Below are 72,089 nucleotides of genomic sequence, written 5' to 3' on the forward strand. Positions count from 1 at the left end.
GGCCAATAAAAGAAAAAGATTAAGATGGGCAAAAGAACACAGACATTGGACAGAGGAAGACTGGAAAAAAGTGTTGTGGACGGATGAATCCAAGTTTGAGGTGTTTGGATCACAAAGAAGAGCGTTTGTGAGACGCAGAACAAATGAAAAGATGCTGGAAGAATGCCTGACGCCATCTGTTAAGCATGGTGGAGGTAATGTGATGGTCTGGGGTTGCTTTGGTGCTGGTAAGGTGGGAGATTTGTACAGGGTAAAAGGGATTCTGAATAAGGAAGGCTATCACTCCATTTTGCAACGCCATGCCATACCCAGTGGACAGCGCTTGATTGGAACCAATTTCATCCTACAACAGGACAATGACCCTAAACACACCTCCAAATTGTGCAAGAACTATTTACAGCAGAAGCAGGCAGCTGGTATTCTATCGGTAATGGAGTGGCCAGCGCAGTCACCAGATCTGAACCCCATTGAGCTGTTGTGGGAGCAGCTTGACCGTATGGTACGCCAGAAGTGCCCATCCAACCAATCCAACTTGTGGGAGATGCTTCTAGAAGCGTGGGGTGCAATTTCACAAGCTTACCTCAACAAATTAACAGCTAGAATGTCAAAGGTGTGCAATGCTGGAATTGCTGCAAAAGGAGGATTCTTTGACGAAAGCAAAGTTTGATGTAAAAACAATGTTATTTCCCATACAAATCATTATTTCTAACCTTGTCAATGTCTTGGCTCTATTGTCTATTCATTTCACAACGCATGGTGGTGAATAAGTGTGACTTTTCATGGAAAACACAAAATTGTTTGGGTGACCCCAAACTTTTGAACGGTAGTGTATAACCAAGGTCACATGACTTACAAAAGCTACATTTCCAGACATGACTCAGACAGTAACCTCAGTGCTGCAGCCAGGCAATACACTTCATATTCATGCAACATAAAACATACTGACAATACACATAAACATGAGACTACATAGATCATCCAGTACCTTCCAGAAATTTCCATACATGAACTTCTGTACACTGCAGCTTCACATTGTCCGGAGGTGGAAGCAAGCAGACTCTACAAGCTTCCCAAGTGAAGCGCAGTGAGGAGGAGAAAGTTTGGGACCTATCTCCCTAAGAGTAAGTTACATGAGCCCCTGTTGAAAGTAAAGCCAGGGAAAGTGAAAGAGGCCCATCTTTAATCTAACTTCATCAACTGCACAATCGTCTTCTAGTAGTTAACCCTCAGATAACTAAGACTGTGGGGATTTTACTGAGTGACCTTTCAATGCACAAAGAGAGAGAGAAGGTTGGCGTTTTACTTGTTGCTGTACTAAAACTGAAACTTGGAGCAACATGATTTAAATGCAGAGCAATACCTCCGCACATTGATGAACTGTAGGTGTTGTTTTATCAAATGCCACGAAAGCTGAAGTAAACTGAGCACCTCCAGTTTGCAAATCAAAGCTACCAGGACTCGTGTCAATTATTTCTTGATTAACCCTTTGAGGTACTGGTGTCAAACCAACGTTAATAATTGCAAACCGATGTAACCCTTTTGCCACAGTGCACGACCGAACCAGGCCCTTTGCCGCCATTGCAGGGATGGATGGATAGCAGAGCCACTCGTGACATCCATGCAGTGTGGACTTAGGTGTTGTGCCTTCTGCAGTGTAAGCTGAGTTGCTGTGCCATCTGTAGTTTGAGCTCAGATGTTCTGCCGTCTGTAGTGTGGAATTAAGGTGTTGTGCCGTCTGCAGTGCGGACTCAGGTGTTGTGCCATCTGTAGCGTGTCCTCAGGTGTTGTGCAATCTGTAGTAAGGGCTCAGGTTTTGTGCCATCTGTAGTGTAGGCTGAGGTGTTGTGCCATCTGTAGTGCGGGATCAGGTATTGTACCATCTGTAGTGTGGTCTCAGGTGTTGTGCTGTCTATAGTGTGGGCTCAGGTGCTCTGCCATCTCTAGTGTGGGCTCAGGTGTTGTGCCTTTTGCAGTGTGAGCTCAGTTACTGTGCCATCTGCAGTGTGGGCTCAGGTGTTGTGCCATCTGTAGTGTGGGTTCAGGTGTTGTGCCATCTGTAGTGTGGGCTTTTGTGCTGTGCCATCTGCAGTGTGTACTCAGTTATTGTACCATCTGTTGTTTGGGCTCAAGTATTGTACCATCTGCAGTGTGGGTTCAGGTGCTGTGCCATCTGTTGTGTGGGCTCAGTAATTGTACCATCTGTAGTTTGGGCACTCTGTGCTATCTGTACAGTGGGGTCAGGTATTGTACTATCTGCAGTGAGGGCTCAGGTGTTGTGCCATTTTTGTAGTGTGGGCTCAGGTGTTGTGCCATCTGCAGTGTGGGCTCACGTGCTGTGCCATCTGCAGTGTGGGCTCAGGTATTGTGCCATCTGCAGTGTGCGTTCAGGTATTGTACCATCTGTAGTGTGGGCTCAGGTGCTGTGCCATCTGTAGTGTGGGCCCAGGTGTTGTGCTTTCAGCAGTGTGAGCTCAGTTGCTGTGCCATCTGCAGTGTGGGCTCAGGTGTTGTGCCATCTGTAGTGTGGGTTCAGGTGTTGTGCCCTCTATAGTGTGGGCTTTTGTGCTGTGCAATCTGCAGTGTGTACTCAGTTATTGTACCATATTTTGTTTGGGCTCAAGTATTGTGCCATCTGTAGAGTGAGGTCAGGTATTGTAACATCTGCAGTATTGGCTCAGGTGTTGTGCCACCTGTACAGTGGTCTCAAGTGCTGTGCCATCTGTTGTGTGGGCTCAGGTGTTGTGCTATCGGCAATGTGGGCTCAGGTGTTGTGCCTTTTGCAGTGTGAGCTCAGTTGCTGTGCCATCTGCAGTGTGGGCCCAGGTGTTGTGCCATCTGTACAGTGGTCTCAAGTGCTGTGCCATCTGCAGTGTGCGCTCAGGTGTTGTGCCATCTGTACAGTGGGCTCAAGTGCTGTGCCATCTGTAGTGTGGGCTCATGTGCTCTGCCATCTGTTGTGTGGGCCCAGGTGTTGTGCTATCGGCAATGTGGGCTCAAGTGTTGTGCCTTTTGCAGTGTGAGCTCAGTTGCTGTGCCATCTGCAGTGTAGGCTGAGGTGTTGTGCCATCTGTAGGGTGGGCTCAGTTATTGTACCATCTGTAGTTTGGGCACAAGTATTGTGCCATCAGTATAGTGGGGTCAGGTATTGTACTATCTGCAGTGAGGGCTCAGGTGTTGTGCCATGTGTATTGTGGGCTCAGGTGTTGTGCCATCTGCAGTGTGGACTCAGGTGCTGTGCCATCTGTAGTGTGGGCTTTTGTGCTGTGCCATCTGTAGTGTGGGCTCAGGTGCTGTGCCATCTGTAGTGTGGGGTCAGTTATTGTGCCATCTGTAGTTTGGGCTCAAGTATTGTATCATCTGTAGTTTGAGGTCACGTACTGTGCCATTTGTAGCGTGGGCTCAGGTATTATACTGTCTGTAGTGTGGGCTCTTGTGCTGTGCCATCTGCAGTGTGCGCTCAGGTATTGTACTATCTGTAGTGTGGGCTTAGGTGCTGTGCCATCTGTAGTGTGGGCCCAGGTGTTGTGCCTTCGACAATGTGGGCTCAGGTGTTGTGCTTTCTGCAGTGTGAGCACAGTTGCTGTGCCATCTGTAGTGTGGGCTCTTGTGCTGTGCCATCTGTAGTGTGGGCTCTTGTGCTGTGCCATCTGTAGTGTGGGCTCAGGTGTTGTGCCATCTGTAGTGTGGGTTCAGGTGTTGTGCCATCTGTAGTGTGGGCTTTTGTGCTGTGCCATCTGCAGTGTGTACTCAGTTATTGTACCATCTGTTGTTTGGGCTCAGATGTTGTGCTGTCTGTAGAGTGGGGCCAAGTACTGTACCATCTGCAGTGTGGGCTCAGGTGTTGTGCCATCTGTACTGTGGGCTTAAGTGCTGTGCCATCTGTTGTGTGGGCTCATGTGCTCTGCCATCTGTAGTGTGGACCCAGGTGTTGTGCCATCTGTAGTGTGGGCCCAGGTGTTGTGCCATCGGCAATGCGGGCTAAGGTGTTGTGCCATCTGCAGTGTGAGCTCAGTTGCCGTGCCATCTGTATTGTGTGCTCAGGTGTAGTGTCATCTGTAGTGTGGGCTCAGGTGTTGTGTTATTTGTAGTGTGGGCTCAGGTGTTGCGCCATCTGTAGTGTGGGCTCAGGTGTTGCGCCATCTGTAGTGTGGGCTCAGGTGTTGCGCCATCTGTAGTGTGGGCTCAGGTGTTGTGCCATCTGCATTGTGGGCTCAGGTGTTGTGCCATCTGCATTGTGGGCTCAGGTGTTGGGCCATGTGTATTGTGGGCTCAGGTGTTGTGTCATCTCCAGTGTGGGCTCAGGTGTTGTGTCATCTCCAATGTGGGCTCAGGTGTTGTGCCATCTGTAGTTTGGGCTCAGGTGTTGTACTATCTGTAGTGTGGGGTTAGGTGTTGCGCCATTTGTAGTATGGGCTCAGATATTGTACCATCTGTAGTGTGGGCTCTGGTATTGTACCATCTGTAGTGTGGGCTCAGGTGTTGTGCCATCTGTAGTGTGGGCTCGGGTGTTGTGCCATCTGTAGTTTGGGCTCAGGTGTTGTACTATCTGTAGTGTGGGGTTAGGTGTTGCGCCATCTGTAGTGTGGGCTCTGGTATTGTACCATCTGTAGTGTGGGCTCGGGTGTTGTGTCATCTGTAGTGTGGGCTCAGGGTTGCGCCCTCAGTAGTGTGGGCTCAGGTGTTACTCCTTCAGTAGTGTGGGCTCAGGTGTTGCTCCTTCAGTAGTGTGGGCTCAGGTGTTGCGCCTTCAGTAGTGTGGGCTCAGGTGTTGCGCCTTCTGTACTGTGGGCTCAGGTGTTGTGCCTTCAGTAGTGTGGGCTCAGGTGTTGCGCCTTCAGTAGTGTGGGCTCAGGTGTTGCGCCTTCAGTAGTGTGGGCTCAGGTGTTGCGCCTTCTGTACTGTGGGCTCAGGTGTTGCGCCTTCTGTAGTGTGGGCTCAGGTGCTGCGCCTTCTGTAGTGTGGGCTTAGGTGCTGCGCCTTCTGTAGTGTGGGCTCAGGTGTTGTGCCATCTGTACTGGGAGCTCAGGTGTTGTGCCATCTATTGTGTGGGTTCAGGTTTTGTGCTATTTGCAGTGAGGGCTCAGGTGTTGTGCCATCTGTACTGTGGGTTCAGGTGTCGTACCATCTGCAGTGTGTCATTAGATATTGTGCCATCTGTAGCACGGGTTCAGGTGTTATTCCATCTGTAGTGTGGGCTCAGGTACTGTACCATCTGTAGTTTGGGTTTAGGTGTTCTGCCATTTGTAGTGTGGGCTCAGGTGTTGCGCCTTCAGTAGTGTGGGCTCAGGTGTTGCGCCTTCTGTACTGTGGGCTCAGGTGTTGTGCCATCTATAGTGTGGGCTCAGGTGTTGTACCATCTGCAGTGTAGGCTCAGGTGTTGCGCCATCTGTAGTGTGGACTCAGGTGTTGTGTCATCTCCAGTGTGGGCTCAGGTGTTGTGTCATCTCCAGTGTGGGCTCAGGTGTTGTGTCATCTCCAGTGTGGGCTCAGGTGTTGTGTCATCTCCAGTGTGGGCTCAGGTGTTGCGCCATCTGTAGTGTGGGCTCAGGTGTTGCGCCATTTGTAGTATGGGCTCAGGTACTGTACCATCTGTAGAGTGGGTTTCAGGTGTTCTGCCATCAGTAGTGTGGGCTCAGGTGGTGTGCCATTTGTAGTATGGGCTCAGGTACTGTACCATCTGTAGAGTGGGTTTCAGGTGTTCTGCCATCAGTAGTGTGGGCTCAGGTGGTGTGCCATTTGTAGTATGGGCTCAGGTATTGTACCATCTGTAGTGTGGGCTCAGGTGTTGTACCATCTCTAGTGTGGACGCAGGTGTTGTGCATTGTGGGCTCAGGTGTTGTGCCATCTGTAGTGCGGGCTCAGGTGTTGTGTCATCTCCAATGTGGGCTCAGGTGTTGTGTCATCTCCAATGTGGGCTCAGGTGTTGTGCCATCTGTAGTTTGGGCTCAGGTGTTGTACTATCTGTAGTGTGGGGTCGGGTGTTGCGCCATTTGTAGTATGGGCTCAGGTATTGTACCATCTGTAGTGTGGGCTCTGGTATTGTACCATCTGTAGTGTGGGCTCGGGTGTTGTACCATCTCTAGTGTGGGCTCAGGCTTTGTGCATTGTGTATTGTGGGCTCAGGTGTTGTGCCATCTTTACTGAGGGCTCAGGTGTTGTGCCATCTGTAGTGTGGGCTCAGGTGTTATGCCATCTTTACTGAGGGCTCAGGTGTTGTGCCATCTGTAGTGTGGGCTTAGGTGTTGTGCCATCTTTACTGAGGGCTCAGGTGTTGTGCCATCTGTAGTGTGGGCTCAGGTGTTGTGCCATCTGCACAGGGTGTCTGATGCCAGATAGGTGACCCCTGCAGCAGATGATGGGCTGAAGTTCATGTCAGTGCTCACTAAGGCTGCTCTGGTATTATTGTATCTTGATGCCACCAGGAAGTCATGGTGGAGCCAAGATTAACGGGGGCAGTGACGCCCCCTGCAGCTGATTGGCTGCATAGCAATTAGGTCCTGGGAAGCCACTAAAACTTGACAGAAAATACATAGAGCGGGCCTTGGTGCTAACGCACAGCCACAGCTCCGACGGGCTTCCTCCCCACCGAGGTGCAAGGCTGAACCCCCCTCAGTGTTGTAGCACTGAGCCGAAAGCGTCCTGAAGCGGCTTTCCCTACGGTGGGGGTCGTACGCAGCGGCCGCACAGTGCAGGATTAATGCTGCCATGTTACTGCTCATAATCTAAGCCGAAGATGAAATGTTCCTGAGCGTGAGCCTGCGGGGCGCGCAGACATCAGACCGCACTGCGAGGACCTGTGAGTGGGCGTTCCTGCTGTCATACCCCTCGCTGCCGGTGGAGTCAAGGTACACTGACCCCGGCCGCCCTCACGCCAGGCGTCTTTACAACCGTTTTACCGTGAAGTTTATTGGTACTTTGCGGTCGGCGGTATAGTTAACGCTCCGTCATTGTGACGGGGGATGGGGCTGTTAAAAATCGTGAAAAAGCTTCAAAACAGAGCGACGGCGCTGGAAAACCGCGGTGTTATAAGATGTAGCGCAGTCAGCGGAATCACTGGGAGCGATCAGCTCAGCGCGCAGAACGTCGCGGTGGTGAGGGGAGCGGCCGGGGATCCGTATCCATAGGGCTGACAGCTGGGGCCCCCGGGAGCCTCAGCGCTGCTGGGCACCATGAGTGTGCCAGGGCCATCCAGTGATCACGCACTAATACCCCCGGGCGGAGGGTGACTGGTGGTGGGATCACCCCTCTGTAGACACACCGTCCCGGCATCGTAAGGGTTAAGCGACAACCCGCTGCCAGTATCTGCACACTGGGCCGGCCCGGAGTCACGTGACGTGCCGGTGTAACAGCCGGTAAGTGGCCGCTACGAGCAGCCGTTACTGGCCGCCATATTACTGTGTCTGCAACGACTTTGATACTGATAAAAATTTGGCCAAACGCGGCTGATTCTGCGCCGCCCGTCCCGGGTGACGGAGGGGCCGCGCCGGTGTTCGGGCTGACGGGCCGCTCCGTGACGCACTGCACGCAGGCCGCTCGGACATCGCCTCTGCCAACTGCTAGTTTAAGACGTATTTTCAAGGTTCCGTCTTTTGCTCATTTGTAATAAAGTTATTTTAATAAAAAAACGGGGTTAAACTTTCATGAAACTACAGATCCCAGAAGTAATCACAGAGCATGCGCACTGTAGCTCTGGCCCTCCCACTTCAAAGACTGTCCAATGAACGTTCAGTTTCTGCACCAAGTGGGAGAAGCACAGTGTCAGCCCCGGAACGGTAAAGATAGTGCGCACGCGCAGTACGACGCATGCGAACGAGCTTGTCATCTCGCGCACGCGCAGTAACTCCCAAGCAGTAAGCGAGGGGGTGCGTACGCCAAGTGACGCAAAAGCGCTGACCCGGAGAGGGAGCTCCGCGCCTGCGCAGTGCCGCATACAGAGAGCGGACTGGCTGACGAACGGATGCCGGGAGGGTCGGAGCCGCGGGGCCGCCCTAAGCGGGCAGCAGGGACCGAGGGGGTGGTCGTAGAAGATGAAGTTGTATCTGGGGGCTCCTCCCGCCGAAGGAAGGCGGAGTGTCCGCGGAGGAGGAGAAGCCGCCGTGAAATGCCTGGGGAGGAGGAGGAGGAGCTAGGTCTCGGGGGCAGGCACAGGTGAATGACGTCACGTCACGGGGGTGTCGGGGGGCGCTGGGGCGGTGTGGAGGCCGACAGGCGGAGGGGGCGTGGCGCTATTAGCTGAAAGTCAGCTGCAAAGTTAACGTGGGCGTGGTCAGTTATAATAACAGTGGGTGGGGCATAGATGGTCATTTGCATATGGGGTAGTGTGAAATAGGTGTAAACAAAGTCCAGGTGGTACTGCAGATGTAGGGCATGGTCTGTGGGCGTATGTTGGGGTGTCCGGCCTGTGAACGCTGGGGCATGGTCTGTGGGCGTATGTTGGGGTGTCCGGTCTGTGAACACTGGGGCATGGTCTGTGGGCGTATGTTGGGGTGTCCGGCCTGTGAACGCCGGGGCATGGTCTGTGGGCGTATGTTGGGGTGTCCGGCCTGTGAACGCTGGGGCATGGTCTGTGGGCGTATGTTGGGGTGTCCGGTCTGTGAACACTGGGGCATGGTCTGTGGGCGTATGTTGGGGTGTCCGGCCTGTGAACGCCGGGGCATGGTCTGTGGGCGTATGTTGGGGTGTCCGGCCTGTGAACGCCGGGGCATGGTCTGTGGGCGTATGTTGGGGTGTCCGGCCTGTGAACGCCGGGGCATGGTCTGTGGGCGTATGTTGGGGTGTCCGGCCTGTGAACGCCGGGGCATGGTCTGTGGGCGTATGTTGGGGTGTCCGGCCTGTGAACGCCGGGGCATGGTCTGTGGGCGTATGTTGGGGTGTCCAGCCTGTGAACGCCGGGGCATGGTCTGTGGGCGTATGCTGGGGTGTCCGGCCTGTGAACGCTGGGGCATGGTCTGTGGGTGTATGTTGGGGTGTGCGGCCTGTGAACGCTGGGGCATGGTCTGTGGGCGTATGTTGGGGTGTCCGGCCTGTGAACGCCGGGGCATGGTCTGTGGGCGTATGTTGGGGTGTCCGGCCTGTGAACGCTGGGGCGTGGTCTGTGGGCGTATGCTGGGTGTCCGGCCTGTGAACGCTGGGGCGTGGTCTGTGGGCGTATGCTGGGTGTCCGGCCTGTGAACGCTGGGGCGTGGTCTGTGGGCGTATGTTGGGGTGTCCGGCCTGTGAACGCTGGGGCATGGTCTGTGGGCAAATGCTGGGTGTCCGGCCTGTGAACGCTGGGGCGTGGTCTGTGGGCGTATGTTGGGGTGTCCGGCCTGTGAACGCTGGGGCATGATCTGTGGGCGTATGTTGGGGTGTCCGGCCTGTGAACGCTGGGGCATGGTCTGTGGGCGTATGTTGGGGTGTCCGGCCTGTGAACGCTGTGGCATGGTCTGTGGGCGTATGTTGGGGTGTCCGGCCTGTGAACGCTGGGGCATGGTCTGTGGGCGTATGCTGGATGTCCGGCCTGTGAACGCCGGGGCATGGTCTGTGGACGTATGTTGGAGTGTCCGGCCTGTGAACGCTGGGGCACGGTCTGTGGACGTATGCTGGATGTCCGGCCTGTGAACGCTGGGGCATGCGGCCTGTGAACGCCGGGGCATGGTCTGTGGGCGTATGTTGGGGTGTGCGGCCTGTGAACGCCGGGGCATGGTCTGTGGGCGTATGTTGGGGTGTCCGGCCTGTGAACCCTGGGGCATGGTCTGTGGGCGTATGTTGGGGTGTCCGGCCTGTGAACCCTGGGGCATGGTCTGTGGGCGTATGTTGGGGTGTCCGGCCTGTGAACCCTGGGGCATGGTCTGTGGGCGTATGTTGGGATGTGCGGCCTGTGAACGCCGGGGCATGGTCTGTGGGCGTATGTTGGGGTGTCCGGCCTGTGAACGCCGGGGCATGGTCTGTGGGCGTATGCTGGGGTGTCCGGCCTGTGAACGCTGGGGCATGGTCTGTGGGTGTATGTTGGGGTGTCCGGCCTGTGAACGCCGGGGCATGGTCTGTGGGCGTATGTTGGGGTGTCCGGCCTGTGAACGCTGGGGCGTGGTCTGTGGGCGTATGCTGGGTGTCCGGCCTGTGAACGCTGGGGCGTGGTCTGTGGGCGTATGCTGGGTGTCCGGCCTGTGAACGCTGGGGCGTGGTCTGTGGGCGTATGTTGGGGTGTCCGGCCTGTGAACGCTGGGGCATGGTCTGTGGGCAAATGCTGGGTGTCCGGCCTGTGAACGCTGGGGCGTGGTCTGTGGGCGTATGTTGGGGTGTCCGGCCTGTGAACGCTGGGGCATGATCTGTGGGCGTATGTTGGGGTGTCCGGCCTGTGAACGCTGGGGCATGGTCTGTGGGCGTATGTTGGGGTGTCCGGCCTGTGAACGCTGTGGCATGGTCTGTGGGCGTATGTTGGGGTGTCCGGCCTGTGAACGCTGGGGCATGGTCTGTGGGCGTATGCTGGATGTCCGGCCTGTGAACGCCGGGGCATGGTCTGTGGACGTATGCTGGATGTCCGGCCTGTGAACGCTGGGGCATGCGGCCTGTGAACGCCGGGGCATGGTCTGTGGGCGTATGTTGGGGTGTGCGGCCTGTGAACGCCGGGGCATGGTCTGTGGGCGTATGTTGGGGTGTCCGGCCTGTGAACCCTGGGGCATGGTCTGTGGGCGTATGTTGGGGTGTCCGGCCTGTGAACCCTGGGGCATGGTCTGTGGGCGTATGTTGGGATGTGCGGCCTGTGAACGCTGGGGCATGGTCTGTGGGCGTATGTTGGGGTGTCCGGCCTGTGAACCCTGGGGCATGGTCTGTGGGCGTATGTTGGGATGTGCGGCCTGTGAACGCTGGGGCATGGTCTGTGGGCGTATGTTGGGGTGTCCGGCCTGTGAACCCTGGGGTATGGTCTGTGGGCGTATTTAGGGTGCCCTGCATGTGAACACCTGGGTAGATATCCTGAGCTGGACTTGGTAGAAGTGTGCTAGTACCCGTGGCGGGCTGTGGGCTGTCACCGCCCCAAAGCCGCGCCGGCCAGCTGGCCGAATATTGGCAGCGCAAGGAACAAATCCCCTTAGAATCACACTTTGACACGTTCATGAAAACTGCAGCTTGTAGACGCCAGAATAGTCAGCCCTGTTGTGTTCCGGAAGTGGCGGTCGGACTGTTAGCTTGTAGCGAGTTGTAGCAAAGCATTGTGGGATGTGAATTAATAAGACTGATTTCCATTTACAGCTACCTGGAGGAAGAAATATTAGCTAACAAAGGTGGGTGAGACGTTGTGGTGATGTGTTGTCCCCCTGCTGCCCGTAGACCCACCCTGCTGCCCGTAGACCCACCCTGCTGCCCTTAGAACCTGCTGCCCGTAGACCCACTCTGCTGCCCTTAGAACCCGACACTGCCCGTATACCCACCCTGCTGCCTGTACACCTGCTGCCTGTAGACCCACCCTGCTACCCTTAGAACCTGACGCTACCCGTAGACCCACCCTGTTGCTTGTAGATTCACCCTGCTGCCCTTAGAACCCGACTCTGCCCATAGACCCACCCTGCTGCCCTTAGAACCTGCTGCCCGTAGACCCACCCTGCTGCCCTTAGAACCCGACACTGCCCATATACCCACCCTGCTGCCCTTAGAACCTGACGCTACCCTTAGACCCACCCTATTGCTTGTAGATTCACCCTACTGCCCTTAGAACCCGACGCTGCCCATAGACCCACCCTGCTGCCCTTTGAACCTACCGCTGCCCGTAGACCTGCTGCCTGTGGACTCGCTGGCCGTAGACCCGCTGATGTTGCGCCTCGGCAGACCCCTGGGCACAGATTGGCATGCCCAGGGTCTGCTAACTGTATAATCTCCCGCTTCTCCTTGATGACACATTGCGGCACACAGCTTGTGCCCACTGTGTACCCAGGACCCATGTGTGCGCCCACAGCCTCCCCACCTACCTGGATCGGCTTCTCAGGCACATAGGTTTTGGACGTGTTTGGAAACTCTTAAAGGGGCGTGTCCTTGTTTATATCCGGCCCATAATTAAAAAACATTTTTTGTATTCACACCTAGTAAAAACTGTTTCTGCCCCGGATACTCCAGGACTGATGCCAGGCCGGCTCACGCCAACGGGTGGATAACCGCAAGACCTGCGTGTGATCGCAGGAATGAGCCGTGTATGGTCACATGTGCGTGCGGTTTTCCGCGTGGATGTACCGGAATACGCAGTGTATTGTCCGCACGGAAGAAAGCTTGCGCTCTCCCCTAGTGGTCCAGATAGAGCAGTCTGGTCTACCCGCACGTCTGATCGAACTGCCAAAGGTCATGCCTTCCAATGCCCGCATATCGCCCAAGCGGACGGCGATTGTAGAATCCGCAAGTCAAATCCAGTTGTGTGAGACCGGAGGGGGGTTTCACATCTACGCTGGGGATCCCGCTGTCCTGCTCCGTTCCAGGAGGGGAATCGCTGCGGCTGGACAGAACTGAACAGCGCCGGGCGGGCCCCACTGACTGTATTGGGCTCCTCCTGCTTTCTGCCCGGCTTTTGGACAAGAAGAAAAAAAGTGCTGCTTGCGGAGTTGTTTGCCGGCATTTTCAACCTCATCCGGTGATCAGATGTGAGACCACCCTTAGATTAGCGCTGCTCTTCTTATTGACCAACCTTTCTGTGCCCACCTCAGTAAGTGTCCGGGAGCTCGCACATGCTCAGTCTTATCACTTGTACAACACCAGAGAAGACGCAGCAACTTCAGGGGCGGCCGCTCTCCACAGCAGGGAGCCCTCCCAGAGGGACAGCAGGTCTGACCACCAAGGAGCAAATACTGAGGGGGGCACAGAATAGGAAAATGTTTATAATTATGGGCTGGCTCTAACTACAAACAATAGTTTTGTGGGACATCCCCTTTAACATGCACTCGTTTATATATTAAGTAACTGCATAGGTTCAGGAAAAGACTCTTAAAGGGGCGTCCCAGTGAAACACGTTTCTTCACCGCTGCACCCCTCACCGGTTGTCTGTGGCACTCTGGGGGTCTGCTATGTATATTGTACTCCCTTCCCTGCAGCGCAGCCTCCTGTATGATACATACCAGGCACCATCCTGACCTTTAGATTTCTGCATGCTTTGTCTTCCTCTGTGCTAGCAAGCCCATGTTGTATCACATGACTAGCGAAGAGTAAATATCATCTCTGCCTGCAGGGGGGACAGTGTGATTATCATTATCCTATTAAGTAAACAGTCAGAGAGGAAGAGCTGTCATCTTCTTCATTATAACTGTGTGACATCAGTGACTGCAATAGGAGCTTCATTGTCCCCTCTGTGAAGAGCCGCTGTGGGACAGTTCCTGCAGTGAGAGGGTGACTAGTGGAAAGAACAGAAGCACAAGTACTTCCCGGCTGGTCAGGATGAGATCACATGACCCACCAGAGGAGAAGGATTCCACAAAGTATCTGGTAGAAAGGAGTAACCAGAGCAGGTCGCTCTAGCTCACCTCTGTGTACCGGCGACCGGATCCATAGCAGACCTTCTTGTTACCGGAGTGGTTTCTTATGATGTCTGGTGTCTCGGAGTTCAGACTACTGACATTGCTGAGCCCGCTCCGGGCGGGGGCGCTGAGGGTACGCTCACATCGCACAGTCCAGGCCGTGCAGATTCCATCTCTTTAACTTTAGATGAAATCCGCATCTGATCTCCAGATTTCTGCCGCTTTTTTGCCATGGATCCGCAGAGTTTTTGTCGCGGTTCTGCGCAGATCCACATTACGTAATGGCGTCACTTTGTTTCATCTCAACGCAGAACTGGAAATTCCACATGCAGATCTTGCCCATTAAAAGCTAAATCCATGTAAATCCACAACAACAATCTGTGGAATAGCCTCTGATTTCTGCCACGGTACCGGAGGCAGAGTCCACGCCAGAAACATCTGCGTTGGATTCTGCCCGCTGAACCCTAAGGCGCTGCCTGCGGGCTCTAGATGGATTTGTGTGATGGTGGCACAAAACTCTGAACCACCCGCTCGCTTTGTCTTGGACCAAACATGGCTCTGATATTAGGATTGGGGTTACGGAATTGGAAGGACCATGCTGCATCTGTGAGCATTGACTACAGAAGCCGTAGGGCTGGAACGGGAACAAGCTGCGCCCGTGCTGCTTCATTGGCTTTGTGCCCAGTATGGCGTGACTGACCCTCTCTGCCACTTCTCTACTCTTTCTATATACTGGAGACGGGACATAGGTGGTGGCACCTACTGACGAGGCCGCTGTCGGTCACAGATGTCCCCCATCTGCATGTGATTCCTGGTCATCCATCTGGTTATCCCTCAACTGGAAGATTGTGAGAGCCATAATTATAATATCGGGGGGCTGCTAGGAAATGTAGGCACTTGGCAGAGTAACGTAGTCAGTAGGGCCGATTAAAGACCTCCGTCCACCCAGTTGAGAATTGGCCCCTGTTCCACTTAACGTAAGGCACCTTTACCTGGGACGACTACAGCACAAAGTCATTGTTTCCCGGGATCATTCAGGCGACTATCGCCCTGCGTACGGGCGCCATAAAGGATCGGCTGTGCAAATCCAGCGAGCCAACATGTCTAAAGGATACTCCCACGTAGCTTTCTTGCTGTGCATGATTCGTCTGCGCGGTCCGAACTGCTACATGACCGCTACGTGTGAACTTGCCGCCATGACTTTTTGGGTCATTGCTAACCAACAAGAACAGTGACGATGCCTCCTGGAGTCCCGGAGTGGGCTAGGCTACAGTATTCTGCCCATTTGGTTAATATCCCCTTATCCTTCCAAGTTCTCTGCTTTAGGAAGGCAAAATGGCAGAAGCCAAGTGACTCCGCCTCTATATGTAGTCCCATCAGTAAGAAAGGAGGCGGTTTATTGGATGAAGAGGTTTTGCTCCTTCGCACTCCTTCGCACCACCACTTACTGATTTGGGTTGTGTATGACCAGTTCAGTTGGTTCACCACCATGAATAAGCCTAACTCCGTGGGCTAACAGCCAACATGAGGCGCAGTAACTCAGAGACCTGGGCAACGACTAAGAAAGTTAGGTTTAGTGAATATTGTGTGTTTTGTGCCATAATCCATATATGCATCACTCCTCAAACTTCATGTATTTTTTTTCTGCCTTGCGGATTTCAATTCCGCAGGTCACTTACTGAAGGGGCCACCACAGTGGGTGGCCAAACCTAGATGAGACCCTGCATGTAACTGCGGGACAATCCTAAGAGTCGGCCACCATTTACTGCCGCAGATTACCTTAGATCACATGAAAATCTGTGGTGTGAACATCGCCTTAAGCTACAGAGAGCGGGTTACATTGTAATTACCCTGTAAGTACACTCCTTATCGAAAACCAATCCCCCCGTTGGAAGGAGTGTATATGTGTGTCTGTATATATCATCGTCAGTTACATCCCGCCCCTAGAAGTTGTCGGATTGTAACGTTGATATAAGTAAGTGATTACGATATCAGAGCCAAAGGACCATCTACTGTGGAGAACTGACCCCTTGTAGGGAGGCTCTAGTACCCTGTTGTACCACCTCTAGCTTGGATACAAGATGTGATACAGGTGGGCATGGAGGCTCTAGTACTTTGTTGTACTACCTGTAGCTTCTATACAAGATTTGATACTGGTGGGCATGAAGGCTCTAGTACCCTGTTGTACTGCCTCTAGCTTGGATACAAGATGTGATACGGCGGGCATGGAGGCTCTAGTATCCTGTTGTACCACCTCTAGCTTGGATACAAGATGTGATACTGGCAGGCATGGAGGCTCTAGTATCCTGTTGTACTGCCTCTAGCTTGGATACAAGATGTGATACTGGCAGGCATGGAGGCTCTAGTATCCTGTTGTACCACCTCTAGCTTGGATACAAGATGTGATACGGCGGGCATGGAGGCTCTAGTACCCTGTTGTACCACCTCTAGTTTGGATACAAGATGTGATACAGGTGAGCATGGAGGCTCTAGTACCCTGTTGTGATACAGGTGGGCATGCAGAGCCTCGAGTGTCGCAGAGTGCTAAGGCAGCAGAAATGGGTGTCAGAGCAGTGGGACCAAATGTCCTTCAGCCGAGCACCTGAAAATGGTTCTGGCAGATAACGGAACAGTTGGATCTGTTGGGTCTTGTTGGACAATCAGATGCTCTTCTCTTCTGGTGGTCTGTAGGGGGGTCCTGAGCCCGGTCACCTTGTGTGTCCTCACACATCCACTGGCTCCAACACCCCCTAACAGTCTGGTCAGGCACTCCTCTCTACTGGTGGTCTGTAGGGGGCGTCCTGAGCGCGGTCACCTTGTGTGCCCCCATCCACTGGCCCCAACACCTCCTAACAGTCTGGACAGAACGGCTGGTGGGGGACAATTCATGGATACGACCGTCCAGCTTCTCAATAATGCGCCCCCCTCTGGTAACGGGGTGAAATCTCTTCTCTGTGTCGTAGAGGCGTCTAATGTCCAACAAGTTCTACACAAGCGGAAGAAGAGATCACTACACACAAGGAGCCTCTGAGAGCCTCTTATAGGCCAAGGGGGAATCACTTTTAGGGCCTCCAGTGACCGTCCATCTAATCTCCACAACTCTAATCATTACCGATCTGCCCGAGATGGAACTACAGGACGAGGTCTGCAGCAGAACGACCTCTTCTAGGGGCGCAGATATTTTGACAGTAGTACCGTACTTGTGTGAAGTAGTTTAGTGTTCAGCTATTTATTATAACTCTTTCTAGGTGGCTGACAGCTAGTATGCCATTACAGCCTCTCCTATGGTAGTCCAAACCCAATGACAGCGGCAGTGATGTGGCTTGTCACCCAACAGACTTCGAGGGGATGACCCATGAAAAATAGTGTTTGTTTATGATTAAAGTGGTTGTATCACAATTGTAAGTTGAGCCCCTATTCACAAGTTAAGGGACAGCTTGCTGATCACTGGGGGGCTCACCGCTGAGACCCCCACTGATCTCGAGAACGGGACTCCCATGTCCTGCTCTGTCACGGCAGGAGTCTCTTCTCCCCCTGCAGTGATGTCATTATGAATGGAGTGCTGGTTGAGCATAAGTGGTCAGCGCTCCATTCATTTCAGTTGTGCTGACAGAAATAGCCGAAGGAGGGGGGGGCGGTGAATGTCATCCGCAGTCCCATTGAAAGTGAATGGAGCGCTAGTATCGCTGTAACCCCGCAGTCAGGAGGACGGGGGCACAAGAGTTCCAGTCTCTGGATTGTTGCAGTGAGACTCCCTCTGATCAGTGAGCTTACCCCCCTATGCAGTGCCTATCCTTGCACCTGGGGTTCAGCCCCTTTAATGGGGACGAGTCATCAGGTGTTTCCTATCCAATCTAAGTTGGGCATGTACTGGCGACGATGAGACTGCCATGTCGCTGTGTACTGTTGTACGCGCCCGCTACCCTCACAATCCTCTTGAAGTTTTCCGGCTCTGTATAAAAATGAGGTGAAAAGAGTCAGACTCCTCCGCGCGGCGCGCCCTCCGCTCTTGGTGGACTGGCATATACGTTTTCTGTCCTATGATGAAATCCCTCGCAGGCGCTGCGTCAGGAGATGCCCGAGCTTCTGTACCAACGCCCAGCTTGCTCTCACATCTTGCTCTAATTGCGCACGCACTTTCTCGTCCATTAGGCCGGCTTCACACGGACAACACAATTGGGCCATCTTCTCACTATACGACAGCGCTACAGATGGCCTGTGAAGCCCGTGCTCTCCAATGGGTGCATGGACCTACCACAGAGAAGGACACAGACCCTCCTGTCAGTTACTGATGATGATCACACAGTTATAGTAGAGGAGATCACAGCTCATCCTCCTCACTGTATACTCATGGTCTGTAGCTTATTTAGTTGAACATAGAAAGCAATAATTAAACAGTTTCCCAGCAAGCAAAAATGGTACAGCCTCTAGCTAATGCTGTGGCGATGCATCATGGGATAGATGTGCAACTCAAAGTAAAGAATCTCACTCTCAAGATGGTGCATAATGAGCATCAGACAGGGGCTGCAATACATATAGGAGACTTCCTGAGTGTGACAGGCAATTGGGTGAGGGAGCAGAAGTGGGAAATGTGTTTTCACTGGAGTGGTCTTTCAAACGTCTTCTTTTTTTTCTTTTTTTTTTAAATCTCCAGATATTCCAGGACTGATGTTTGAATAGCGCCACCTGCTGGTTCTCTTCTGTGTCCACTTCAGTAATCGTTCCACCTGCTCTGTGCTGCCGCTCTCTCTGCCCTCTGGTTGTACGGAGAGCGGCCGCTTCTGAAGTTGCTGCGTCTTCTCCGATGTCAGAAGAGATGCTGAACAAGTGATAAGAGTGAGATGGTATTACCAGAGAGAAGGAAGTCTGATTAGGTGTGAGCACCCCGAGGTGGACCGGACACAGGGAGCCTCTTCAATAGAAACAGCAGGTGGCGCCATCCTAACCGTCCTGGAATATCTGGGGATGGAAACCTGTTTTTTTAAAGTGTAAGTATAAAAAATGTTTTTTAGTTTGGCTGGATAGAATGTTTTTGTGGGCCAGCTGCTTGTGTTAACACTCTTGGCATCCTGTATACGTCACTGAGACGAGGCAGCAAGGCCTCCTCCTCTCTGCCAGACTACCAGCTTTCGCTGAGGCGCTCCGTGTGCTTCGGCCATCCTGTAGCGTCGTGTAGTTCTTGTAGATGTCTGCCGCTCTCATGCTCTTCTTTCTTTGCCTCGCCTCTCAGCACCAAAGTGTGAGGTGGAGGAGGTAGTGGTCCAGCAGACCGAGCCCCCCATACTAATTCCCGATTCTCACCTGGAAGTGGTGGAGACCCGGACGGTTGTGAGGGAAGGCGTTCTGCGCAGCACGCGCTCGGAGTCCCCTACCTTGGAGCTCATCTGTAAGACGGAGCCTGACCCGGATGATCTAGTCTACGGTAGGAAAATGACAGCACTGCCACAAACACATTTGTCGACTTTCTGTAAGAACTTTATTTTTCTTATTTTTGGGGGTGTCACATGGCTCAGGCTTACCTTTATGGGTGCAGGATAGGTTATACTCTACCCCAAAATACCATCGTAAGAAAGCGCGTACGGTTCTGAGCTGCAGTAGCGGACCCCTGATGGAGGAGAGGGCCACCGGTAAGGACAGAGCATTCCTCTTGTTCTTGGAGCCCCTTCAGCCTCTTTGCAGCAATTCTTTTTGGACTCTTTCATGTCTGCTTTCCAAAAGCTATAACTTTTTTAAATTCTGTTCTTCTGTTGACCTTGCTGTTCTCTTTGTGGCAAGCGGAGGTTTTTATCGGTACCATTCTGGCATACATATAATATATTGTAGAACATTTAAAAAATTGGGGAGACAGTGTGGAAAAAAGCACAAATTCTGGTATTTTTTACGTGTTTCCATGCAGTGTAAATGTCATGGTGACTGTTGTCTGTAGGCCGGGATGAATGTGACAATTACAATATTATATGCACAGTATAATTCATATTATTTATAGTTTTGGAGTTTTTTTCTACTTTTGCACTACCTTTTGGGAAAATAACTTATTTTTGGCATTGAAATAACCATAAAGTTTTTAGTTGTATCATTTTGGGGTAACACTTACTGCATTCTTTACTCCTTTATCCTATGTCCCTCTAGAGGACTTGAACATGTGACCCTCCATACTGCAGCGCTTCTGTATTGCAGTGTATTATCGCTAGTCTTTCATTTTGACAGCCATAGCAACCCATGGCTGTTAAGGGCTGATGGGCTGACAGGGCTCCCTCTATTAACCTTTTAGGTGGCCTGGTCAATGTTGACCATGACGTCTATAAGGTCAAACTGGGATTGGAGTTAGTTCCACTCCTGGGTGTTTGTGCAGGGTGGCAGCTGTAGAATACAGGTACCACCCGCAAGTGATGGTGTGGGCACAGCTCGTGAGCGTCACCTTGCTATAATATTATGGCAGCTCTTGCTGAGTGTGAGCCACAATGCAGTATTAAAGGGTTAAAATGTTGGGGTATTTAGGACTAGCGGAGGGCAGTCGGGGTCATATTGTAACTTGAATGGCCATGGTGCAGTGCCATCAGCCCTGTTAATAACCGCCGGATGTTTCTGGGCTCAGTTGTTTGGAGCACAGTAGGTATTGTAGCTGTCCGTGTTTTCTATAAGCTGCTGTTAAAGGGTTTTTTCCCAATTTCTGCTGCCCATGGCCAAAAATAATAGGGATCCCATACTGGCCTCTCCTGGGTCCCCGCATGTCCAGCGCTCCGTCCTCCGTGCCAGGTCTGCATTCACCCTGTGACGTCCCATAAGCTGTAAACCTAGACCCGGTGCGGAGGGCGAAGCCGCTGGACATGCAGGGACTCTGGAAAGCTACTTACGTTTTTAGAAAAAAACCCAAACCCAAAAAGTCCCTTTTAATGTTTATTCTTCATGGTTTGCATTTCACAGAGATTAACGAGGGACCCTCATCGTTTACGGCTGGAATCAGGTAATATGTCTGCTGACGTAACTGTTCAGAGTCCTCGAACTCTTCTATACTTGGACTTATGCTTGTTCTTTGCCTTTCTGTGTTCTCCAGTGATGAGGAAGAAGAGGAAGAAGACATCTTAATAAGTGAGGAAGAGACTCCGTATAAAGATGACCCCAGTGATGAAACCTACAGACCCCCTCAGTTAGAAAGGTATTGGCCCCTTACAGTAGCAGTCTGCTTGACCTGCTTTAGTGCATCCATCTGTCTCCAGCTTGTTTCATCCCCATAATCCTCCTTGCTTCCCCTTGCTGCTCTCTGCATCTCAGTGAGGATGAGGAAGACGATGAAGAAGAAGAGGAGGAGATAAGTGAGGAGGAGATTGGTTATAAAGATGACCCCAGGGATAAGAGTTACAGGCCACAGCTGAACAGGTACATGTCGCTCGTCTTGTGTGTGTGCTGCTCATGGGGTTTAAGTATCTTAAGGCCCATTTACACTGGACGAATGTCGGGCAAACGATGCCTGACACTTGTCCCTGCGCTCCCGTGCTCCTGCAGGGAGCTAGCACAGCTGTCTCGCACACGGAGCTGCCAGCAGGGGGCGGAGCAGTGCAGTAGATTTCTCTCCTCTCGCTCCCCCGCCACTCTCCATTAAGATACACAGCGGCCGTTCAATGTTGAACATCTGCTGTTTAAACTGAACAATGCTGCATAAACGATCAGTGATGAAACTCATCGTTCAGTTTAAACAGCGGCTGTTCAGTAGTGAACGGCTGCTGTGTATCTCAATGGAGAGTGGCGGGGGAGTGAGAGGTGAGAAATCTCCTGCACTGCCCCGCCCCCTGCTGGCCATTCCATGTGCGAGCTAGCTCCTGTGTGACAGTATGGGAGCGCGGACACAGGAACAAGTGTCGGGCATCGTCCCGTGTAAATGGACCTTTACTTTTGTTTTGTTATAATGGAAACTGCACAATTAAAAAACAGACAGACGGCTAAAGGACCTTGTCCATCCTGCCCTAACGGAGACGTGCAAGCTGTCTATAAAGAGAACTTAAGACACTTGGGTAATAAAGTCCCGTGTGGTATGAGGGGGATACAGCCGCAGTACAGGGAGCCTTCCTACAGCACCATAAACTAAGTGCACCCGCTCTCCCATAGATTTGGGTGGCAGTCTGCAAAGACTTCAGAGGGTAACACCGCAGGAACCAGGGAGCGGTTGAGTATAAATAACACATCCCCGGCTCCCCGTCATCTCCCCCAACAGCACCATAAGGTCTCCCTCACACAGGGCGTTTTTCAACGCTACGTTTACTGCAGATTCTGCCCCGTTTCAGCAGCGCTGGCATACTTTATGCCAGCGTTTTGGCTGCGTTTTCAACTCGGCTGAAAATGCAGCCAAGGATGCTGAAAAGAAAAAAAAAAAGTAATAGTCACCTAGCCGCTGCAGTCCGGGTCGCGGCCGCTGGTCTCTGCCACTGATTCGGGCTTCCTCTGCACTCCCAAGTGTATTGCCGAATGCCAGGTTTGAGAACCCCGCCTCAGGCAATAGAGTGCTGTGATTGGTTGTCAGTGCTTGCTCGATGCCCAATCACAGTCCTTCATTGACTGTCTCAGCCAATCAGAGCTTGCCGGCACTGATTGGCTGAGACAGTCAATGAAGGGCTGTGATTGGTTATCGGCGCGCTCAATGTCCAATCACAGCACTCTATTGCCGGAGGCGGGGTTCTCAAACCTGGCCTTCGGCAATAGACTTGTGAGTGCAGGGGAAGCCCAGATCAGCGGCAGAGACCAGCGGCTGCGACCCGGACTGCAGCAGCTAGGTGAGTATTAACTTTCTTTTTTTTTCTCTACCTAGCTAGGACTGATTTTAGGGGCAGGGCTTCTATTCCAAGCCCTCACCCCGAAAATCGGCGAGCGGTTAACGCTGCTAAAAACGCGGCACCAAGTGTTGCCGCGTTTTCAGCAGTGCTAAAACCGCTGCCCATTCATTTCAATGGGCGACGCAGGGCTGAAAACGCCCAAAAATAGAACATGCATCGCTGTCAGAGCGCAGCGTTGGGAGGCCTGTGTGAGCAGCCCCATGGAAATGAATGGGAGTGTTGTACAGCGTTTAGCGCTGGGCTGAAAAGGCAGCGCTAAACGCTGTATAAAACGCCTAACTTAGTTTATAGTGATGTGTGGACGTAGCGGCGATGCTATACTGAAATATCTCATGGCTAATAACCTTATATCAGCACGGGTTTATTAGGGATTGGGCCTGCGAAGCTAAACTGATCATGTTATATCCCGGATTACTCAGGAGGGTCGGTGATCGGGGATTATTCCGATTGGCAGACTTGGAGGCAGGAAGGAATTTTTACCCCTAAAATGAGGGAAATCGTCTTCTACCTCATTGGGGGTTTTGCCTTTTGCTGGATCAACATTACAGGAAAGTAGGCTGAACTGGACGGACACAAGTCTTCTCAGCCCACAGTAGTATGTTCTATGAGGAGGTAGGTTCAAACTGGTCCTGGATAAGGGGACCCATAAGCCTTGAAGAACTGTGATACGAATGATCACATTCTCCCTGCTTCCCCATACCCATGATGTTCAGCTCGGCCGAGCTTTCTTGCCTCTAGGGAGGTAAGCCACAGTTAGACAGCTCTGGTGTCGGAGAACAAAAGCATTGGACATTGAAATTTAGTGTCCCGATCCTTTTTGTTCTCCAGCATCAGCTAGTGAGATAAAGTAAGTGACCCCCTTAAATATTAGAGAGTCACTCCATTATCGGTGGCTTTGGCTGGCTGAAGACGTGTGGTATAGAGTCTTCAACTATGATGTTGTGTATGTAGACTCTGAAGGCCTTTCATACTGTACTGCATAAGCGTTTGGTACAAAAAATGAATCTGCTGGAAGAAGGAGAAAATATGTGTAACTGGGTTAACAACTGGCTCAGTGGGCGGAAATAAAAGTGCTTATTAACCCCTTCCCGCTCCAAGGTGTAAGTTTACGTGCTGGCATCAGGGTACTTCCGGCAACAGGGCATAAACTTACGTCCTGGGGATAGCGCAAGATCATAAGAGATCTTGCCCTATCCGGAAGTGGAAGCTGGCTGTCACTGATAGCCGACCTCCTGCTGCAACAGCGGGGGTGAATCGGAGATGCGACCCCCGCTGTTAAGCCCTTCCCTGCCGTGATCTATGTAGATCACAGCATGGGAAAGGTTCACAGAGGGAGTGCGCTCCCTCTGTGACGTCATCAGGCTCTCGTGATATAATCGCAGAGAGCCCGACTGGTTGCCATGGTAACAGGACGCCAGATGACGACGTCCTGTATTGCCAGTTCCTGTGATCACTGTAACAAGGAATAAGGCATTGCAGGACTTCTGTCCTGCAATGCCTTATCATAGCAATCATTGGTGCTATGGAAAATCCCCTACAGGGACACACATGGTATAAAAATAATGTACAAAAAAGAAAAATGTAAAAAAAAACCTTTTCAAGTGCTTTTTGTAATATTGGCATAAAAAAAATGTAAAAACAAAATATTTAAATCCCACATATTTGATATCGTCGCGTCCGTAACGACACGCTCAATAAGTTACACATGCTTTTTATCCTGCACGTCAAAAAGCGTAAACAAAATTTTGCCTCCCAAAAACCACAATAAAAGTGATCAAAAAAGCTGTATGCACCCCAAAATGGTACCAATTAAAGCTACAGCTCGTCTCGTAAAAAATAAGCCCTCACAGAGCTCCGTCCATGGAAAAATTAAAAAGTTACAGGACTTTGAAAGCAGTGATTTAGAAGAAGAAAAAACATTTCCAAAAAAAGGGTTTTTATTGCAAAAAAATAAAAGAATTTTGATCTCGTAACCGAACCGACCCGCAGAAAGAGTCTTGTGTCATTTATGCTGCATGAATAACGCTGTAAAAAAAAAAAATTATGGCAGAATTGATGCGTTTTCCTGTTATCATAAAAAAAATAATAAGAGTTTTACAATATAGTCTATGTACCCAAAAATGGCACCGATTAAAAACTACAGTTCACCACGCAAAAAACAGGCCCTCATACGGCCGCAGCGACGGAAAAATAAAAAGGTATGGCTGTTGAAAAATGGAGATGAAAATCTACCAAAAATTGTTGCGCCCTTAAGCCCAAAGGAGGCCGTGTCATTAAGGGGTTAAAGGGGTTGTCTGGTTACTATATGATTTTTTTTAATTGCATGTGTTAAAATGTCAGAGCCAGAAGTCGTTGGCCGTCCTCTGGCGATCTAAAGCTGCACCTCCATGGCCCTCCCGCTGTTGTAGATTGCCTACCACCTGACCGCTGCTGCCCCCGGAGGCGGTTTTCCTGACATACCCGCGGAGGTGCTGTTATACTTTAGCTGGTTGGCCGGTCCCACTGAAGTCCGTTTGTTTGGCCAGAAGTTGCTTTGGTTGTTAATGGACACATTAGTGATCTTTCCTCTCAGACCGGTCTCTGAAGCTTTCAGGATGTAAGGTAGATGTGCTGAGAAGGTAGGTGAATGCGCCTCCTAAAAAGTCTACATTGCTGAGAGGGGGCATAACTGCACATGCTACCAAATTTGGATCTGGTCATTTTAGTTGACCCCTGCTCATTCTTCGAGAAGGGTAACATTTGCCTACATGTGCTATTAGGATTGGCGGGTTGTGAGGATTCAGGTCCTGGTCCTTTAAGGAGCATGCTCCCTCTTGCTGTCTGTTTGCACAGTGTTACTGCAATGATTACACTGCACATGGCTGACATTAAAGGGGGTCTTCCAGGAGTATTGATGATCTATCTTCATGGATAGGTCATCAATATCAGATTTGTGGGGGTCAGCTGTTTGAGGAGGCCATGGGTCTCGACCTCTTCAGGACAGTAATGTCATTGTCATTCATGATGAACCAAAATAAGTAAAAAAGAACAAGTCCAGCGCCCTAAAAGGGTTGTCGGATCAAGAATTAATGTAAGGATGGGGAACTCGCCCAGTGTGCCCTGCGAGTGAGGAGGGCCATGACACCCAGAAACCGCTAAGCCCCGCTTTTTGTTTATTGGTTCCTGTTCTCTGAGCGCTTTGCGTTTTCCCTTGGTTGCTGCAGTTCATTCATGATGGGGGCTGAGAGCGCGTCCCATTGAAGTGAATGTAACTGAGCTGCTATACAAGGCACTGCCATTATGAAATGTCTAGTGCTATGCCTAGCATTCATGGAAGAGGTCATGGCGCTCATCTGGGCACCACAGTCTCTTCAAAGAGCTGATCGGTGGAGTCCTGAGCAGTCGGCCCCCCACCGATGTGAGGTTAGGTCATCAATATTCTAGTCGCATAAAGCCCCGTTGATGATTGTCTTACGGTCTCTTTCTTAGGTCTTCGACTGGTCCCAGACGCCGAGGTCCTCGTACCAGAGAAGACACAGCCCCTGTAGAAGTAAAGATGGAAGTGAAGGAAGAGAATCCAGCCGCCGAGCCAGAAGCCCCTAGGAAGTCAGTGATACCCTTAGATAAGCTTCAATACCTTGAATATCTTGACATCTCTTAGCTGGTTTCTTATGGAATTGCTGGGCAGAGATTCGGGAAGATGTGTGCCCCCCCCCCCCCCCCCCCCCCGCTCACTACTTTACCCCTCTTATCTCTCTTTTGAGAACTCAGTGAATATTTTTATACATATTTGTGAAAGGTATCCACAGCTTATTTTATACTTTCTGCCAACACAGCCGCATGGGGGTTATTATTGGGCGGGCAAGTCATATTTATAATGAATCCTGCACTGAGCAGGGGGTCGGTCCCAATGACCCCAGAGGACCAGATGACCCCGGGGGACCCGATGACTCGGGAGGTCCTGATGACCTGGGAGGTCCCGATGACCCCGGGGGACCCTTCCAACTCCACCATTCTGGGATTCTAATGCCCTGAAAAACAATAAGAATTAGGTGGAGTAAAATGGAAGAACCCTGTAGCTTTGCCCGTGTTCTCTGAGCTTAGTTTTATGGCATTTGCTTTATTCGGCAGGTCAGTACATTTACAGTCATGCCAAATCTTTAGTATTTTTCATGTTTTACTACTTTTATATTTTTTGTTATAAGATTATTACAACCCCAATTCCAACAAAGTTGGGACTCTGTAAAGTGTAAATACATGTAAAGAAACCAATCTAATGATTCGGGAATCTCCTCTAACTCGATTGTATCCACAATAGAACGCATCAGAAAGGAGACATTTTTCCATTTCATTAAAAAAAAAAATGACCTTGCAGTGAAGCCTCTCCTGAAGTTGCCACCGATCGCTGTCTACTTCTACTAACGCCGATTTTCTTTTTAGTAAAGAATTTGCCTCTAGCAGGGCTGGCTGCCTCTAATATTGTCGGTATGCCAGCCCACGTGATCTCCTGCTCAGCAGCTCCTCCTCCTCCTGCTGCTAATGCAACCCATCCTTCTCAATCATCAACCAGCAATACACTAGTACAGTACTGTACAATTACACTCCCAACAGCACAGAGAACACATTGATAACACTGAGGACAGATGATGTAGTAGAGGTTACCTGCAGACCTATGTAACACCGCAGAGAACACAGTGATAACGGTGAGGACAGATGATGTAGCAGATGTTGCCTGCAGTCCTATGTAACAGCACAGAGAACACAGTGATAATGCTGAGGACAGATGATGTAGTAGAGGTTACCTGCAGTCCTATGTAACACCGCAGAAAACACAGTGATAACGGTGAGGACAGATGATGTAGAGGTTACCTGCAGCCCTATGTAACCCCACAGAGAACACAGTGATAACGGTGAGGACAGATGATGTAGCAGGTGTTGCCTGCAGTCCTATGTAACAGCACAGAGAACACAGTGATAATGCTGAGGACAGATGATGTAGTAGATGTCACCTGCAGGCCTATGTAATACTACAGAGAACACAGTGATAACGCTGAGGACAGATGATGTAGTAGATGTCACCTGCAGGCCTATGTAACAGCACAGAGAACCCACAGTACTGTACCTGTATTTGGTGTTGTGTTTACTGTATTGAACTTAACCCTTTCCTTTTAGCTCCATCATAAGACCTATGAACGTACAGTCCAGTACTGCCCACGTGTTCTCTTGCTCAGTGTGGCGACTGCTAATTACATGTACAGTGGTTCTGCGTGTTGTATATTCGGTGTCGTGTTTGTTTTGCATTTTTCGGTTTCAATACGTGAACGCTTTCCTTTTAGCTCCATCATGGGACCAAAGAAAGTTTCCAGAGACAGCAGCACTTCAAAGAAGAATGCCAGGAACACGATCGAGTTGAAGAAGGAAATCATTGCAAAATACGAGAGTGGCATTAAGATTGCTGAAATTGGCCGCATGTACGGGAAGTCGCCATCCACCATAAGTTCCATTGTGGCGAAAAAGGAAGCGATAAAGGAGGCTAATGTAGCGAAAGGCGTGGATATGCTAACGAAACGGAGATCGCAAACCATGGAAGAAGTTGAAAAGTTATTATTAATTTGGATCAATTCCAAACAGTTAAACGGCGATTCTGTTTCGCAGGCCATCATATGTGAAAAGGCCAGACTGCTGTATGCCGATCTCCTTCAGAAACTGCCTGAGGCGACTGCTAGTGTACTTAGTGATTTTAAGGCCAGCAGAGGCTGGCTTGATAAATTCAAGAGGCGTACCGGCATACGCAGTGGTACTAGGCGCGGCGAAGCTGCCACTTCAGACAGGTCGGGGGCCGAAACATTTGTGTCCGAATTTAAAGACTATGTAGAGGCTGAAGGACTCGTCCCCCAACAAGTCTTCAACTGTGATGAAACTGGCCTCTTCTGGAAGAAGATGCCAAAGAGGACATTCATTACACAGGAGGAAAAGGCTCTGCCAGGACATAAGCCTATAAAGGATAGGCTAACTCTTCTGCTGTGCGGTAACGCTAGTGGTGATTGTAAGGTGAAGCCCTTACTGGTCTACCACTCCGAAGCTCCTCGAGCGTTTAGCAGAAACAAAGTGATTACAAGTAAATTGTGTGTGATGTGGAGGGCCAACAGGAAAGCATGGGTCACAAGGCCAATCTTCATTGAATGGATGAATGAAGTGTTTGGCCCGAGTGTGAAGAAATACCTTCAGGATAATCAGCTGCCCCTTAAGTGTCTCCTGGTAATGGACAATGCTCCTGCACATCCTCCAGGCTTGGAAGACGCATTGTTGGAGGAGTTCAGTTTCATCTCAGTGAAGTTCTTGCCCGCTAATGCCACACCACTCATTCAGCCCATGGACCAGAGGGTCATTTCAAATTTCAAGAAATTGTACACAAAAGCAGTGTTTGAAAGGTGCTTTGAGGTGACATCAGATACAAAATTGTCCTTAAGAGAGTTCTGGAAAAACCATTTCAACATTCTCAACTGCATTGGCCTCATAGATAAGGCTTGGCAGGGAGTGACATGCAGGACCATGATCTCTGCCTGGAAGAAGTTATGGCCAGGATGTGTACCTGAGAGAGACTTGGAAGGGTCTGAGCCTTCCCCTGATGACCCTATACATATGGTGCAGTCAATTGTTGATTTGGGGAAGTCCATGGGTTTGGAGGTGAGTGTTGAGGATGTGGAAGAGTTGGTGGATGACCCCAGTGAAGAACTCACTACGGAAGAGCTGCAAGACCTTCACCTAGAAATGCAACAGACGGCAGATGGGGAGGAAGAGACTGGGGAGGATGTGCCTTCTTCAGAGATTAAGGACATCTTATCCATGTGGAGTAAGGTGCAGGGGTTTGTGGAGAAAAATCACCCAGACAAAGCTGTTGCAGGCCGTGTCTGCAACTTGTTTAATGATAATGCCTTACCCTATTTTAGGCAAATCTTAAAGAGGCGGCAGAAACGGACCTCTATGGACAGCATTCTTGGCCAACATAGGTCCACTGACTCTGAATCTGGTCCTAGTGCGAAAAGACCAAATTTCCCTTCCAAAGAATAAAATCCTAAATGTCCCTTTATTCTTTACACTAGTCTTTTATATTCATTTATTATTGTTTTTGGTATTAAAGATCATATTTATTCTCCATTAAATGTGGTTTGGTGTTTTTTGGAATGTCTAGAACAAATTAATTGGATTCACATTGATTCCTATGGAAATGACCTCGAGTAGCAGTGGTTTCAGGTAAAGCCGTTTCCTGTCGGACAGATTACCAACGTTAGTAGAGCTTTCACTGTATTTAGACATTGACTTTGCAACGCATCTCACTAAAGTTGTGGCAGGGTCATGTTCACCATTGTGCTGGGGTTTCGGAGAGGAATTTTGTCTTGTCTGATGCTGTTCATCAGTCTTGGGTCGTCTTTACCAGACTTTTAATTTCACTATTAGAAAACATTTGTTGCATTGTGAGAGGTCCGGACTACAGGTGGCCGGTTCACCCCGGACTCTTCTTCTGTGAAGGCATATTGTTGTGATGGATGTAGCATATGATGGAAGGTCTGGACTGCAGGCGGCCGGTTCACCCCGGACTCTTCTTCTGTGAAGGCATACTGTTGTGATGGATGTAGTATATGATGGAAGGTCTGGACTACAGGCGGCCGGTTCACCCCGGACTCTTCTGTGAAGCCATGCTGTTGTGATGGATGTAGTATATGATGGAAGGTCTGGACTGCAGGCGGCCGGTTCACCCCGGACTCTTCTGTGAAGCCATGCTGTTGTGATGGATGTAGTATATGATAGAAGGTCTGGACTGCAGGTGGTTGGTTCACCCCGGACTCTTCTTCTGTGAAGCCATGCAGTTGTGATGGCTTCGGTATGCAGTTTGGAATTGTCTTGCTGAAATATACAAGGCCTTCCCCAACAGATGTTGTCTGGATGGAGCAGATGTTCTTTTACAAACCCTATATACTGCTCGGCATTGATAGTGCCTGTCAGTATGTGTGCACTGCCCGTGCCATAGGCAGTAATGCCACCCATACCATCAGAGATGTAGTAACTGTGCGCTGATAACCAGATGGATGGTCCCCCTCCTCCCGAGTCCGCAGGGCTCTCTGCTATCCTGTCAGGAATATGGAAGTGCCCATCAGCCTAGAAGATGCCCGCTGGTGATTGTAGTGGAGGTCCACATTGCTGCCGACACGAAGAGACCACCAACTGCTATTAGGAAGAAAATGAATGAAGGAGAAAGCATCTAACAGATTTAGGCCCCATTCAAATATCCGTATTCTGCTCAGTGTTTGCTTCTGTGTTTGTGAGCCAAAACCAGAGAGGATGTATCATGGAAAGATTTGCATTTCTTCTGTATCTGGGACTCTCTCCTAGCTTTGGTTTACAAACACTGACCAGAATACTGCCATGTGAATGGGGCCTTAGACGAAGGCTACACAGCATCTATGGCCATAAAACAGGTCATGAGCCCCGGAGTCACAGTTCATTTACATGTCCTGTACCGGTTTCTGGATCCGTAGATGATGTATGTTGTTTAGGTACTGGTTATGGCGTTTGGTTATACGTGTATATTGTAAGATTGCCATAGGAATACTCCGGGTTACATAAACCTAATGCAATTGGCCAAGCCAAAAAAATACCCGTGAGTAATGTCCCCTAAATGCTTTTATTATTCAAAAATAGACAAGGACAACATAAAAAGTATTATAAAGTAAAGGGGCAAACGGTGGCAGTAATCTAGTGTGACCAACCGTCATCAATCACGATCATTTGGATAACTGTGCGTATACACACTCCTACATGGGCCTGAATGGCCAGCTTCCAAAAGCTTATGTAGAAATTAGTAACCTATAGCCACCTGACATGTCCTGCCTTACCGCGTCCGCAGGAGGAGCAACAACCAGGGCTATAGTGTGTTATAAGTGTAGATCCAGGAGACTGTAGGGTTCCATATGAGTTGTGTGTGTCGGTGGGGTTGCAGGTTACTCCTGGTGTATGTGGAAGACTGGTGTATTTGTATGCATACATGATATATAGGGAACAGAATAAAGGGCTAACATACGGAAATAACATAGATGCCCCTCTTGACGCTGTGACGTGCCTTCGTTCTGCAATGCAGTTTGGGCAACAGAGCTTATACCTTGTTTCAGTGTTTCACTTATATAAGCTATGTGGCCAAAACCAAGGGCAATTCTCAGTTACAGTTCTGACTTGCGTGGCACAAACTGCTACGTGTATCGGCTTTATCTATCCGTATGATTACTAGAGGATACATGCAATGCCGTGATAATAAATAGCTTCACATGACCATTAATGTTAAATATAACCAATGGTGTTTTACAAGACTACATACCTTCTGAGCTCATTTGTGAGCGATCTGTGTGCTTACTAATGCACAACAGTCAGTTCAAATACATAAAAGGCAGCCTGAGCTTCTCAAAGGACATGATTGATTTCGGACTACCAGAGTCACGTCTGAATGGAGCACAGATAAAAATCAGTTAACATAACTTTGTAAATAAGATGGTGAGAATATAGGTTGACTGACAACATAACTGATCCCTCAAGTTTGGTTAATTATTCAGTTTTTCATTGGTGGGTTCACTTGAATATATAGGCAGCAGGGTCTACGTAGTCCCTACCGTATAATAATGACTAATGTATAATGCTAGGAAATGCTTGAGCCAAGGGGATTGGTTGAGAATTGCTTAATGAACATTAAACCTAGAACTTTTCATTCCTAATAGAGCACCCATTGGATACTCACCTAAGTCACATATGGTGCGTAGTGGAATAAAATGTTGATTTCTGGATTACCTCTACAGTATGGACAAAGGAAAGTTCCAGGAAACTGCAGGCCTGTGAGCCTGACTTCTATACCAGAAGTGAACAAATTATAACAGCATGTGCGCAAGTACTTGGATGAAGATGGAGTAATTAACCAGAGCCAGCATGGGTTTGTAACAAACAAGTCCTGCCAGACGAATCTAATTTCCTTCTATGACAGAATCACTGACTGGGTCGATCAGGTAAATGCGGTGGATATAGTATATGTTGACCTTAGTAAAGTATCTGACAAAGTATCTCATACCAGACTTTTTGAAAAAAATGACCAAATCTGTGATTGACAAGACAACTGTTAGGGGGATTCATAACTGGCTTAGTGATCGTACTCAAACAGTGGTCAGAAATGGCTGCACGTCCAAGTGGAAGAATGTATCAAGTGGGACCACAAGGCTCTGTCCTAGGCCCAGTGGTGGCCAACATTGTTATAAATGATCAGGAGGGAATTGATGGGAAACTGATCAAATGTGCCGACGACACAAAGCTAGGAAGGAGAACTAACACTAGGGAAGAGAGAGAGAGGGTTCAAAAAGATCTAGAAAAGCTTGTACAGTGGGCAGCGACTAACAGAATGGTATTTAACAAGGAGAAATGCAAAGTCCTACATCTGGGAAAGAAAAAAGCACATACAGAATGGGAGGAATTGGGCTAAGCAGCAGCACATGTGAGAAAGACTTGGGTATACTAATAGATCACAGACTGAACATGAGTCAGCAGTGTGATGAGGTGATTTAAATCAGATTTTTATTAACCAATTAAAACATTTTGGTGATGTTTTCTATGTTTATCTGATTATTCATATTCTACTGGAGCACAGGCAGTAGGCTGATTCTCTCTGTTATCTGCCACTCCCTTGTCAGCTTTGGGGTGATTGCACATGGCGAGATTACCCGCAGAGTTTCTGCCCGTGCCCGCTGCCATAGGATTGCATTGGTTTATGCAATCCTATGCAGACAGCCGCGATTTGACCGTGTGAAAACCCGTGTGGTAAACAAATCGCGGCATGTCCTATATCTGTACGAGCCTCACAGAGGACCCGCACAGAAACTTCACTGCTGACGCGTCAACTCTGCTCTGCGCATGTGCGGCTGTGTGCCAGCCGGCACATCATAGAGCAGGAAGAGAAGACGCCGGAGAAGGTGAGCCGCGGGTCACTGCAGGGGTACGGGTAACATCCCGCTGCGAGAATTCTCACAGCGGGGCCCGACCCGGCCGTCTGCATTCACCCTCAGGCCGGGTTCAGACAAATTTTTCAGGCTGAGAAATCCAACGCTGACCTGCAGGAGTACCTGCGTCGGACCCTCGGGGCTTGTGAGGTTTTCTGCAATAGAGGTTTCCAATCCGTGCCGTGCGATCCGTATACGATGCAGGTTACAGCTCAGTAGCACGGGGGGCAGAATACATGAAGTTTTCGTTACATGATCTCGCCTTACTGTTACAGTTGGGATAGACTCGGACAATGTTTAGGAAATGTTAATAAATATTCTGTTTTTCTTCCGTATGCTTACACTGAAATATATGCTAACCACCTTTGTAAGACAAGTCCCCTGCTCTACACTTGATGACCGCCCAGACGGCTTTTGATGGTGGCTGTTAAGGAGCTTTAATCTGTAGCGCCGTCAAAAGATGATGCTCCATTAGAAGCCCGGCGCAGGTCTCCCATGCCAGGGAGTGTGGGTACTTGGCTGTCGGATGACAGCCTGACACTTGCTCTTATATGGGGAGCTGGAGAGAACTTCAGTTTCCGCTATTTAACCCTTTACGCGGCACTATCAATGCAGCCGCGGCATATTAAAGGCTGCCACAGGGAGGGGGCTCAATCTGTCACCTATCGGACCCCCGCAATATAATCGCTGGGTCCCAGTGGGTGGTCATGGCACCCAGAGGCTTGACTTTAGCCTCCAGGTCTGCCAGCTACGGTGGCCCATGCTGCTGGTCCTCTGGCTGAGCTTCATAGCCATTCTAAAACACTGCTATAGTAAAGTTGTTATATTAGATGAATGATAAAATATGATTAGTGGGACAAAAATGATGGCTCTTGGAATGAGGCGACATGAAATCAAATCTGTTTTTTTTTTTGTTTGTTTTTGGGGTTTTTTGTAAGTGTTTTTTGTGTACAAAAATAGCAAAACATAAAAAAAAAACTTTTATAAACTTGGTGTTGCTGGAATCACGCCGACCCGGAGTGTAGGGCTACAAATCCCCCCAATTCACCTAAAAAATAATTAATAAAAGTCATACGGTACATTAGATGATGTCCTTTAACATACAACTTGTCCTCCAGAAAGCCAACCCTCATACGGCTGTGTTGATGGGAAAAATTAGTGTCATAGCCCCTACAGTGCGACAAATTGGTTGGGCCTTAAGGCACACACAGGCGGTGTCACTAAAGGGTTAACCTAAAATAATGTTCCATATTATGTAAGTGCAAGTTAGTGGAAAAGAGAGACTTCTGTGTCCCATTGGTTGCCCTCCAGTTGTGCTCTCGTACTTCGCCCATTTCCTGGTCAGACTGTTCCATCTCATTTCTTTTCCTTCTCTTCTAAAGGAGAGGCCGTCGGCGTAAAGATGATAAAAGTCCAAGACTACCGAAGAGACGGTGAGTAGCTCCTTGCATTTAAAAGGTCTCTTAACTACTTGTAAAGTAACACAAGAGGACAGAATGCGGGTACAAATGGATCTGGATAAGTTGGGGCAGAAAATTGGCAAATGAGATGTAACACTGATAAATGTGAGGCTCTGCACACGGGCAGGATAATGCATGTCACCATTACACACTAAATGGGAAGCCACTGGGGACACCGACATGGAGAAGGACTTGGGGGTTTTATAACTGTAAGCTATAACTATGTATAGATATATCAGGGGTCAGTACAGAGATCTCTCCCATCATCTATTATACCCAGGACTGTAACAAGGGGGCGGTCTAATAACTATGTATAGATATATCAAGGGGTCGGTACAGAGATCTCTCCCATCATCTATTTATACCCAGTACTGTAACAAGGGGGCGCTCTAATAACTATGTATAATATATCAGGAGTCAGTACAGAGATCTCTTCCATCATCTATTATACGCAGGACTGTAACAAGGGGGCGCTCTAATAACTATGTATAGATATATCAGGGGTCAGTACAAAGATCTCTCCCATCATCTATTATACCCAGTACTGTAACAAGGGGGCGCTCTAATAACTATGTATAATATATCAGGGGTCAGTACAGAGATCTCTCACTTCATCTATTATACCCAGGACTGTAACAAGGGGGCGCGCTAATAACTATGTATAGATTTATCAGGGGTCAGTACAGAGATCTCTCTCATCATCTGTTATACCTAGGACTGTAACAAGGGGGCGCTCTAATAACTAGGTATAGATATATCAGGTGACCCTTGTGGGGTCTGAACTTGCACTATTTTATGCTGCGGATACTCTTTTCTTTTGGCCTTCCTTCAGCCTCACGTACTATGTTACTGTTTGTTACTTTTAGGTGGCGCCCAAAACTTTTTTTTTTTTTTTCCCAGCATAGGGATTGATGGCAGAAACAGGCCCCGCGTTCCCTCTAGTCAGCCGTCACATTATTGCGTTTTCATTTCTGTCTCCGGGTAGATCTACGCTTCTCTTATGAGCTTTCATTCATTCATTGTCGTCTCCCCACGTCTGCCGGTAGTTTGTTCCAAGCATGTACTGCTATCTCTGAACACTCCTGGAATGTAGCACTTGTGTTCGTCTGCTTCCCTGCACTCTCCATAGAGCCTACCTGATCCTCCTCTTGTCAACCACTAATTATAGCGCGGGCACGGGGTCTAACTTTAGAACGTCGACCATCTTTTTGTGGTATGCGGGGAGCTAGGGAGGACCCTCTGTGTACAGCTAATGAGAGCTGGATGCAGGGCTGCAGGTTGCCATCTTAAACTGCTGTCAGAAAGGGGTATTTTTGTAAAACTCAATATTCATAAAAAACAAATATTTGTAAGAATTTTTTTCCTTTTTAAATTTTGGTGCAAATGAAAGCGAAATGCGAAATGTCTTCCTTTTGGAAGTGATTACAAAGCCTCTAAATCTGCAATTACACTCCTGTACAGTCCCATTATTATAGGAATAATATAATAATAATATTTGTATAGCGCCAACATATCCCGCAGCTTACATAGACGGGGAATACAGAAAGACAAAACTACAAACATTACAGAACCACAGTTACATAGTAATCAGGCGATGCGAACAATAGGGGTGAGGGTCCTGCTCCAACGAGCTTACATACTACAAGTAATGGGGGGATACAGAAGGTAAAGGGGCTGGAGATGTGCACTGTATGGCGAGGTGGAGATGTGCACGGTATGGCGGGGTGGAGAGGTGTACGGTATGGCGGGGTGGAGAGTGAGGGATGCTATACACACAGACAATGGTCAGACATAAGCCATGTGATGGCAGAATCATTATGACTGCAGGGGGCCGTTGATGGTGGCTGGTAGGGATTGCAGTCAGTAGGTCAGGGAGCATGTTATCAGGTGGAGTACAGAGGGGTTTGTTTTGGGAATGCGGTAGGCCTCCCTGAAGAGGTGTGTTTTTAGAGCACGCCTGAAGTTCTGCGAGTCCTGGATTGCCCGGCTAGCCTTTGGTAGTGCGTTCCAGAGGACCGGTGCTGCTCTGGGGAAGTCTTGGAGGCGGGAATGGGAGTTCAAATTAAAGGGGCGCTCAGTTTGCAGAGTTTTGTTAGCAGAGCGGAGAGCCAGGCTGGGTGATGGATTAAGATGAGGGGGGCGCTGCGCTGTGGATGAGGGATACAATATAAGGGGGCGCTGCGCTGTGGAGGGCTTTGTGGATGCAGGTAGCGAGTTTAAATTGAATTCTGTATTTAACGGGCAGCCAGTGCAGTGACCGGCACAGGGCAGAGGCGTCCGAGTGGTGGCTGGACAGGAAGATGAGTCTGGCTGCCGCATTCAGGATGGACTGGAGAGGGTAGAGTCTGGTGCAGGGGAGGCCGATCAGCAACGAGATGCAGTAATTGAGCCGAGAAATGATGAGGGCAACAGTGAGCGTTTTTAGCGTGTCCACAGTGAGAAAAGAGCGGATTCTTGCGATGTTCTTGAGGTGCAGCTGACATGTTCGGGCCAGAGATTGGATGTAGGGGGTAAATGAGAGATCGGAGTCAAATATAACCCTAAGACAGCGGGCATGCTGGGAGTTATGGTGACACCACACTTGATGGAGATGTCAGGATGAGGTCGGTTAGTGGAGGGTGGAAACACCAGTAAGTCAGTTTTAGAGAGGTTTAGTTTTAGGTAGAGAGAGGACATGGTGTTAGAGACAGCGGACAGACAGTTGGTGATGTTTTGGAGTAAAGGTGCAGAGATGTCACGGGAAGAGGTGTATAGCTGGGTGTCATCAGCATACAGAGGGTATTGGAGGCCAAATCTCCTGATGGTCTGTCCAATAGGGGCTGTGGAGGGGGCAGAGGGCTGAGCCCTGGGAGACCCCAAGAGCGAGGGGAAGAGGAGGGGGCCGAGGACCAAGCCCTGGGGGACCCCAACAGCAAGGGGAAGAGGAGGGGAGGTAGAGCCAGCAAAGGAGACGCTGAAGGAGCGGTCAGATAGGTAGGAGGAGAACCAGGGGAGAGCAGTGTCCTTTAGGCCGACGGAGTGAAGCATACTGAGGAGGAGTTTATGGTCAAGGACTGGAAGGACTATATTGATGGCTTTGTTGCCCTCTTGCTAGCCCTAGATAATCTTGACCTAGACGGACTTGGGCAATAACAAGGGAAAAAATCAAGGAGAAGCGGTATAGAATTAAGAGCCCGTTACATAGAACGATTATATCATTCAACAAATAGTTGGATCGTACAAAACCCATCAGCAGCCGTCCAGTGTAAACACGGCCAACGATTGAGTGATAATTCGTTCATCTGTTTTTAGTCGTTTGCAAGTTGTGTGTATAAAAAAACAAAACAAAAAAACAAACCCCACCATGGTATAAATACTGTGTGAATGCTGTGGGTCAGAGCATGCTTATTTTTCAGTCACTTGGTTTTCTGTGGGACAACTTGTAGTTTTTATTGAGGTGTATATACAACTTTTTAACTTTTTTAATTCATATGATCAGAAAGCTGCTTTTTTGGCATTTCCCTTTTTAATTTCACAGAATTTGTCATGCTGGATAAATGTAGTAATTTGTAGTTCGGGTTTATAATGAATTCGGTGATGCCAACTATGTGTTGTTTTTTTGTTTGTTTTTTCGATCTTTAAAGCCTTGTGCAAGGAGACAATTGTTTAAAGCAGCTCAGATGCCTCTGTAGGGTTAAATGTGAAGCGGAGTGATTAGATGAGCGAGTCCTCATGACTTAACTTCAAAAACCCATATGTAACAATCAGAGCGCAAATATGCTCTCTGATTGATAGAGGGGTGAAAACATAAAGTAAATGTATGCACCCCTTCCCTGGGGCAGAGATATATGGGAGAATCTGCTCGTCTCCCTCCCGCTGTCCTCTACACACACTGACTGAAATGACCGTTGCAGATTCAGTATTCCTGACTTCCAGCGGCTGTAGCTCCGATTCTGTAAGGGCCACCAACATGATTTGGCCAGAATCTCTGCTTTAAAATGTCACCAAAAGCCCTTCAGTAGCCCTGAGAGAACGAACTGAGCTCGTCCTAAACTGCAGGGCGGTTAATAGGATACTAGCAGCTGTGAGACTTTTTCTGGATCAACAATTAAAATCTGTTTACTTGAAATTCAAAATGGCACAAGTTTTATAAACAAAATGATGTGAATGAAGGTGCGGGATGGAATCCTCGTGTGAGGATTTAGAAGATGTGAGAGTACTTGTGCAGATATTGAACATGTACATCCTCAGGGTGGATTCAGACGACCGTATATCGGCTGGGTTTTCACGTTGGCCGATATACGGCATCTCTCTGCAGGGGGAGGAGGCTGGAAGAACCGAGAGCAGTGCTCTGAGCTCCCGCCCCCTCTCTGCCTCCTCTCCACCCCCCTGCACTATTCTCAATGAGGAGAGGCGGGACAGGCGCGGAGCTAATTCCCAGAACTTAGCGCCCCCCCCCCCCCCCGTTCCACCTCATTGCAAATAGTAAAAGAGGGCGGGGAGGGGGCGGGAGCTCAGAGCACTGCTCTCAGCTCTTCCAGCCTCCTCCCCCTGCAGAGAAAGACGACGTATATCGGCTGGGCGTGAAAACCCAGCCGATATACAGTCATCTGAATCCACCCTCAGACTGAGCTGAGACCTAAGAGCACTGCAGTGCCTCCAACAGGATTGGCAGAATGGTGACAGATGATGATTAGCAACAGTATTCTAGCCTGAAATCTTATCCAACTCATCTGCTGCAAATTCAGTTTTCCCGGCCCCACTTCCAATGGCTGTAGGTCTGATTTTGTAAGGGCTGCCAATATGTAATCTTGGTAGCCCTTATAATTTGTAATGTTGTTCCTGAAGAATTCGAAGCCCTGGGAAGGTTGGAATTGGACACTAGTGTTCTTTATAAGCCTCCGGCTAAGGGGGCATATGTTAGTGTTAGACCCTTCTCTATACTGTGAGCGGTCATCCAGGACTCATGGATGAATCAGGCTGTATTACAATCTGCTGCCGGCTTTGATAACTAAGAATAAGTTGACCAATCCTCAGATATCCACATCTTCTGAACACCCTTAAAGGGACGTCCTAATGCATCATGAATTAATTCATTACCGTCATTTACATCGGCTGGGTTCTCGGAGAGTTTACGTCTTACCATGCTTTGTACGAGATGCCATAAACTTTTTAAGGAAAATTTAAGGATCTGACTGAGGATGACAAAGTCTTCCTTGCTTCTATACCTGCGGCCCCCATAATTGTAGATTAGGGGCCGTAAGCTATTTCTCACAGGCTAAAGGTCTGCAGTATCCTGAGCAAGAGGTGAATATATAGTAAAACTTTTAGCCTCGTCCTGTCTCATCATTATTTCCTTTTTGCTTTCATCAGTTGTACAAGGGCTCATTTTTGTAGGACCTCCTTTTTATTACATTTTTTCCTGGAGACTGGGGGAGCAAAAAAACGCTAATTTGATATTTGTGTGTTTTTTTTTTTATTTCTGACAATGTTCGCTTTGCGGAGTAAATAATGCATTACTTTGCTAGATTGGACTTTTATAGATGCAGTGAAACCAAGTATGTATTTATTTTTTTATTATAAATCTGGCAAAAATGTTTTTACATTTTCATTACCTATTTTATTTTTTTTTCTTAATAGTTAAACTTTTCCAAATTAAGATTTTTTTTTTTCTTTCCTTTTTAGTCCCCACTGGGTACATGAACTTGCGATGGCTTGATCACTCCTATAGTATAATGCAATACCATAGTATTACATTACACCGCGATCTGACAGGCAATCTATCAAGCCATGCCACAGGCAATGGCAGCCCTGGGGACTTCCAAAAGGCCCATGGCTGCCATGGCAACTGAACGGTACCCCACTTTCAGAATTGTCTGCGGTATTTAAAGGACTGACCGCAGCTGTTGCAGGAAGGTGTCAACTGCAAAAAAAAAAGAAATCGGATAGCACCTGCATCCCCGATAGGCTGCCCATCAAATACAGAATTCAATTTAAACTCACTACCTTCATCCACAAAGCCCTCCACAGCACAGCGCCCCCCTATATCGCCTCCCTCATCTCAATCCATCAACCAGCCCGGGCTCTCCGCTCTGCTAACGAAACCAGACTGAGTGCCCCTTTAATTCGAACTTCTCATTCCCGCCTCCAAGACTTCTCCAGAGCAGCACCGGTCCTCTGGAACGCACTACCAAAGGCTACCCGAGCAATCCAGGACTCGCAGAACTTCAGGTGTGCTCTAAAAACGCACCTCTTCAGGGAGGCATACTGCATACCCTAAACAAACCCCTCTGTACCCCCCTGATAACATGCTCCCTGACCTACTGACTGCAATCCCTGCTAGCCACCATCAACAGCCCCTGCAGTCATACTGATTCTGCCATCACATAGCTAAATGTCTAACCATTGTCTGTGTATGGCATCCCTCACTCTCCACCCGACTATACCATACACATCTCCACCTCGCCATACCGCGCACATCTCCACCCCGCCATACCGTGCACATCTCCACCCCGCCATACCGTGCACATCTCCACCCCGCCATACCGTGCACATCTCCACCCCGCCATACCGTGCACATCTCCACCCCGCCATACCGTGCACATCTCCACCTCGCCATACCCTGCACATCTCCACCTCGCCATACCGCGCACATCTCCAGCGCCTTTACCTTCTGTATGACCCCATTACTTGTAGTATGTAAGCTCGTCAGAGCAGGACCCTCACCCCTATTGTCTCCATCAGCTGATTACTATATGTAACCGTTGTCTTGTTTTATTTCCCCTGTATTGTAAGTGCTGTGGAATATGTTGGCGCTATATAAAGATTATTATTATATTGTGATATGGAGCTGACACTACGGACAGGCCGCAGATCGGATTGAGGTCAATGGAAGCCGTCCTCACAGAATCCTCACTAAAATGGAGCATGCTGCGATTTGTTTTCCGCATGCGGAATCCGGAAAACTAATTTTCATGTGTAAATTCCACAATTCAAATCCGCCCGTGGACATTGGTCCTTAAACTACAGCCACGTACACTAACTAAAGGCCCTTTTACACGGGCCAACAGTCTTTTAAATGACTGCATGAGCGCTGACCTCACCGCTGAGGTCGTCGGCACTCGTGCAGAGCGTTTACACTAGTAGACCTGCCGCCGGCTCGCAGGCTTCTCGCTGTCTGCTCGTTCAGCTCTTCAACGTCTTTGCTGAGCGGCCAGCATTTACACGTAATGAGAAGCCCACAATACAGCGACAGCTTCTTCTTGTTGACTGAAGGTCAGCGATGAACGGCTGTGAATTCATAGTGAGGGATTCTTTTCTTTTCCGCATTTACGCTGAACGATTATTGCTTATATTCATTCGTTTGAATGAACTTTGAGTGGCAATCGTTATATGAGCCATTAGGTTTTGGTTTATATAGTTCTTATCTGCAGCACCTCTGTTCCTCCTCTGTTTGCATATGTATTGTGGCAAGCCAGGGTTTACTCACCTGCGGATCACCAACCTCTCCATCTGGAAATGGGCACCTCATGTATAAAGGCTCCAGGAGACTTGACTTTCTTTAAATCTGGCGCCTGCCAGCATTTATTCACTGCACAGCAAACAACTTGTACAGCATGCAACACAGTTCATATACAGCGTCCAGGGTTTACAACCCACAGGGTCCCCGTCACTAACCCTGCCCGGGGCGTCTAGTGGGCATCCTCCTCTTTCAGGTGGGTGACAGGCCCAAGCTGGTCCGCATTTGACCTCTGGCTCCAAGTTCCTGACAGCTGCTTCTACAGCCTGTCTCTCTCTGGCTAGCAGCCATCTTCCCCTTCCCCCCTGAGTGTGACAGGAACTGATCCTTTTATCTCACCTCCTGCCACACCGATAGTGGTGTCTCTCTCTGCAGATATCAGAATACCTGTCTTATCACCCTCTGCAGGCCATCCTGTATACTGCACTCCTACAGCATGTATGTATATTGAGTAAATGAACACTGACAATAAGCTGCCTTGAGTGTTGTGCAATCCTTGGTGCAGGCTTCTGTTACTCCTGTAGACAATGCATCTAGTGAGTAGGAAGTGTTTGGTAGTTGCAGGCAAAATGCTGACTTGTTTGGTTCTCTTTTTTTTGTCCCCTGTTCTTCTCAGAAAGAAGCCTCCTCTGCAGTACGTGCGTTGTGAGATGGAGGGATGTGGCACAGTATTGGCGCACCCTAGGTACTTGCAGGTAAGTGCAGAACTCCAGAGTACAACAGAACATGGAGCACGTCTGATCCTTACTTTTGGTGTATAGTAAATATTGCTCCCTAATTCCACAGCACCACATCAAATATCAGCACCTTTTAAAGAAGAAATATGTATGTCCGCACCCCTCATGCGGGAGACTCTTCCGCCTCCAGAAGCAACTGATGCGACATGCAAAGCATCATACAGGTAAGTCTAGGGGGTGATTGTTGTAGAGGGGGGGGTCCTGCCGATCTGCACGTCGGTGACCACTGCTTCTGTTATCAGATCAGCGGGATTATATCTGTGAATACTGCGCTCGAGCGTTCAAGAGCTCCCACAACCTGGCCGTACACCGAATGATCCATACAGGAGAAAAACCCCTACAGTGAGTGTGAGACCCTCAGATTGTACCCTCGCCATGGCCGCTAACTGTCTGCTCATTGTCTTCTCACCTGTCCCCACCTGTAGATGTGAGTTCTGCGGCTTCACCTGCAGACAGAAGGCCTCCCTGAACTGGCACATGAAGAAACATGACGCCGACTCCTTCTACCAGTTCTCCTGTGGAATCTGTGGCAAGAAGTTTGAGAAAAAGGACAGTGTTGTGGCCCACAAAGCCAAGAGCCATCCTGAGATTCTTATAGCTGAAGCCCTGGCGGCCAACTCCGGCTCCCTCATCACCACCAACAATGAACTGCTGGTGACGGAGGCTGCTGCGACCACCGCCTCCGTTGTGCCAGACGAGCTTGCCCCCCCACAACCCTTCCGCCCTACTCATGGCTCCAAGGTTTTAGTCGCTTGCTCTGCCCCGCCAACAGAAGTACTGGGTGCTACAACAGAGGTTCTTATTGAGGATTCGGACTCTGCAGGACCCTAGAGCAGCAGGAGGCTCCCCCTTCACAGCGCCTGGACTGTCTCCTTGCCCATCCTTCCCCCCTCCCAGCTGGCTGGCTGTCTGTCTCAACCCTTCAACGCTTTCTGTCTGTCCTTGTATTATTTGCATACACTAATGCTGGGCCCAATGTTTTTCCCCTGGTGACTTCAACCAGTTCCTTTTCTCTTACGACTTGTCTTCTGGTTTGGCATTCTTCCATGTTTTCTGTGCTTACTTCCGCCCCTGTTGATTACACCTTAATTTGTTTTTATTTAGCCCCTCCCCCGTCGCCATCCGGTCCCTCTCGCCCTCCTTAGGTGCTGCGCTGTGCACTCACTGTATATAATATGTTTAAAGAATAAAAAAGAGCTGTTATGTCTCGAAATGGAGCCCTACTCCCCCAAGCCAAGCTGCTAGTGTTACTTAGAGCTGCTTGCGGTCTCTTCGTACTCCGTGACCTATCGTTCTCCATACTTTTCTTTCACTTGTTAATTTTTGTCCCTCATACAAGTGAAATTTTGCACTTTAGAGTGATTCAAAGAGGGTAGTTTGCCTAAACGGTTCTTCTCCCACTCACGGTCCCATCTGCTTGCTTGCACTTATCCACAAATGCCCCTTTACGTTTCAGTCGTCGGCCTGGTGAGGTATTGAGAAACAACGGACCCTTATACAGAGGGACAACCTGTATATTGCACAGTATTCACCCAGTTCACCCGCCTCCATGGCCGCCGCCTAGTTGAGCGCCTCTCGGCCGGCACACTTTTGTTTTGCCTTGTTTTGGTGCCATCTTTCCAGCACTTTGACCTTTTTCGTTGACCTCCTCATCCGTTCTCTCCTCAAACTTCAACTGTTTACTTTTTAAATCTGAAGAAAAAATAGATTTTGCCCTCCTCATCGGGGTGTCGGACTTGTTTGGAGTTTGTGTCTGCTGATTCATTAATGGGTTAGAAGAGAGAAAGTCCATGTCTGACTCTATAGATTGTTATGGGAGCTCCATCCTAGATTGCATCACCATGTGGTCCTCTAGAGGGGGGGGGTCTTATCACAGAAGGTGCAGGCGGGCCCAACGAATCCGGCCTGGATGAGAGGGTCCGTGTGTATATATATATATTACACACTAGCTATGTGATGTGTATACACAATGTACAATAAACACACAGGACGGCCGGCCTCTCTCCACAGAGCCGCATCACCAGTCTGTTGGATGAATTTGACATTGCGGTTTGGGTTGTTTTTTTTTTGCGCCCTCTTTCTGACTACTTGAAGATTTGCGCTGGCTGCTGGGGCTTTCTGATTGGCTCTTGGATGCCGTAGCTATTTTGTATTCTGTATGTATTGAATACAATAAAACAAATTGTACCATAGTCTGGTAATATGTGAGCTTCAGGAAACAGCCGGTCTCATTAAGGAGTAGAGTCTTCATCTTCACCTGCTAGGTGCAAAGGTGGGTTGTTTTTGTTTTTTCAATTAATTTTTTTTCTATTTTCTCTTCGTTTTTCTCTGCTATCTTAAAGACACCCAGGCAACGGTTTGTGCATATTTTTTTCTTTTAATAAAGCACCTATCAACATAAATCATTGTGTCCTTTGTCCAATATCCCCAAAGTCCTCACTGATCACACCTATGTCTTAAAGCGGACAAGTGAGGACTTGCTGGTGATCAGCTGATGGCTAAAATCCACCTCACCATAAGCTGGCACACGGCCTAGGGACGTCCCCATGGGGCTACCCACTGATTTAAGGGTTTTTTTACTATTGATGACCTATCCTCATAAAAGATCCTTAATTAGCCGGGGTCCGCACTGTGGATTCCCACTGATCAGCTGATTCCTGCTGTCAATGTGGTTCGCTCTAGTGCAGCCAACACTGCAGCTGCCCTGTTGGATACTCCTGACTTGACTTCCACCGGATACCAGGGGAAGTGTACTTGTAGTACCAAACTGGGTCACTGCACTACGGACAGCGCAGTCTGCTTCCTGCACGGTCTGTCCTGACTGTGGTGCCGGGAATCAGCTGATCAGGGGCTTCAATAGGAAAAAAAAAATGCCTAAAGACAATCCCTTTTACGTTTTCAGGTTTAAGATGACATGCTGATTAATTTCATGATGTCGCTTTATCAGGGTCACCGCTCAGATTTCCAAATCGTCTATGGAAAGATTTGCTGTACGCCATGAACCGACTAGTGGTGGCTGCAGGGAGCCAGCATAGTGCGTTTTAAATGGAGCGCGACATCAGAAGACGACCTGTTCTGTAAACCAAGTGTATAAGCTGAACATGGTTTTTCAAGATTTTTGGTGAATTTTCTCTCTATTTCACTTTATTAACCAATCTTGCAGTTTTCACTATGAGCCTTCATAGGCTGGCACTGCCTGGTCTGTAGCAGTTATTATTCTGCTGGCGCCCTAGGGCATGGGCTCCACCAGGTATCCTCTGGTCTCTGGCACCAAGTCCCTTTAACCTTTTTCATGCACTTAGTCCTAAAATTCTCTACAGGGTAGATCTCGCCTTAATGCCTCTTTCAGACAGGTGATATCACATCAGTGTTCTCTGCAATGTCGCTGCGCTTTCTGGCGCTGAGATCACGATTTCTATAGGAAAACCAGGGCTACAAAACCTCGCAAATCGTGGCAATATTCAGCAACCGGTGATTTTTTCTGGCAATGTAGCAGTTTACAAAACCTTACTAATATGAAGGAACCCATTGGAAAGCACAGGCTTCACTTACATGCGGGCTGTTACATCAGGAGCCGGGCTACACGTATGTCACTGATGTCTAGCTATAGTGGCAGTACACCGGAGATCACCATGACGTATAGATCTGTCACAGAGCTTCAAATCACCCAGGATTCTGATGGATATATACGTCATAAATCGCTACATTGTTAAAGGGAGTGTGCCTGAGCTCGAGGACGCCGTCCAAACTGGGGAGTGTGCCTGAGCTCGAGGACGCCGTCCAAACTGGGGAGTGTGCCTGAGCTCGAGGACGCCGTCCAAACTGGGGAGTGTGCCTGAGCTCGAGGACGCCGTCCAAACTGGGGAGTGTGCCTGAGCTCGAGGACGCCGTCCAAACTGGGGAGTGTGCCTGAGCTCGAGGACGCCGTCCAAACTGGGGAGTGTGCCTGAGCTCGAGGACGCCGTCCAAACTGGGGAGTGTGCCTGAGCTCGAGGACGCCGTCCAAACTGGGGAGTGTGCCTGAGCTCGAGGACGCCGTCCAAACTGGGGAGTGTGCCTGAGCTCGAGGACGCCGTCCAAACTGGGGAGTGTGCCCGAGCTCGAGGACGCCGTCCAAACTGGGGAGTGTGCCCGAGCTCGAGGACGCCGTCCAAACTGGGGAGTGTGCCCGAGCTCGAGGACGCCGTCCAAACTGGGGAGTGTGCCCGAGCTCGAGGACGCCGTCCAAACTGGGGAGTGTGCCCGAGCTCGAGGACGCCGTCCAAACTGGGGAGTGTGCCCGAGCTCGAGGACGCCGTCCAAACTGGGGAGTGTGCCCGAGCTCGAGGACGCCGTCCAAACTGGGGAGTGTGCCCGAGCTCGAGGACGCCGTCCAAACTGGGGAGTGTGCCCGCGCTCGAGGACGCCGTCCAAACTGGGGAGTGTGCCCGAGCTCGAGGACGCCGTCCAAACTGGGGAGTGTGCCCGAGCTCGAGGACGCCGTCCAAACTGGGGAGTGTGCCTGAGCTCGAGGACGCCGTCCAAACTGGGGAGTGTGCCTGAGCTCGAGGACGCCGTCCAAACTGGGGAGTGTGCCTGAGCTCGAGGACGCCGTCCAAACTGGGGAGTGTGCCTGAGCTCGAGGACGCCGTCCAAACTGGGGAGTGTGCCTGAGCTCGAGGACGCCGTCCAAACTGGGGAGTGTGCCTGAGCTCGAGGACGCCGTCCAAACTGGGGAGTGTGCCTGAGCTCGAGGACGCCGTCCAAACTGGGGAGTGTGCCTGAGCTCGAGGACGCCGTCCAAACTGGGGAGTGTGCCTGCGCTCGAGGACGCCGTCCAAACTGGGGAGTGTGCCTGAGCTCGAGGACGCCGTCCAAACTGGGGAGTGTGCCTGAGCTCGAGGACGCCGTCCAAACTGGGGAGTGTGCCTGAGCTCGAGGACGCCGTCCAAACTGGGGAGTGTGCCTGAGCTCGAGGACGCCGTCCGAACTGGGGAGTGTGCCTGAGCTCGAGGACGCCGTCCGAACTGGGGAGTGTGCCTGAGCTCGAGGACGCCGTCCGAACTGGGGAGTGTGCCTGAGCTCGAGGACGCCGTCCAAACTGCAGGCATCATCTTCTACAGCAGGAAGGGCTGAGTGGATTCATATATAGTTTATGGGTGAAATAGTAGTGTATTCATTTATATCTCTGCACAGTCGGAGCTGAACAGTCCAGTGGGCGGAGATATTAGTGATGGACAACCTCCCTCTATGCACAATCCCTGACAGCTCCGCCCACTGGACTCTTCAGCTCAGAATGAGCAGAGATATAAATGAATAAACTACAAGATCTTGTGAATCTTTCCCCATAAACAATATATCAGTGCGCTCGGCTCCTCCGCCCCCATAACATCATGCCTGCAGATTGGACAGGGTGTTCCGACTGACAGACTCCCTTCAAGGGTATTTTCACACACAGGGTTTTTGTTTTTCTAGAAAAAAACCCATAGTTTTTCATGCAGTTTTATTACCCAAAATCAGAGATGGATTCAAAAGATCTGGGAAATAAACCGGCTGGACGTCTGCTTCTACCGGCTGGACCCTCTTCTGGCTTTGTCTCAAAAACTGCAACATTAAAAAAAACGAAAAAAAAAAAACAAAGTTGCGCGTGAGTCCGACCTAAAACCGGATTTTCTTGTGTCTGGTTATGGTGACTTTGTGCACATTGGCCCCAGTGGGAGGTACAGCTAATGCTCTGTGTGACTGGTTGCATGTGCTGAGCGCTCCCATGATGTAATCCTGCTCAGTAGCGGTACCTACTAAGTGCAACTCTCTGCCATCCTGGAGCTGCGAGTAGCGCCACATTCCCATTTGTTCCGTACTCTCTGGCATGATCGTTGCTGCAGGGTGACAGAATGGGGCCACAACTTTTGAATGAATGCAAACCTCATACTCAACGGCTTATCCTGCTTGTGTACAAGTGGTCGAGGGTGAGCGCATCCAATTCTTTTCCTCCCCCTCCAAGGTGGAAGATTGGTTGTGCACTGAAGGTCGCTCCATCCAGATGATGGGACTGGGCCTAGATGTGGCGGGTTTACTTGCACATCAATTACTATTAGCAATAATGCAGAATTGTGTGTAAACTTACATGATTCAGTTTGCACTCCGTATTACGTGTGCAGAATCTGTGAGTGCGATACGCAGTGAATAGAACCCATTGATTGATGTGCATTTTTTGTGCACACATTTTGGTAGTTCAAAAAAACTCAGCAGGTCCGATTGTGGTGCAAATCGCACAAAGAATAGCACATATTAAACGCAGCCCTCCATGCCCGTCAATATTACATCTTGTATCCAAGCCAGAGGTGACCCACAGGGTACTAGAGCTTTCATGCCCATTAGAATCACATCCTGTATCCAAACTAGAGGCCACCCAGCATGGTACTAGAGCCTCCATGGCTGTCCATATCACATCTTGTGTCCAAGCTAGAGGCGGTACAATAGGTTAGTGTTTCCCTGAAAATAGGTCCTTCCCTGATAGTAAGACCTACTGGGTTTTCAGGAGAGGCTTCAAATATAAGGCCTCCCCCAAAAATAGAACCTAGCTAACATGCCGCCCCCCCCCCCCCCCCGCAAAAAAAAAAAACAATACTCGCCCGTTCCGATGGTCTCCGGCGGCGCTGCGGCAAACTGCTGAATCCTCCCCATCTGCTATCTCAGCTTCTGCTGCTGACGGGGCTTTGAATACCCCGCCTCCAGCAAAACGAGTGCTATGATTGGCTAATCGAGTGCCAGCAGCCAATCACGCCGCTCGCTTTCTTGGAGGTGGGGTATTCAAAGCCCCGTCATCAGGAAGAAGCTCAGCTGTGAGACGAGGAAGACGCCGTTGCCCGTATCACATCTTGTATTGAAGTATCTTTTATCCAAGCCAGAGGTGGTACAACATGGTTGTACTAGAGCATCCATGCCTATCTGTATCACATCTTGTATCCACACTAGAGCCAGTACTACTGTATAGTAGAGCCTCCATGCTTACCTATATCACATCTTGTATTGAGGTTAAAGGCGGTACAGCAGGGTACTAGAGCCTCCATGCCCGCATATATTACATCTTGTATCCAAACTAGAGGTGGTGTAACAGGGTACTAGAGCCTCCATGCCCGTATATATTACATCTTGTATCCAAACTAGAGGTGGTGTAACAGGGTACTAGAGCCTCCATGTCCGCTCAGGCCACATCTTGTATCCAACCTAGATGCGGTATAATGGGTTTATAGAGTCTCTATGCCTGCCAGTATCACATCTTACATCCGAGCTAGAGGCAGTACAACAGGGTACTAGAGCCTCCATACCCATCAGTATCACGTCTTGTATCCAAACTAGAGAAAACCCAAAGGGGCACTACAACCTCCATGCTCACCCGTATTACATCTTATATCCAAGCTAAAGGTGGTACAGCAGGGTACTAGAACCTCCACTAGTATCAAATCTTGCATCCAAGCTAGAGGCAATACAAAAGGGAACTAAAGCTTTTTAGAGGCTGCCCAGCAGGGTACTAAAGCCTCCATACCCATCTGTATCACATCTTGAATGTAAGCTAGAAGCGGTACTACAGGGTTCTAGAGCCTCCAAGCCCACCCCATCACATCACATATTGTATCCAAGATAGAAGCAACCCAACAAGGTACTAGAGTCTCCATGTCCGCCCGTATCACACCTAGTATCCAAGCTAGAGGGTACAATAGGGTACCAAAGCTTCCATGCCCGCCTGTATCACATCTTGTATCTAAGCTAGAGGCGGCACAACAGGGTAGCAGAGCCTCCATGCTCATCCATATCACATACTATATACAAGCTAGAGGCGGTACAACAGGGTACTAGAGTGTCCATGCCCACCCGTATCACATCTTGTATTCAAGTTAGAGGTGGCACAACAGGGTACTAGAGCCTCCATGTCCACCTCTACCATATCTTGCATCCAAGCTACGGGGAGTACATCAGGGTACTAGAGCCTCCATGCCGACCATAACACATCTTGTATCCAAGCTAATCGCAGTACAACAGGGTACTAGAGCCTCCATGCCTGCCTGTATCACATCTTGTATCCAAGCTGGAGGTGGTACAACAGGGTACTAGAGCCTCCATGCTCACCATATAACATCTTGTATCCAAGCTAGAGGCAGTACATTAGGTTACTAGAGCCTCCATGCTCACCGTATCACATCTTGTATCCAAGCCAGAGGCGATAAAACAGGGTACTAGAGCCTCAAAGCCCACAGCTATCACCTCTAGTATTCAAGCTAGAGGCAGTATAAACAGATACTAGAGCCTCCATGCCCGTCTGTATCACATCCTGTATCCAAGCTAGAGGCGGTACAACAGGGTACTAGAGCCTACATGCCTGTCCGTATCACATCTTGTATCCAAGCTAGAGGCTGTACAACAGGGTACTAGAGCCTCCATGCGCACATGTATCACATCTTGTATCCAAGCTGGAGGTGGTACAGCAGGGTACTAGAGCCTACATGCCCACCTATATCACATCTTGTATCCAAGCTGGAGGTGGTACAACAGGGTACTAGAGCCTCCATGTCCATTTGTATCACATCTTATATCCAAGCTAGAGGCGGCAAAACAGGGTACTAGAGCCTCCATGCACACCTGTATCACATCTTGTATCCAAGCTGGAGGTAGTACATCAGGGTACTAGAGCCTCCATGCCCGTCCGTATCACAACTTGTATCCAAGCTAGAGGCGGTACAACAGGGTACTAGAGCCTCCATGCCCACTTGTATCACATCTTGTATCCAAGCTGGAGGTGGTACAACAGGGTACTAGAGCCTCCATGCTCAACGTATAACATCTTGTACACAAACTAGAGGCAGTACAACAGGTTACTAGAGCCTCCATGCTCACCGTATCACATCTTGTATCCAAGCTAAGGGCGATAGAACAGGGTACTAGAGCCTCAAAGCCCACAACTATCACATCTAGTATCCAAGTTAGAGGCAGTATAACAGGATACTAGAGCCTCCATGCCTGTCTGTATCACATATTGTATCCAAGCTAGAGGTGGTACAACAGGTTATTAGAGCCTTTATGTTTACCGTATCACATCTTGTATACAAACTAGAGGCGGTACAACAGGGTACTGGATCCTCCATGCCCACCTGTATCACATCTTGTATCCAAGCTGGAGGTGGTACAACAGGGTACAAGAGCCTCAAAGACCACAGCTATCACATCTAGTATCCAAGCTAGAGGCAGTACAACAGGATACTAGAGCCTCCATGTCCATTTGTATCACGTCTTATATCCAAGCTAGAGGTGGTACAACAGGGTACTAGAGCCTCCATGCCCATCTGTATCACATCTTGTATCAAAGCTAGAGTCGGTACAACAAGGTACTAGAGCCTCCATGCCTGTCTGTATCACATCTTGTATCCAAGCTAGAGGCGGTACAACAGGGTACTAGAGCCTCCATGTCCATTTGTATCACATCTTATATCCAAGCTGGAGGTGGTACAACAGGGTACTAGAGCCTCCATCCCTGCCCGTATCACATCTTGTATCCAAGCTGGAGGTGGTACAACAGGGTACTAGAGCCTCCATGCCCGTCCGTATCACATCTTGTATCCATGCTGGAGGTGGTACAACAGGGTACTAGAGCCTCCATGCGCACCTGTGTCACATCTTGTATCCAAGCTAGAGGCAGTACAAGAAGGTAGTAGACCCTCAAAGCCAACACCTATCACATCTTGTATCCAAGGTAGAGGGAGTACAACAGGGTACTAGAGCCTCCATGCCAGCCCGTATGATATCTTGTATCCAAGCTAGATATGGTACAACAGGGTACTAGAACCTCCATGGCTGCCAGTATCACATCTTGTATCCAATCTAGAGGTGGTCCAACAGGGTACTAGAGCCTAAATGCCCATTTGTATCATGTCTTGTATCGAAGCTGGAGGTGGTACAACAGGGTACTGGAGCCTTCATGCCCATCCGTATCACATCTTGTATTCAAGCTAGAGGCAATACAACAGGGTACTAGAGCTTCCATGCTCACAGTATCACATCTTGTACACAAGCTAGAGGCGGTACAATATGGTACTAGAGCCTCAAAGCCCTCCCATATCACATCTTGTATCTAAAGGTAGAGGCGGTACAACATGGTACTAGAGCCTCCATGTCCAATTGTATCATATCTTATATCCAAGCTAGAGGGAGTACATCAGGGTACTAGAGCCTCCATGCCCATCAGTATCACAACTTGTATCCAAGCTAGAGGCGGTACAACAGGGTACTAGAGCCTCAATGCCAACTTGTATCACATCTTGTATCCAAGCTGGAGGTGGTACAACAGGGTACTAGAGCCTCCATGCTCACCGTATAACATCTTGTACACAAACTGGAGGCAGTACAACAGGTTACTAGAGCCTCCATGCTCACCGTATCACATCTTGTATCCAAGCTAGAGGCGATAGAACAGGGTACTAGAGCCTCAAAGCCCACAACTATCACATCTAGTATCTAAGTTAGAGGCAGTATAACAGGATACTAGAGCCTCCATGCCTGTCTGTATCACATCTTGTATCCAAGCTAGAGGTGGTACAACAGGTTACTAGAGCCTTTATGTTTACCTATCACATCCTGTATCCAAGCTAGAGGCGGTACAACAGGGTACTAGAGCCTCCATGCCTGCCCGTATCACATCTTGTATCCAAGCTAGAGGCGGTACAACAGGGTAGTAGAGCCTCAAAGCCCACGTCTATCACATCTTGTATCCAAGCTGGAAGTGGTACAACAGGGTACTAGAGCCTCCATGCTCACCGTATAATATCTTGTATCCAAGCTAGAGGCGATACAACAGGGTACAAGAGCCTGAAAGCCCACAGCTATCACATCTAGTATTCAAGCTAGAGGCAGTATAAACGGATACTGGAGCCTCCATGTCCATTTGTATCACGTCTTATATCCAAGCTAGAGACGGTACAACAGGGTACTAGAGCCTCCATGCCCATCTGTATCACATCTTGTATCCAAGCTAGAGGTGGTACAACAAGGTACTAGAGCCTCCATGCCTGTCTGTATCACATCTTACATCCAAGCTAGAGGCGGTACAACAGGGTACTAGAGCCTCCATGCCGACTTGTATCACATCTTGTATCCAAACTAGAGGTGGTACAACAGGGTACTAGAGCCTCCATGCCAGCCCGTATGATATCTTGTATCCAAGCTAGAAGCGGTACAACAAGGTACTAGAACCTCCATGCCTGTCTGTATCACATCTTGCATACAAGTTAGAAGTGGTACAACAGGGTACTAGAGCCTCCATGCCCACTTGTATCCAAGCTAGAGGTGGTACAACAGGGTACTAGAGCCTCCATGTCCATTTGTATCATCTTATATCCAAGCTGGAGGTGGTACAACAGGGTACTAGAGCCTCCATGTCCATTTGTATCATCTTGTATCCAAGCTGGAGGTGGTACAACACAGTACTAGAGCCTCCATGCCCGTACTTATCACATCTTATATCCAAGCTAGTGGCAGTACAACAAGGTACTAGAGCCTCCATGCCTGCCCGTATCACATCTTGTCTCCAAGCTAGAGGTGGTACAACAGGGTACTAGAGCCTCCATGCCCATCTGTATCACATCTTGTATCCAAGCTAGAGGCCTACAACAGGGTACTAGAGCCTCCATTCCAGCCCGTATGATATGTTATATCCAAACTAGATATGGTACAGCAGGGTACTAGAACCTCCATGCCTGCCAGTATCACATCTCCTATCCAATCTAGAGGCGGTACAACAGGGTACTAGAGCCTAAATGCCCATTTGTATCACGTTTTGTATCCAAGCTGGAGGTGGTACAACAGGGTACTAGAGCCTCCATGCCCACCCGTTTCACACCTTGTATCCAAGCTAGAGGTGGTACAACAGGTTATTAGAGCCTTTATGTTTACCTATCACATCTTGTATACAAGCTAGAGGCGGTACAACAGGGTACTAGAGCCTCAAAGCCCTCCCATATTACATCTTGTATCTAAGGTAGAGGCGGTACAACAGAGTACTAGAGCCTTCATGCCTGCCCGTATCACATCTTGTATCCAAGCTGGAGGTGGTACAACAGGGTACTAGAGCCTCCATGCCCGTCCGTATCACATCTTGTATCCAAGCTAGATGTGGTACAACAGGGTACTGGAGCCTCCATGGCAGCCCGTATGATATCTTGTATCCAAGCTAGATATGGTACAACAGGGTACTCGAGCCTCAAAGCCCACCTGTATCACATCTTGTATCCATGCTAGCGGCAGTACAACAGGGTACTAGAGCCTCTATGCTCACCGTATTGCATCTTGTATCCAAGTTAGAGGCAGTACAACAGGGTACTAGAGCCTCTATGCTCACCGTATCACATCTTGTATCCAAGCTAGAGGTGGTACAACAGGTTACTAGAGCCTCTATGTTTACCGTATCACATCTTGTATCCAAGCTAGAGGCGGTACACCAGGGTACTAGAGCCTCCATGCTCACCGTATCACATCTTGTATCCAAGCTGGAGGTGGTACAACAGGGTACTACAGCCTCCATGTCCATTTGTATCACATCTTATATCCAAGCTTGTGGCAGTACAACAAGGTACTAGAGCCTCCATGCCTGCCTGTATCACATCTTGTATCCAAGCTAGAGGCGGTACAACAGGGTACTAGAGCCTCCATGCCTGCCCGTATCACATCTTGTATCCAAACTAGAGGCGGTACAACAGGGTACTAGAGCCTTCATGCCTGACCGTATCACATGTTCTATCCAAGCTAGAGACGGTACAACATGGTACTAGAGCCTCCATGCTCACCGTATCACATCTTGTATCCAAGCTAGAGGTGGTACAACAGGTTACTAGAGCCTCTATGTTTACCGTATCACATCTTGTATCCAAGCTAGAGGCGGTACAACAGGGTACTAGAGCCTCCATGCCTGGCCGTATCACATCTTGTATCCAAGCTAGAGGCGGTACAACAGGGTACTAGAGCGTTCATGCCTGCCCATATCACATCTTCTATCCAAGCTAGAGACGGTACAACATGGTACTAGAGCCGCCATGCTCACCGCATCACATCTTCTATCCAAGCTGGAGGTGGTACAACAGGGTACTAGAGCCTCCATGCCCACGCGTATCACATCTTGTATCCAAGCTAGAGATGGTACAACATGGTACTAGAGCCTCCATGGTCACCATATCACATCTTGTATCCAAGCTGGAGGTGGTACAACAGGGTACTAGAGCCTCCATGCTCACCATATAACATCTTGTATCCAAGCTAGAGGCAGTACATTAGGTTACTAGAGCCTCCATGCTCACCGTATCACATCTTGTATCCAAGCCAGAGGCGATAAAACAGGGTACTAGAGCCTCAAAGCCCACAGCTATCACCTCTAGTATTCAAGCTAGAGGCAGTATAAACAGATACTAGAGCCTCCATGCCCGTCTGTATCACATCCTGTATCCAAGCTAGAGGCGGTACAACAGGGTACTAGAGCCTACATGCCTGTCCGTATCACATCTTGTATCCAAGCTAGAGGCTGTACAACAGGGTACTAGAGCCTCCATGCGCACATGTATCACATCTTGTATCCAAGCTGGAGGTGGTACAGCAGGGTACTAGAGCCTACATGCCCACCTATATCACATCTTGTATCCAAGCTGGAGGTGGTACAACAGGGTACTAGAGCCTCCATGTCCATTTGTATCACATCTTATATCCAAGCTAGAGGCGGCAAAACAGGGTACTAGAGCCTCCATGCACACCTGTATCACATCTTGTATCCAAGCTGGAGGTAGTACATCAGGGTACTAGAGCCTCCATGCCCGTCCGTATCACAACTTGTATCCAAGCTAGAGGCGGTACAACAGGGTACTAGAGCCTCCATGCCCACTTGTATCACATCTTGTATCCAAGCTGGAGGTGGTACAACAGGGTACTAGAGCCTCCATGCTCAACGTATAACATCTTGTACACAAACTAGAGGCAGTACAACAGGTTACTAGAGCCTCCATGCTCACCGTATCACATCTTGTATCCAAGCTAAGGGCGATAGAACAGGGTACTAGAGCCTCAAAGCCCACAACTATCACATCTAGTATCCAAGTTAGAGGCAGTATAACAGGATACTAGAGCCTCCATGCCTGTCTGTATCACATATTGTATCCAAGCTAGAGGTGGTACAACAGGTTATTAGAGCCTTTATGTTTACCGTATCACATCTTGTATACAAACTAGAGGCGGTACAACAGGGTACTGGATCCTCCATGCCCACCTGTATCACATCTTGTATCCAAGCTGGAGGTGGTACAACAGGGTACAAGAGCCTCAAAGACCACAGCTATCACATCTAGTATCCAAGCTAGAGGCAGTACAACAGGATACTAGAGCCTCCATGTCCATTTGTATCACGTCTTATATCCAAGCTAGAGGTGGTACAACAGGGTACTAGAGCCTCCATGCCCATCTGTATCACATCTTGTATCAAAGCTAGAGTCGGTACAACAAGGTACTAGAGCCTCCATGCCTGTCTGTATCACATCTTGTATCCAAGCTAGAGGCGGTACAACAGGGTACTAGAGCCTCCATGTCCATTTGTATCACATCTTATATCCAAGCTGGAGGTGGTACAACAGGGTACTAGAGCCTCCATCCCTGCCCGTATCACATCTTGTATCCAAGCTGGAGGTGGTACAACAGGGTACTAGAGCCTCCATGCCCGTCCGTATCACATCTTGTATCCATGCTGGAGGTGGTACAACAGGGTACTAGAGCCTCCATGCGCACCTGTGTCACATCTTGTATCCAAGCTAGAGGCAGTACAAGAAGGTAGTAGACCCTCAAAGCCAACACCTATCACATCTTGTATCCAAGGTAGAGGGAGTACAACAGGGTACTAGAGCCTCCATGCCAGCCCGTATGATATCTTGTATCCAAGCTAGATATGGTACAACAGGGTACTAGAACCTCCATGGCTGCCAGTATCACATCTTGTATCCAATCTAGAGGTGGTCCAACAGGGTACTAGAGCCTAAATGCCCATTTGTATCATGTCTTGTATCGAAGCTGGAGGTGGTACAACAGGGTACTGGAGCCTTCATGCCCATCCGTATCACATCTTGTATTCAAGCTAGAGGCAATACAACAGGGTACTAGAGCTTCCATGCTCACAGTATCACATCTTGTACACAAGCTAGAGGCGGTACAATATGGTACTAGAGCCTCAAAGCCCTCCCATATCACATCTTGTATCTAAAGGTAGAGGCGGTACAACATGGTACTAGAGCCTCCATGTCCAATTGTATCATATCTTATATCCAAGCTAGAGGGAGTACATCAGGGTACTAGAGCCTCCATGCCCATCAGTATCACAACTTGTATCCAAGCTAGAGGCGGTACAACAGGGTACTAGAGCCTCAATGCCAACTTGTATCACATCTTGTATCCAAGCTGGAGGTGGTACAACAGGGTACTAGAGCCTCCATGCTCACCGTATAACATCTTGTACACAAACTGGAGGCAGTACAACAGGTTACTAGAGCCTCCATGCTCACCGTATCACATCTTGTATCCAAGCTAGAGGCGATAGAACAGGGTACTAGAGCCTCAAAGCCCACAACTATCACATCTAGTATCTAAGTTAGAGGCAGTATAACAGGATACTAGAGCCTCCATGCCTGTCTGTATCACATCTTGTATCCAAGCTAGAGGTGGTACAACAGGTTACTAGAGCCTTTATGTTTACCTATCACATCCTGTATCCAAGCTAGAGGCGGTACAACAGGGTACTAGAGCCTCCATGCCTGCCCGTATCACATCTTGTATCCAAGCTAGAGGCGGTACAACAGGGTAGTAGAGCCTCAAAGCCCACGTCTATCACATCTTGTATCCAAGCTGGAAGTGGTACAACAGGGTACTAGAGCCTCCATGCTCACCGTATAATATCTTGTATCCAAGCTAGAGGCGATACAACAGGGTACAAGAGCCTGAAAGCCCACAGCTATCACATCTAGTATTCAAGCTAGAGGCAGTATAAACGGATACTGGAGCCTCCATGTCCATTTGTATCACGTCTTATATCCAAGCTAGAGACGGTACAACAGGGTACTAGAGCCTCCATGCCCATCTGTATCACATCTTGTATCCAAGCTAGAGGTGGTACAACAAGGTACTAGAGCCTCCATGCCTGTCTGTATCACATCTTACATCCAAGCTAGAGGCGGTACAACAGGGTACTAGAGCCTCCATGCCGACTTGTATCACATCTTGTATCCAAACTAGAGGTGGTACAACAGGGTACTAGAGCCTCCATGCCAGCCCGTATGATATCTTGTATCCAAGCTAGAAGCGGTACAACAAGGTACTAGAACCTCCATGCCTGTCTGTATCACATCTTGCATACAAGTTAGAAGTGGTACAACAGGGTACTAGAGCCTCCATGCCCACTTGTATCCAAGCTAGAGGTGGTACAACAGGGTACTAGAGCCTCCATGTCCATTTGTATCATCTTATATCCAAGCTGGAGGTGGTACAACAGGGTACTAGAGCCTCCATGTCCATTTGTATCATCTTGTATCCAAGCTGGAGGTGGTACAACACAGTACTAGAGCCTCCATGCCCGTACTTATCACATCTTATATCCAAGCTAGTGGCAGTACAACAAGGTACTAGAGCCTCCATGCCTGCCCGTATCACATCTTGTCTCCAAGCTAGAGGTGGTACAACAGGGTACTAGAGCCTCCATGCCCATCTGTATCACATCTTGTATCCAAGCTAGAGGCCTACAACAGGGTACTAGAGCCTCCATTCCAGCCCGTATGATATGTTATATCCAAACTAGATATGGTACAGCAGGGTACTAGAACCTCCATGCCTGCCAGTATCACATCTCCTATCCAATCTAGAGGCGGTACAACAGGGTACTAGAGCCTAAATGCCCATTTGTATCACGTTTTGTATCCAAGCTGGAGGTGGTACAACAGGGTACTAGAGCCTCCATGCCCACCCGTTTCACACCTTGTATCCAAGCTAGAGGTGGTACAACAGGTTATTAGAGCCTTTATGTTTACCTATCACATCTTGTATACAAGCTAGAGGCGGTACAACAGGGTACTAGAGCCTCAAAGCCCTCCCATATTACATCTTGTATCTAAGGTAGAGGCGGTACAACAGAGTACTAGAGCCTTCATGCCTGCCCGTATCACATCTTGTATCCAAGCTGGAGGTGGTACAACAGGGTACTAGAGCCTCCATGCCCGTCCGTATCACATCTTGTATCCAAGCTAGATGTGGTACAACAGGGTACTGGAGCCTCCATGGCAGCCCGTATGATATCTTGTATCCAAGCTAGATATGGTACAACAGGGTACTCGAGCCTCAAAGCCCACCTGTATCACATCTTGTATCCATGCTAGCGGCAGTACAACAGGGTACTAGAGCCTCTATGCTCACCGTATTGCATCTTGTATCCAAGTTAGAGGCAGTACAACAGGGTACTAGAGCCTCTATGCTCACCGTATCACATCTTGTATCCAAGCTAGAGGTGGTACAACAGGTTACTAGAGCCTCTATGTTTACCGTATCACATCTTGTATCCAAGCTAGAGGCGGTACACCAGGGTACTAGAGCCTCCATGCTCACCGTATCACATCTTGTATCCAAGCTGGAGGTGGTACAACAGGGTACTACAGCCTCCATGTCCATTTGTATCACATCTTATATCCAAGCTTGTGGCAGTACAACAAGGTACTAGAGCCTCCATGCCTGCCTGTATCACATCTTGTATCCAAGCTAGAGGCGGTACAACAGGGTACTAGAGCCTCCATGCCTGCCCGTATCACATCTTGTATCCAAACTAGAGGCGGTACAACAGGGTACTAGAGCCTTCATGCCTGACCGTATCACATGTTCTATCCAAGCTAGAGACGGTACAACATGGTACTAGAGCCTCCATGCTCACCGTATCACATCTTGTATCCAAGCTAGAGGTGGTACAACAGGTTACTAGAGCCTCTATGTTTACCGTATCACATCTTGTATCCAAGCTAGAGGCGGTACAACAGGGTACTAGAGCCTCCATGCCTGGCCGTATCACATCTTGTATCCAAGCTAGAGGCGGTACAACAGGGTACTAGAGCGTTCATGCCTGCCCATATCACATCTTCTATCCAAGCTAGAGACGGTACAACATGGTACTAGAGCCGCCATGCTCACCGCATCACATCTTCTATCCAAGCTGGAGGTGGTACAACAGGGTACTAGAGCCTCCATGCCCACGCGTATCACATCTTGTATCCAAGCTAGAGATGGTACAACATGGTACTAGAGCCTCCATGGTCACCATATCACATCTTGGATCCAAGCTGGAGGTGGTACAACAGGGTACTAGAGCCTCCATGCTCACCGCATCACATCTTGTATTAAAGTTAGAGGTGGTACAACAGGGTACTAGAGCCTCCATGCCTGCCCGCATCACATCTTGTATCCAAGCTGGAGGTGGTACAACACAGTACTAGAGCCTCCATGCCCGTACGTATCACATCTTATATCCAAGCTAGTGGCAGTACAACAAGGTACTACAGCCTCCATGCCTGCACGTATCACATCTTGTCTCCAAGCTAGTGGTGATATAACAGGGTACTGGAGCCTTCATGCCTGCCCGTATGATATCTTGTATCCAAACTAGATATGGTACAACAGGGTACTAGAACCTCCATGCCTGCCAGTATCACATCTTCTATCCAATCTAGAGGCGGTACAACAGGGTACTAGAGCCTAAATGCCCATTTGTATCATGTTTTGTATCCAAGCTAGAGGTGGTACAACAGGCTACTAGAGCCTCCATGCCCACCCGTTTCACACCTTGTATCCAAGCTAGAGGTGGTACAACAGGTTATTAGAGCCTTTATGTTTACCTATCACATCTTGTATACAAGCTAGAGGCGGTACAACAGGGTACTAGAGCCTCCATGCCTGCCCGCATCACATCTAGTATCCAAGCTGGAGGTGGTACAACACAGTACTAGAGCCTCCATGCCCGTACGTATCACATCTTATATCCAAGCTAGTGGCAGTACAACAAGGTACTAGAGCCTCCATGCCTGCCCGTATCACATCTTGCCTCCAAGCTAGAAAAGGTACAACAGGGTACTAGAGCCTCCATGCCCGTCCGTATCACATCTTGTATCCAAGCTAGAGGCCTACAACAGGGTACTAGAGTCTCCATTCCAGCCCGTATGATATCTTGTATCCAAACTAGATATGGTACAACAGGGTACTAGAACCTCCATGCCTGCCAGTATCACATCTTCTATCCAATCTAGAGGCGGTACAACAGGGTACTAGAGCCTAAATGCCCATTTGTATCACGTTTTGTATCCAAGCTGGAGGTGGTACAACAGGGTACTAGAGCCTCCATGCCCACCCATTTCACACCTTGTATCCAAGCTAGAGGTGGTACAACAGGTTATTAGAGCCTATATGTTTACCTATCACATCTTGTATACAAGCTAGAGGCAGTACAACAGGGTACTAGAGCCTCCATGCCTGCCCGCATCACATCTTGTATCCAAGCTGGAGGTGGTACATCACAGTACTAGAGCCTCCATGCCCGAACGTATCACATCTTATATCCAAGCTCGTGGCAGTACAACAAGGTACTAGAGCCTCCATGCCTGCCCGTATCACATCTTGTCTCCAAGCTAGAGGTGGTATAACAAGGTACTAGAGCCTCCATGCCTGCCCGTATCACATCTTGTCTCCAAGCTAGAGGTGGTACAACAGGGTACTAGAGCCTCCATGCCCGTCCGTATCACATCTTGTATCCAAGCTAGAGGCCTACAACAGGGTACTAGAGTCTCCATTCCAGCCCGTATGATATCTTGTATCCAAACTAGATATGGTACAACAGGGTACTAGAACCTCCATGCCTGCCAGTATCACATCTTCTATCCAATCTAGAGGCGGTACAACAGGGTACTAGAGCCTAAATGCCCATTTGTATCACGTTTTGTATCCAAGCTGGAGGTGGTACAACAGAGTACTAGAGCCTCCATGCCCACCCATTTCACACCTTGTATCCAAGCTAGAGGTGGTACAACAGGTTATTAGAGCCTTTATGTTTACCGTATCACATCTTGTATCCAAGCTAGAGGTGGTACAACAGGTTATTAGAGCCTTTATGTTTACCGTATCACATCTTGTATCCAAGCTAGAGGCGGTACAACAGGGTACTAGAGCCTTAAAGCCCACTCCTATCACATCTAGTATTCAAGCTAGAGGTGGCACAACAGGGTACTAGAGCCTCCATGCCTGCCCGTATCACATCTTGTATCCAAGCTAGAAGTGGTACAACAGGGTACTGGAGCCTCCATGGCAGCCCGTATGATATCTTGTATCCAAGCTAGAGGTCGTACAACAGGGTACTAGAGTCTCCATGCCATATGACATCTTGTATCTAAGCTAGAGGCGGTACAACAGGGTACTAGAGCCTCCATGCTCGCCTGTATCACATCTTGTATCCAGGCTAGAGGCAGTACAACAGGTTACTAGAGCCTTTATGTTTACTGTATCACATCTTGCATCCAAGCTAGAGGTGGTACAACAGGGTACTAGAGCCTCCGCGCTCACCGTATCACATCATGTATCCAAGCTAGAGGTGGTACAGCAGGTTACTAGAGCCTCTATGTTTACCGTATCACATCTTTTATCCAAGCTAGAGGCGGTACAACAGGGTACTAGAGCCTCCATGCCTACCCATATCACATCTAGTATCCAAGCTAGAGGTGGTACAACAGGGTACTAGAGCCTCCATGTCCATTTGTATCACATCTTATATCCAAGCTAGAGGCAGTACAACAAGGTACTAGAGCCTCCATGCCTGCCTGTATCACATCTTGTATCCAAGCTAGAGGCGGTACAACAGGGTAGTAGAGCCTCCATGGCCACCTGTATCACATCTTGTATCCAAGCTAGAGGCGGTACAACAGGGTACTAGAGCCTCCATGCCCACCCGTATCACATCTTGCATCCAAGCTAGAGACGGTACAATATGGTACTAGAGCCTCCATGCTCACCGTATTACATCTTGTATCCAAGCTGGAGGTGGTACAACAGGGTACTACAGTCTCCATGTCCATTTGTATCACATCTTATATCCAAGCTTGTGGCAGTACAACAAGGTACTAGAGCGTCCATGCCTGCCTGTATCACATCTTGTATCCAAGCTAGAGGCGGTACAACAGGGTACTAGAGCCTCCATGCCTGCCCGTATCACATCTTGTATCCAAGCTAGAGGCGGTACAACAGGGTACTAGAGCCTCAAAGCCCACGTCTATCACATCTAGTTTTCAAGCTAGAGGGTGTACAACAGGGTACTAGCGCCTCCATGGCCATCCGTATCACATCTTGTATCCAAGCTAGAGGTGGTAAAACAGGGTACTGGATCCTCCATGCCCACCTGTATCACATCTTGTATCCAAGCTGGAGGTGGTACAACAGGGTACTAGAGCCTCCATGCTCACCGTATAATATCTTGTATCCAAGCTAGAGGCGATACAACAGGGTACAAGAGCCTCAAAGCCCACAGCTATCACATCTAGTATTCTAGCTAGAGGCAGTATAAACGGATACTAGAGCCTCCATGTCCATTTGTATCACGTCTTATATCCAAGCTAGAGACGGTACAACAGGGTACTAGAGCCTCCATGCCTGCCCGTATCACATCTTGTATCCAAGCTAGAGGTGGTACAACAAGGTACTAGAGCCTCCATGCCTGTCTGTATCACATCTTACATCCAAGCTAGAGGCGGTACAACAGGGTACTAGAGCCTCCATGCCGACTTGTATCACATCTTGTATCCAAACTAGAGGTGGTACAACAGGGTACTAGAGCCTCCATACCAGCCCGTATGATATCTTGTATCCAAGCTAGAAGCGGTACAACAAGGTACTAGAACCTCCATGCCTGTCTGTATCACATCTTGCATACAAGTTAGAAGTGGTACAACAGGGTACTAGAGCCTCCATGCCCACTTGTATCCAAGCTAGAGGTGGTACAACAGGGTACTAGAGCCTCCATGCCTGCCCGCATCACATCTTGTATCCAAGCTGGAGGTGGTACAACACAGTACTGGAGCCTCCATGCCCGTACGTATCACATCTTATATCCAAGCTAGTGGCAGTACAACAAGGTACTAGAGCCTCCATGCCAGCCCGTATCACATCTTGTCTCCAAGCTAGAGGTGGTACAACAGGGTACTAGAGCCTCCATGCCCATCCGTATCACATCTTGTATCCAAGCTAGAGGCCTACAACAGGGTACTAGAGCCTCCATTCCAGCCCGTATGATATCTTGTATCCAAACTAGATATGGTACAACAGGGTACTAGAACCTCCATGACTGCCAGTATCACATCTTCTATCCAATCTAGAAGCAATACAACAGGGTACTAGAGCCTAAATGCCCATTTGTATCACGTTTTGTATCCAAGCTGGAGGTGGTACAACAGGGTACTAGAGCCTCCATGCCCACCCGTTTCACACCTTGTATCCAAGCTAGAGCCGGTACAACAGGGTACTAGAGCCTCAAAGCCCTCCCATATTACATCTTGTATCTAAGGTAGAGGCGGTACAACAGAGTACTAGAGCCTCCATGCCTGCCCGTATCACATCTTGTATCCAAGCTGGAGGTGGTACAACAGGGTACTAGAGCCTCCATGCCCATCCGTATCACATCTTGTATCCAAGCTAGATGTGGTACAACAGGGTACTGGAGCCTCCATGGCAGCCCGTATGATATCTTGTATCCAAGCTAGATATGGTACAACAGGGTACTTGAGCCTCAAAGCCCACCTGTATCACATCTTGTATCCATGCTAGCGGCAGTACAACAGGGTACTAGAGCCTCTATGCTCACCGTATCTCATCTTGTATCCAAGTTAGAGGCAGTACAACAGGGTACTAGAGCCTCTATGCTCACCGTATCACATCTTGTATCCAAGCAAGAGGTGGTACAACAGGTTACTAGAGCCTCTATGTTTACCGTATCACATCTTTTATCCAAGCTAGAGGCGGTACAACAGGGTACTAGAGCCTCCATGCCTACCCATATCACATCTAGTATCCAAGCTAGAGGTGATACAACAGGGTACTAGAGCCTCCATGTCCATTTGTATCACATCTTATATCCAAGCTAGAGGCAGTACAACAAGGTACTAGAGCCTCCAAGCCTGCCTGTATCACATCTTGTATCCAAGCTAGAGGCGGTACAACAGGGTACTAGAGCCTCCATGCTCACCTGTATCACATCTTGTATCAAAGCTAGAGGCGGTACAACAGGGTACTAGATCCTCCATGCCCACCCGTATCACATCTTGCATCCAAGCTAGAGACGGTACAATATGGTACTAGAGCCTCCATGCTCACCGTATCACATCTTGTATCCAAGCTGGAGGTGGTACAACAGGGTACTACAGCCTCCATGTCCATTTGTATCACATCTTATATCCAAGCTTGTGGCAGTAGAACAAGGTACTAGAGCCTCCATGCCTGCCTGTATCACATCTTGTATCCAAGCTAGAGGCGGTACAACAGGGTACTAGAGCCTCCATGCCTGCCCGTATCACATCTTGTATCCAAGCTAGAGGCGGTACAACAGGGTACTAGAGCCTTCATGCCTGACCGTATCACATGTTCTATCCAAGCTAGAGATGGTACAACATGGTACTAGAGCCTCCATGCTCACCGTATCACATCTTGTATCCAAGCTAGAGGTGGTACAACAGGTTACTAGAGCCTCTATGTTTACCGTATCACATCTTGTATCCAAGCTAGAGGCGGTACAACAGGGTACTAGAGCCTCCATGCCTGGCCGTATCACATCTTGTATCCAAGCTAGAGGCGGTACAACAGGGTACTAGTGCGTTCATGCCTGCCCATATCACATCTTCTATCCAAGCTAGAGACGGTACAACATGGTACTAGAGCCTCCATGCTCACCGCATCACATCTTCTATCCAAGCTGGAGATGGTACAACAGGGTACTAGAGCCTCCATGCCCACCCGTATCACATCTTGTATCCAAGCTAGAGACGGTACAACATGGTACTAGAGCCTCCATGGTCACCATATCACATCTTGGATCCAAGCTGGAGGTGGTACAACAGGGTACTAGATCCTCCATGCCCACCCGTATCACATCTTGCATCCAAGCTAGAAACGGTACAATATGGTACTAGAGCCTCCATGCTCACCGTATCACATCTTGTATCCAAGCTGGAGGTGGTACAACAGGGTACTACAGCCTCCATGTCCATTTGTATCACATCTTATATCCAAGCTTGTGGCAGTAGAACAAGGTACTAGAGCCTCCATGCCTGCCTGTATCACATCTTGTATCCAAGCTAGAGGCGGTACAACAGGGTACTAGAGCCTCCATGCCTGCCCGTATCACATCTTGTATCCAAGCTAGAGGCGGTACAACAGGGTACTAGAGCCTTCATGCCTGACCGTATCACATGTTCTATCCAAGCTAGAGACGGTACAACATGGTACTAGAGCCTCCATGCTCACCGTATCACATCTTGTATCCAAGCTAGAGGTGGTACAACAGGTTACTAGAGCCTCTATGTTTACCGTATCACATCTTGTATCCAAGCTAGAGGCGGTACAACAGGGTACTAGAGCCTCCATGCCTGGCCGTATCACATCTTGTATCCAAGCTAGAGGCGGTACAACAGGGTACTAGTGCGTTCATGCCTGCCCATATCACATCTTCTATCCAAGCTAGAGACGGTACAACATGGTACTAGAGCCTCCATGCTCACCGCATCACATCTTCTATCCAAGCTGGAGATGGTACAACAGGGTACTAGAGCCTCCATGCCCACCCGTATCACATCTTGTATCCAAGCTAGAGACGGTACAACATGGTACTAGAGCCTCCATGGTCACCATATCACATCTTGGATCCAAGCTGGAGGTGGTACAACAGGGTACTAGAGCCTCCATGCTCACCACATCACATCTTGTATTAAAGTTAGAGGTGGTACAACAGGGTACTGGAGCCTCCATGGCAGCCCGTATGATATCTTGTATCCAAGCTAGAGGTCGTACAACAGGGTACTAGAGTCTCCATGCCATATGACATCTTGTATCTAAGCTAGAGGCGGTACAACAGGGTACTAGAGCCTCCATGCTCGCCTGTATCACATCTTGTATCCAGGCTAGAGGCAGTACAACAGGTTACTAGAGCCTTTATGTTTACTGTATCACATCTTGCATCCAAGCTAGAGGTGGTACAACAGGGTACTAGAGCCTCAAAGCCCACCTGTATCGCATCTTGTATCCATGCTAGAGGCAGTACAACAGGGTACTAGAGCCTCTATGCTGACTGTATCGCATCTTGTATCCAAGTTAGAGGCGTACAACAGGGTACTAAAGCCTCCACGCTCACCGTATCACATCATGTATCCAAGCTAGAGGTGGTACAGCAGGTTACTAGAGCCTCTATGCCCACCCGTATCACATCTTGTATCCAAGCTAGAGACGGTACAACATGGTACTAGAGCCTCCATGGTCACCATATCACATCTTGGATCCAAGCTGGAGGTGGTACAACAGGGTACTAGAGCCTCCATGCTCACCACATCACATCTTGTATTAAAGTTAGAGGTGGTACAACAGGGTACTAGAGCCTCCATGCCTGCCCGCATCACATCTTGTATCCAAGCTGGAGGTGGTACAACACAGTACTAGAGCCTCCATGCCCGTACGTATCACATCTTATATCCAAGCTAGTGGCAGTACAACAAGGTACTAGAGCCTCCATGCCTGCCCGTATCACATCTTGCCTCCAAGCTAGAGGTGGTACAACAGGGTACTAGAGCCTCCATGCCCATCCGTATCACATCTTGTATCCAAGCTAGAGGCCTACAACAGGGTACTAGAGTCTCCATTCCAGCCCGTATGATATCTTGTATCCAAACTAGATATGGTACAACAGGGTACTAGAACCTCCATGCCTGCCAGTATCACATCTTCTATCCAATCTAGAGGCGGTACAACAGGGTACTAGAGCCTAAATGCCCATTTGTATCACGTTTTGTATCCAAGCTGGAGGTGGTACAACAGGGTACTAGAGCCTCCATGCCCACCCGTTTCACACCTTGTATCCAAGCTAGAGGTGGTACAACAGGTTATTAGAGCCTTTATGTTTACCTATCACATCTTGTATACAAGCTAGAGGCGGTACAACAGGGTACTAGAGCCTCCATGCCTGCCCGCATCACATCTTGTATCCAAGCTGGAGGTGGTACAACACAGTACTAGAGCCTCCATGCCCGTACGTATCACATCTTATATCCAAGCTAGTGGCAGTACAACAAGGTACTAGAGCCTCCATGCCTGCCCGTATCACATCTTGCCTCCAAGCTAGAGGTGGTACAACAGGGTACTAGAGCCTCCATGCCCGTCCGTATCACATCTTGTATCCAAGCTAGAGGCCTACAACAGGGTACTAGAGTCTCCATTCCAGCCCGTATGATATCTTGTATCCAAACTAGATATGGTACAACAGGGTACTAGAACCTCCATGCCTGCCAGTATCACATCTTCTATCCAATCTAGAGGCGGTACAACACAGTACTAGAGCCTAAATGCCCATTTGTATCACGTTTTGTATCCAAGCTGGAGGTGGTACAACAGAGTACTAGAGCCTCCATGCCCACCCATTTCACACCTTGTATCCAAGCTAGAGGTGGTACAACAGGTTATTAGAGCCTTTATGTTTACCTATCACATCTAGTATTCAAGCTAGAGGTGGCAAAACAGGGTACTGGAGCCTCCATGGCAGCCCGTATGATATCTTGTATCCAAGCTAGAGGTCGTACAACAGGGTACTAGAGTCTCCATGCCATATGACATCTTGTATCTAAGCTAGAGGCGGTACAATAGGGTACTAGAGCCTCCATGCTCGCCTGTATCACATCTTGTATCCAGGCTAGAGGCAGTACAACAGGTTACTAGAGCCTTTATGTTTACTGTATCACATCTTGCATCCAAGCTAGAGGTGGTACAACAGGGTACTAGAGCCTTTATGTTTACTGTATCACATCTTGTATCCATGCTAGAGGCAGTACAACAGGGTACTAGAGCCTCTATGCTGACTGTATCGCATCTTGTATCCAAGCTAGAGGCGTACAACAGGGTACTAGAGCCTCCACGCTCACTGTATCACATCATGTATCCAAGCTAGAGGTGGTACAGCAGGTTACTAGAGCCTCTATGTTTACCGTATCACATCTTTTATCCAAGCTAGAGGCGGTACAACAGGGTACTAGAGCCTCCATGCCTACCCATATCACATCTAGTATCCAAGCTAGAGGTGGTACAACAGGGTACTAGAGCCTCCATGTCCATTTGTATCACATCTTATATCCAAGCTAGAGGCAGTACAAAAAGGTACTAGAGCCTCCATGCCTGCCTGTATCACATCTTGTATCCAAGCTAGAGGCGGTACAACAGGGTACTAGAGCCTCCATGCCCACCCGTATCACATCTTGCATCCAAGCTAGAGACGGTACAATATGGTACTAGAGCCTCCATGCTCACCGTATTACATCTTGTATCCAAGCTGGAGGTGGTACAACAGGGTACTAGAGCCTCCATGTCCATTTGTATCACATCTTATATCCAAGCTTGTGGCAGTACAACAAGGTACTAGAGCCTCCATGCCTGCCTGTATCACCTCTAGTATCCAAGCTAGAGGCGGTACAACAGGGTACTAGAGCCTCCATGCCTGCCCGTATCACATCTTGTATCCAAGCTAGAGGCGGTACAACAGGGTACTAGAGCCTTCATGCCTGCCCATATCACATCTTCTATCCAAGCTAGAGACGGTACAACATGGTACTAGAGCCTCCATGCTCACCGTATCACATCTTGTATCCAAGCTGGAGGTGGTACAACAGGGTACTAGAGCCTCCATGCCCACCCTTATCACATCTTGTATCCAAGCTAGAGACGGTACAACATGGTACTAGAGCCTCTATGCTCACCATATCACATCTTGTATCCAAGCTGGAGGTGGTACAACAGGGTACTAGAGCCTCCATGCTCACCGCATCACATCTTGTATCCAAGCTAGAGGTGGTACAACAGGGTACTAGAGCCTCCATGCCTGCCCGCATCACATCTTGTATCCAAGCTGGAGGCAGTACAACAGGGTACTAGAGCCTCTATGCCCGGCCATATCACATCTTGTATCCAAGCTGGAGGTGGTACAACAGGGTACTAGAGCCTCCATGCCAGCCTGTATGGTAATTTGTCATCTTACAATACTTTTACCATAGCAGCAAGCAAACAATTCGCAAACTGTGCTGTTTGAGAAATACCGCCAACAATCATCCCTACGTGCAACTCTGATAAATCACCCATAACCACTGCTACGTGAGAAGACAGCTTGTGGCACACCTTATATGCCCACCAAGCCAGCCCACAACACGTCACTCTCTTTATAGGTTATACGCTGCTGATGGTGAAAGTAGGAGGTGGTCACAATAATGGGACTGTGTAGTATATAGTCTTCAAATAGTAGGCTCTCCAATACAGCCCCAACTACAGCATGCGCACTGGGCAGCCTCCCGGAGTATACAGACTCCCAAATATGTGGGAACTCAAAGGTAAGTCGTCAGGTGAACAAATAGTTCTGAATGATAGTTTTCATGATGTGTACAGCAGTGTAACTTGGAGCTGCTGGGCCAGAATAGAAAGGGTCCCCCAACTTCACTTATAGTACTAGTCTTCTATGGAGCCTTATTGGGCTGTTATGAGACCTTGTAGGACCCCAAGGACTCCATGGTCCCGTTGTGACTGCATCGTCTCTTCCCATTATAGTTAGTTTGAGTGTACAGTAGATTCACATGTTAAGCCAAATAATGAAGAACAGGTATCCAAGAAACACCTTATGAGTGATACTATCAACAGTCCTAAATGGTTTTCTTTGCCTGCCTGAAGCAGGTAACACAATGTTTCAACGTTCTCAAGCTGGAGGGGAAAGTAGATGTGGCGAGGTAGACCAGTTACACAATGGCTTTA

The 72,089-nt window shown here is 49.0% G+C and overlaps 1 protein-coding gene across 2 annotated transcripts; it reads left to right on the top strand.

The window, feature by feature from the left end:
* Window positions 1-7,856: 7,856 nt before the first annotated feature.
* Window positions 7,857-45,187, top strand: ZFP91 (ZFP91 zinc finger protein, atypical E3 ubiquitin ligase). Of its 2 annotated transcripts, XM_066588055.1 has the most exons (12): window positions 7,858-8,148; window positions 11,230-11,261; window positions 18,700-18,891; window positions 20,394-20,433; window positions 20,524-20,625; window positions 20,742-20,846; window positions 25,763-25,879; window positions 34,683-34,733; window positions 42,875-42,953; window positions 43,045-43,159; window positions 43,238-43,337; window positions 43,421-45,187. In XM_066588055.1, the coding sequence occupies exons 1-12, from the start codon at window positions 7,958-7,960 to the stop codon at window positions 43,824-43,826; spliced, it is 1,530 nt and encodes a 509-aa protein (XP_066444152.1). In that variant the 5' UTR covers window positions 7,858-7,957; the 3' UTR covers window positions 43,827-45,187. The 2 variants fall into 2 exon arrangements, with proteins under 2 accessions (XP_066444151.1, XP_066444152.1); XM_066588054.1 differs by lacking the exons at window positions 42,875-42,953; window positions 43,045-43,159; window positions 43,238-43,337; window positions 43,421-45,187 and having other exon boundaries at window positions 7,857-8,148; window positions 27,610-34,733.
* The last annotated feature ends 26,902 nt before the right edge of the window (window positions 45,188-72,089 follow it).

Source organism: Eleutherodactylus coqui, chromosome 13, assembly GCF_035609145.1.
Source record: "Eleutherodactylus coqui strain aEleCoq1 chromosome 13, aEleCoq1.hap1, whole genome shotgun sequence".
Taxonomy (NCBI): Eukaryota; Metazoa; Chordata; class Amphibia; order Anura; family Eleutherodactylidae; genus Eleutherodactylus; species Eleutherodactylus coqui.

What these genes read in the sequence shown, in the direction of transcription:
- ZFP91 (XM_066588054.1), top strand. Translation starts at nt 7,958, where the DNA reads ATGCCGGGAGGGTCGGAGCCGCGGGGCCGCCCTAAGCGGGCAGCAGGG. An exon ending in GGTCTCGGGGGCAGGCACAG is followed by an intron (nt 8,149 to 11,229) that starts GTGAATGACGTC and finishes TTCCATTTACAG; the next exon opens with CTACCTGGAGGAAGAAATAT. An exon ending in TCGTTTACGGCTGGAATCAG is followed by an intron (nt 20,434 to 20,523) that starts GTAATATGTCTG and finishes TGTGTTCTCCAG; the next exon opens with TGATGAGGAAGAAGAGGAAG.